General features: G+C 42.8%; 2 protein-coding genes across 2 annotated transcripts; both read left to right on the plus strand.

Moving 5' to 3' along the window:
- The first annotated feature begins 15,370 nt into the window (after positions 1-15,370).
- On the plus strand, positions 15,371-23,988 carry cdc25b (cell division cycle 25B). Its single transcript, XM_084569277.1, has 15 exons — positions 15,371-15,918; positions 16,107-16,189; positions 16,559-16,604; positions 17,822-17,863; positions 18,057-18,090; positions 18,334-18,465; positions 18,814-18,933; positions 19,035-19,166; positions 19,287-19,364; positions 19,625-19,813; positions 20,886-20,987; positions 21,087-21,149; positions 21,245-21,343; positions 21,532-21,777; positions 22,351-23,988. The coding sequence occupies exons 1-15, from the start codon at positions 15,713-15,715 to the stop codon at positions 22,486-22,488; spliced, it is 1,710 nt and encodes a 569-aa protein (XP_084425403.1). The 5' UTR covers positions 15,371-15,712; the 3' UTR covers positions 22,489-23,988.
- Positions 23,989-30,072: 6,084 nt separating this feature from the next.
- On the plus strand, positions 30,073-37,414 carry ap5s1 (adaptor related protein complex 5 subunit sigma 1). The gene is made up of 3 exons (XM_084569738.1): positions 30,073-30,423; positions 33,164-33,455; positions 36,344-37,414. The coding sequence occupies exons 1-3, from the start codon at positions 30,242-30,244 to the stop codon at positions 36,470-36,472; spliced, it is 603 nt and encodes a 200-aa protein (XP_084425864.1). The 5' UTR covers positions 30,073-30,241; the 3' UTR covers positions 36,473-37,414.
- The last annotated feature ends 34,675 nt before the right edge of the window (positions 37,415-72,089 follow it).

Raw genomic sequence — 72,089 nt, forward strand, 5'->3', positions numbered from 1 at the left:
TTAATATTAAAAAAAATCTTTTGGGACAAGTCGAGTCTTGTCAGAGCAAGTCTCAGGTGGACACCCGGGTCTTTTTGATCTAACTTCAAGTCGTTCACGTCTTTGAATGCTGACCGTTTCATTTTGAGTTGACAGTCTATATTTTATTTTATTTTTCTCGGTTTACATTTACACTTATATTGTTTACCTTGTGTGTTATGTGCAATTATTACTGTTTTACTGTAGTACTTTTTTACTACTGGCTGCAGGTGCAAAAATACATTTCATTGTGCATTGTACTATGTATACCTGTGCATGTGACAAAATAAAACTTATCTATCTTATCTAATTACTCTATCAGGTGTTTCATGTTGAACTAAATCAATTTAAATGAGAAATAATCTAGATATTGTTACGATTATGTTTTGTGGAATTTTCTTGGATAAAACGAGAGACTTCTAATCGTGTAAGCAGAGTGTCCTGTGTTTAAGGACTGGACTGGACAGAAAGGTAGCCTGCGTCCCTCTTTCATCCGTTCACGGGGCCTTTAACCCAAACCCTTCATCGTGTGGTTTCTCTGACCGGCTGAAATTAGCAGTTTTATCTAACTGCTTCAGATGTGAACCGACTAATTCCAGCATTGAAAACAGGCTGTTTTGCATGTCACTATGCAGATTCTGTGTGTTTATCATTTACACGTGTGGCTGCAGGGAGGGAGGGAAGGAGGGGGGGCCTCCAGCTGAGCATTAGCATCGACGCCGAGGCCGCGGCCGTACGAGCTGCTCTCCTCTGGGCTAACACACAGAGTCCTCCATCCATTCACAGAAATAACGGCCCACATCATCCTCAACTTAATGAGGGATTAACCTTCTAGCTGAGGAGTATCTGCTGACTGACAGGACGGTCCCGTCCCGGGAACACAGCGTCAGTGTATTGGACGTGTCTGACTCCAGGACAGGACACCACAGAAACCTTCAGTGAATGTCTGATTAATACAGAATTCAATATAAACAGACAATTTATGGCACCAGAAAAGCTTTTATTTGGCATGAGCAGTTAGTTCAATGTAGGGAGACAGGATTATTTTTAATTAATAGAGTGAAAACTTTGCCATGCAAAGCTCTAAGGGCCCAGAAACAACGAACTGACATAAAATAACTACCAGGAACATAAAACAAAGACGAACCAGCATCTATGTTTTGCACCCGTGTGAGAGGAAACAACTTTTACACCAGCAGGAATAGAAACACAGTAGAAAGTAATGAAATCTATATTCTTGACCTGAATCCATCTGCTGAGAACAGACAGCTCATGTGCTACATACTGTGAGCTGCAGATATGTATGGCCTGTATAAAAACATGCAGCACCTCAGCACCATCAGTAGCATTTAATAGTACTCCACAGCGTGTTGTTAGATGGGATAGTGTAGCAGCTAAAGGTCTAATAACTTTATCAAATAGTTGATGTGCAGCCTCCTTCTCTCTGTTACCACAGGACGTTTGAAGCTGTTAACTGCTTCCTCTGCTAGCGTTAGCATTAGCTTTTTTAGATGCATTGCAGTAGTACTTTAGTTGTATTTCAGGACTGACATGTCATGGTAGTATGGGCTTCATCTTTAGTGAAGTATTGACCCACTGGGCTCCTCACCTGTCTTATCGGAGGCGGCCATGTTGCTATTGTCATGTGATCAGCGACTAGTCGACGTGATGCTAAAAGCGTACAACCTCTAGCTCTGATTAGCAAACGTTACCACACTGGACATCACTATCGCTGTTGTTTTTTTTTTAAAGACAGATACCAGGCGATAAGACAGATGCTGTCTCATCTGTTAGAGGACGGAGGGATTCATGTCAAGTTGCACAAACATTCGTGCTATTACTCAGATCAGGTGCAGGGTACTGAAGATAAAGTAGCAGCTCCTGCACACTGAAAGAAAGCTCCTGCACTTTGGTTGACATTAAGTGTTTTATTTGAAGTACGGTCTCTGTCATACCTCCCCTGTGGTTTTTTATAAGAGCAAAAAGGAAGACAGTATAACAAAAACAATAAGAGGATATATAAAAAAACTACTCGGCAACAACTTGACAGTAATAAACAGGTAAAAGCATCAGGAATAAATATATGTATATGTGTCAGTAAGTTGGGTGTATATTGTACCTACATGCACGTATATATTTTTAACCCTTACAGTCCAGGTAGCATCAGTCTTAAAGGATAATTGCATCAAATGTTTCACCTCGTGAATCTGAATTATAAAGCTTCTTCATGAAGCCGGTCGTTGCAGTGTTTTACAGGAAGGAGGGGAGTTTGTGGGGTGAGGGGTTAGGGGGACGACTTCTTCCCAGGTGCTTTGAGGGCTCTGTGGAGACCCCCTCCTCTCTTTAATGGAGGTGAGAATTGGCGGGCTGGACTTTAACACTTGACCTGTGTTTACACTTCCTGTGGGTGTCAGTGCTTGTCCATAAAGCGGTGGCTGCTGGCGGGGCCGTGCCGCATTGAAAGGAGCACACAGAGAGAGAGGGAGAGGGAGGCCGAGCTACCCCGGCGCTGCAAGCTGAATGCTCTGCTGCTCCTGGGCCGGGGATTATTAGGACAAGGCCATTTCCTCCCTTCACATTCTCTGTTTGCTCATATTACTGCCACACTTCCTCGACCCCCCACGCTCGCCTCCTCGGGCCTTTTATAGGAAGATGATGAGCGAGCTGCATATTCAACCTGTCTGTTCCTGTCTGGTCGCTAATGGAGATTTAATGGATGTTAGAAGACGGAGAATGGACACAGAGATGGTTCCTCTTACAGATTTCAGAAGAGTTTGCACAAGCATTTACACATTTACATCATTGTTTCTCCTGTTTATTTAGGTTTAAATGTTTTCATGATGCATTTGTCAAATAACAGAAGGTTACACACTTCAAGAAGTATGGAAGTTATCGTGATCACTGCACGTTTACTCTTTGGTTTATGGAGTTTACTGACATATGTGTATGGTTCACTTCATATACTACTGAGAAAAAACGAGGACATAAGAGAAGATAGTGGGAGAATCTACAGAGCTAGAACTGTAGCACACAGAATCAGCTCAAAAACATAAATTATAATGTAATGTAAAATTAGCAGTATAAGTTCTCTGCGGACAAATAATCTACCACTGACTGATTGTTCTCAACATTTAGTTTTAATTGTTTGGATGTTTCATAGTGCAGGTAAAGATAAAAACAAAGTGATTTCAGTTTAAAACAATATGAAATCATGACACTGACACCTGCACAAGAAGTCATCTGCAAGGGGAAGGCTGCAGTGTGATACTTTTAGGCGACAGGGTTGTATTCAAGGACCTGCTAAGTATTTATAGTTAAAAATAGAACAGAATTGATTTTATTGCCGTTTGCACAGGTTCAAGAAAGTACAGATATGTTGGAGTGCTCGAGCAAGGTTCCCTGAGTCGGCCTTTTCTTTATAAAACAAGAAAATATAAGGTCAACTGTTTAAATAGAAAACTATTATTACTACAAAATATATAATAACACTTGGTGAAAGTAAAAAAAACAAAGAAATATGAATATAAAAGCACAGGTAACTGCACCTAACTGCAATTAGAGAAGCTCTGATTTTATCAAACGCGACAAAACGTCACTCATGTTGTAAGATTTCAGCAAAAAATGACGGTTGTTCATCGTCTGCAATGTTCTCGTGAGCTCTGATTTAAAAGACAAGAGACCCGTCTTCATGCTTTTTATGATTTTAAAACACAAATCTCCTTAAAAAATAAACAGACATAGGATTTAAACCTTAGTTCTTGCATGTACATATAACCAGAGAGTTTGATTTTGGAATGAAACAATTAAAACTTTCATTGATAGAATTCACCTTCATCCCTGTATTTTAAGTTTGGAGTCAGATTTATATTCTCTTGGTGTTTGGTGCAATAGACGCAGGTGTAAAAGGTGGTTATAAAAGGAAGGAACTGATTTAAATAGAGAAGGACTCCTGCACAGATTTAGGTGTCTGTGTTTGGAGCTGCTCTTCCAGAGGTTTACAGGCGTCCCACCTTGGTTGTAACCTTTTGTGTGCGTCCATGTAACTCTGAGCTGAGCACAAGACAATCAGAGCCTCTAACAGCAGATCAAAGCGGCCGTCTCCCTGGAGAAAGGCCCAACAAAGGCAGATATGCCGAGTCTGTGGGCCATGATGGACTCGGAGCAATAATGAGGAGCAGACAGCCCGCCTCGAGGAGCATTACCCCTCACTTTCCTGTCCTTTAACTTGAGCAAAGATCCAGGGGCATGGTGGCTAATTTAGTGTTTTTAACAAGAGCAGACTGGACACTTCAAACAGGACCACACACAGACCGGCTGGTTAGAGCCCTCTGATGAACATCTGGTGACATCTGGTGGACAAACGGAGGAAAAGACGTTCAAGACAGAAGAAGAACTGAAGTATTTGAATCCCTTTAGATATCACAACTTCATTAATAAGATGTTTCAAACATTGTTAAAGCTGGCATTTTATTTGGTTTTGCAATAACTAATTCTGTGCTTGAAAATAAGTTGAAGTCATCTGCCAGCCACAACATTATGACCACTGACAGGAGAAGTAAATAACAATTAAACCATCTTGTGACAGTTCAATGTTCTGCTGGGAAACTTCTGGACCTGGCATTCATTGGTGTGGATGTTACTTAGACATGTAGCACCCACCTAGACCAGACCAGGCACCCCCACCCCATAGCAATGACACTCCTTGATGGCAGCAGCCATCCCCAGCAGGATGCAGCCTGACACAGACACACACACAAAAACACTTTAGGAACAACTAAAAAAAACATGAAGAACAGCACAAGGTGTTGACCTGGCCTCCAGATTCACTAGATCCCAAACTGATCAAGTATCTGTGGGATGATCCACAGAGGCCCCTCCCCTCAAAGGCCCCCCCACCAACAACATTGTGTTTCCAGACACCACAGGACACCCTCAGAAGGCCCATGTCCATTCTCTGATGAATAACCACAAGGGAGACCCGCACAATATTAGGAAGGTGGTCATAATGTTATGCCTGATCAGCATTGATGATGTAGGCCTCGTTAGCGCAGTAGGCAGCGCGTCAGTCTCATAATCTGAAGGTCGTGAGTTCGAGCCTCACACGGGGCAGTTCTTTTACGTTAGGCTTGTGCCTTAAATTGCCCCCTGGGGAGGAATAGTTTTCTGAATCTGAATCTGTTGAAGTGTTCCTCTCTAGTTCACCCTGGCTTGCCCATTCTTGTCATGTTTTTGGGAGTTCCCCAGCCATGGATCCTAAATTTCACTGTTTTGTTCCCCGAGCCACTTCGTTATCACTTTTGCCTCATGGCGGATTGTGTTCATCACCAAACTGTTCTCTGATGGTGGGAGAAGTTGCTCTTGGAGGATGCCTTGGTGCCATCCTTTAATCTGGCTGTGTTACTGTTGGCTAGACACAGGACTGATGGTGGCGCTCACCTTTTGTTCTCCAGGCGAGCCCTAAACAATCAGAAAGGAGATACATCAGAGAAAATGACTTGACCCCAGTCCTCAGGAGTCCAGTCCTTGTACCGTTTGTAGAATATCATTCTGTCCCTGATGTTTTTCCTGCAGAGAAGGTCAACCTCTCTCCTTGAAGTTCTTGATGATCCGATAAATGGTTGATGTAGTTTGAAGTCTTACCAGCAGCTGTGTCTTCACCTGTGAAGCGCTTTTTGTGCAAAGCAATCATGACTGGATGTGTTTCCTTGCAGGTAACCGTTGTGAAAATCAATATTCGTGTTATTCTTAAAAGTCACAGCTGCACGCATGAGCATGCTCGTTGTCTCGTGAATCCTGCCTCAAGAATCCACATCCTCAGACATCCCATACTGGGGAGCAGTTTGGGGGTTAGGTGACCTGTGATCCTTCCCGTCTAAGCACAACGCCCAAAATTTAGAAAATAGCAGAGGATGGTTTCGATCCATCGACCTCTGGGTTATGGGCCCAGCACGCTTCCGCTGCGCCACTCTGCTGAGGACAATCCAGCTAGGACTCAAACCGACCATCCCTGGCTTAGGAGGCCAGTGTCTCATCCATGAGGCCTCTAGGCCTTTTGTTCATGGCTGTTTTCCACTTTGAATGTGGTTATTGTTCAGGCTAAAAGGTGTAGCATTTGAATCAGGAAGCAGCTGTTATCCACTCAGACTAAATGGTTTGTCCGCTTTAGAGACCTGCACCCAATCACACATCAGGATATGACACTAACTGGGACTCAGACCAATAAATGCAATCAGTTTTTCCTTTTTACTGACAACATATCATGTTAGCTGCCAAGAAAACACATGTAACAGTACACTAACTCTGCTACAGATGGAACACCAGATGGGATTTGAACCCACAATCCCTGGCTTTAGAGGCCAGACCCTTATCCATTAGGCCACTAGGGCTTTTTTCAACCTTGAGCCCCTGGACAAAGGTGACTGAAACTAAACAATACTGTCAGTACAGGGTATGGGTTCTACACCTCAGTTAAAGCTGATGGAACAGTGGACACCTTTAACAGGTGACACTGAATCAAAGAGGATCAAACTTTTGCTTGTCCAGACATGTTTGCTTTTAGTTTTAAAAAGTCATCAGCAGGTTTTTCTCATCTCTTCTACTGAACCAGTGCAACCAAGCTTTTTGTAGTAACTGTCCTCTGAGATGACTTATAGTGAACATCTTCAGTGAGGATTGACTGACTGTAGATTTACTTGAAAACTTTGTGTTAAAAACAAAATGAAAAACAATGAAAGAACAAAAATCAGTAAAAGAAATCCAATGATTTCCATTTGATGTTCTTCTTTTTCTCACCCAACTGTGATTAGTATTAATAAATATGTGTATATTCACTTACTGAACGGCCACACACCAACATTACAACAAATCATTTCAATGGATTTAACTCGTTTTTATTATATTGTATAATCTAAAAGGACGTGAATGGGCAGCAGTTTGAGAGGCTGTAATTCTTGATTCAACCACAAGATGGCAGACTACCTTAAATCCTGCTCATTTAAACCAGGCTTCATTCAGTCTGCGAATCAGGTTTGGAGTTTCCCCTGTTTTTGTTTTTTCACAGTTCTATTTTTTTTTTCACTTAATTTTCTAGTAAAGCTACAAAGATTCAACATGTTTGTTGTCATTTTCACAGTTAAAACAGTACTTTACACCATACACGGACATTCTTACTTTTCAAGTCTCCATTACTAAACACAGTTAATAATGCATATAATCTATTTGTGCTCATTTTATCGCTGTTTCTTTTTATAAAATGTCTTTCTTAAAGAATAAAGTAGAAGAGAGGAAAACAAAATCAACACGCTTGGAGCTTCCGACATGTTTGTAGTCCATCATTTGTTGCAGTTACTTAATTTGTAGTCCCGCAGCGCTCCAGCAGGTGGCACCATAATCTAAAAAATACTATAAAGCTGCATCTTCTGTCACATCTATCCATAAAGGGTTCAAAAAAGGCAACTGGACTTGTAGAGTTTTTTGAGAAGACGTTTCATCCGAGTAGCTTCTTCAGTTCTAGGGGACTGGTGTGAAGTCTGAGGTTTTTTTAATAAAGGTTTTTCTTATTCTTCTTATTCTTAAATAGGAACTACTCCTGAAACTTGCTTGTTGACAATCAGATCTATCTATCTATCTATCTATCTATCTATCTATCTATCTATCTATGTCTCTAAACGATGTTCAGCAAAACATTCATGTCAATAAACTAATGTTCATACCTGGAGGGGTGAGCGTCGTCTCAACAGGAAGTTTGACCCCTGCCCAGTAGAATGACATTAAACCCCACGAGTTCAATATTAATAAGGGATCAATCATTTGGGACACCTGGAGGAGAGCTGCTAATGATTGGATTTATGAACATTTAATGACGTTACCTTTGATACTCGATGGACTTATTAACTTTTTATCCCTGACCTCATCCATGATTAATAAGCCTCTGTCTGATCCGGCAGAAACGAGGCCCCCCCCACCGCACGGTCCCTGACAGATGGGCAGCCCAACCGCTGCCAACTGCTTTCTATGCAATATTCAAGATGCACACACACACACACACACACACACACACACACACACACACACACACACACACACACACATACACCCGTGCCTATCAGTCACACAATCAGTCCAACAAAGAGGTCGTCTCTCTGCCACAAGAGCAGAGGTTTCATCTCAGGACGGGACGTCACTCTTTTTCTAGGAGTTCATTGAGATCCAGGAAAAATGAAAATAAAATCAGATTCAGGACCAGCGTGGAGATATGATATTTTAGTTTTTAATTTGTTCTTCAGTTTTATGCATGCTGTTTCCTTTTTATATTGTTTTAATTGCTTTAATTTTGAATTATATGCATTTTTATGATAAAAATCTCATTGTTATTGGACACACATAGAAATTCCAAATGTGCAAGTGCGATGCAAAAATGTGTGTTTTTCTAAGATGTGCACAAACTACATTAATTGTGTGCTACTTTCCTGCACTTTTTAAAGTATAACGATGCAACAAAATATAAAGCATAAGGCTTACAGTGTAATGTTACTTTGTGTGTTATTATTCCAATGTAAAACAGTTCTTTAGCTAAAGCTTGTGTTAAATTAAACTGTTGCAGAGCTGCATACCCCGTTCCCCTGCAGCCAGACTGAATAGTTTTGTAAACTGTATCCACGGTGTTTTCTCTTCCCCCTCAGCGAGCTGCATAGATTAAGATCAGCTCATTAAAGGATTTAAACTGCCGACAGTATTCACACACAAATTCTCACATTGAGAATCACTGTTTTTTTTTTTCTTCTTCTCAGTTCAGAGCCCGACTCTACAGACGGACACTTAACAAGCAAAGTTAGAGAGAGATTCCTCTGCACATGCTCACTTGAAGATAACTGTTCACGCACTGACATGAGCACGAGTCTGTAGAGGGGTAGTAGCACATGTGTTTGACCAGAAATCTCTTTAATTTAGCAAATTAAAGTCAAGTCATGCTACCTTTTCTTTTCTAGAAACTCCAAAATTACAGATTTGCCTCAGTTAAAAGAAATGTATTAATTTCTGTATGTTATATTTGTGCACTTATATGCAACAGTATTTCTGTTAGATTTTTCATTTTCTTTTCTATTTTGTTATTTACACACGATACATACATAATGTGGCAAAAATAGTAATGCATGCAGTCATAAAATGAAATAAGAATACATATATTTTTATTCTGCAATCCTCAGGCCTTACTTAATACCACTTATCTATACAGATACTTATTCAAATCCCTCAAATCTTCACCTGGCCTCAAACTGCCCCAGTCACAGTGGAAACTTACCTTTTATGCTTTCTTACGAAACCTTTTGAAACTCCGACGTCTCTCTAGAACCGTTCCTATCTATGCTTATTCTTTTTTTTTTATTTTTAATTTGAATAATTCTGCAGATTTCCTGATGTTAGCTCCAAATAGCTCTAATTTAACTATTTTAAAAGACAAAAAAAGAAGAAGTATCAGAAAAAGTTGTGAATTTCCTTCATATTTTATTATTACTAATAATAATTAGATTCAAAATTCAAGATTTCTTTATTGTCAATTTCTCGATACGTTCACGACATACACAAAAATCAAAAAAATGTTTGTCTCTCTCACACACATAAGAATAAAAAACCTAAATAGACTAAATGTGAAGGAATTTGGCAGTGAAACAGTTACAAAGTAAGCATTCTGGATATATATAAATATAGTGAATAAATAGAAATTAGTCTAAGGGGAGAGAGGGGCGGCTGCATCCATACGCGCTGCCATCTTAGTTTAACCAAGATAGTTAGAAACTATTTGTGTTTCTGGTTCTGATTTGACATTTTCTCTCTTTTATTGACGGCACCATGTGATAACAAAGCCTCATCAGGATGTGTCACTTCACTCTATAAACCTCTTCCTCCTCCCTTTCATGAACCCACCGCAGCCTTCATCCCCTCCTCACCCCTCCTCACCCCTTTGTCTGTCTTTCCCTCCAGAATTCCCTCCTGGCTGGAGGCTGGAGCTCTCTCCCTCCATCTGTCGGCCTCCTCCACCAGCGAATGTTTGACTCCTTCCTCCTCGACCTGAGCCTGGAGGTGTGTGTCTGTGTGTATGTGTGTGTGTGTGTGGGGGAAGAGTTGTCGAGCGTCGGAGGCTTGACCTGCACCAAGAAAGAGTCTGCATTGACACCAGTGGAGACAATGAGAGGGAACAATGGTATGGACAGACAGGGAGGTGGACGGGGGAAGCTGAGGCTGACCCACCGTCTCCATGCATACGTGGCCCTCGCTCTGCTGGAGAATGAAAGACTGTGAATGTGGAGGAGAAGAGGGTGGTTTAAAGTTGTGTCCCAAAATGACTTTTAAAAGCTCAGTTCTGCACAACTTTAACTGTAAGAACATCTCCATATGGCTAATCTGCTATTTATCACTTTTGTGTGCATGCATGCTTCATTTATGCAGATTTCTTTCCACCCAAAACACATAAAACTCCTAAATTTCAAACAAAGAACAAGAAAAATCCTTCAGAAGGGAGTTTAGTTTACTATCCCGAGGAGAAGCTCGGTGTTTTGGCATAGTATCTGCGTCAGCTCAGATTGCCAGTGCTTATCTTGGCAAAGCTCTTATCTGAAAAGTCTGTGGGTGGTGGGTGACCAGATATCTGGTGATAAGGATTCCCTATATTCTCGGTATTTATGGCTTTTAATTGTAGGTTTGAACGGTCACTCTGGAAACTAAACGTGTATGAGCTCTCAATGCAAATTGGAAGCAAACGTCGACAGCATTCTCATGCCGATGCAGTGGATTGTTAGCGCAGCTTAGCATAAAGACCGGGAGCAGCCTGGCTCAGAAATGTACACGTCGTTGTGGTTTTTAGGTCGGACATGCTGCTGGAGTTTGCAATAAATATCAGCGTCGTGTGGGTTTGGACGGAGCCAGGCTGGTGGTGTCCCTCTGATTGTGGCTCAGCTAATCAGTGACACGGCGGCTCCAGTTTCTGAACTCACCACCTCTTAGAAATACAGCAAATTTTCCCAAAGGTTTAATTATTGTATTTAAATTAAATGGTGTTGCATCAATTGAAAAGTGAAACGACTTTATATTATTTAAATAACGGTTTATTTTTATCCTCCCCTTTATCACAAAGCATAACTTACTAAGTCATGATCTTCACAGATCTTCAATGAACGCTGAGTTTGTGGGCAAATCTTTAATTGTTTGTTCTTTTATTTAGTGAACAGCACGGCTCATATTTATTTACACAACAGCAGAAAATGACTCTCCACACAAAGCAGCACATTTCAGAGTCAGGTCAGGTGTGACGCAGAGAAAGGCCATCATGACGCGCCGCTGCAGAAACATTTTTCTTGGGAACGCTCTGTGGTGTTAATGAGCCCGAGCCTGGTGTCATGAGGAGCTTGTGGCGGGGAAGCTGTTTCCTCGGTGCACGTGACGGCCTGGCTGCTCCGCGGTGGAGCTGCCACTTTGCTAATGACCTGTTTGAACTCGTCGTGTCAATGTTAATGCTGCTGCGAATTTCGAGATGAGACAAATGCAAACGCTCTGCTAAGTGTCCAATCAGCTGCTCATCGACCGCTTACCTCCATTTGGGCTGCCCCCCTGTCTAAACATCCTCCCTGACCTTGTGATGGAAAGTCACCAGATTCATAAACAGTAAACTCTGTGTTAGTACAGTTTTAAGGTACTTGAGTATTTCTTCTTTATGCTTTTTAATTCAATTAGTTTATCCTTTACTTCAGATGGGAAATACTGCACTTTATACTGAACCACTTGTAAAACATTAGATTTTCCATCAAAACCGTGCCGTTTATAAAATATCAGTCATATCTGGAGATTAAAAGTTAACTTCCTCTCCCATCCAGTGTTATAATAGTATAACGTAAGTTTGTCATTTGGCTGCATAATGATTACTCTTAATAATTTCATTTTGCTGCAAACTTTATCGTTTAGCTTTGGTTCTGTTTTTATTTTTTACTTTTAGATGAGTTATATTTTTGCACTTCTTCCATGTGGGGCTGCGTTTGACAACGGAGGTCTTTATTTTGAGATAATATCAGAACTGGAGCCACATTAGGGTCTAAATGCAGACAAAAAGACTAGAATTGAAGAATCTGAACTGAGAAGACAATAGAAAACACTAATGTGTGCACAGGCATGTGTGAAGACAGCCTCCCTGTCTTGTAGTTGCACTGATAGTCACAGCTGTAAAGGTGGGGCATGAAGAGAGGGGGATATAGTTATAACTAAATATACATATCACAGTGTTTAATTTAACAAACTCATGCAGGATCTGCTCGAGTGTGACCGACATGGAGGTTTTGCACTAAACTAACAGAACCAGCATGACCTTGTGAAGGCTGCTATAAAAATGATTGTTGTGAGACTATTTCTGTTTATTGCACGACGTGAGTCATTTATATAAGCAGCGTGTGGAAAGCTTGTTGAGCGGTGTGCACCTGCAGTGCAACAGTAATGTTACTTTGGTACTTTGGTGAATTTATGCCGACTGGTGCTGTGATGGAGAGCCAGGTGTCAGTTTGTTTATTTTCACCTGGTGCATTATGCAACGTGCAAAGATGAGATAAGATAAGATAAGAGAGGTTTTGTTTGTCACGTGCACAGTTATACATAGTACAATGGTCTGTGAAATGTATTTTTGTACCTGCAGCCAGTATTAAAAAGGTAATACAGTAAAAACATTAAGAATTACACATAGCACACAAGCTAAACAATGTGACATTAATGAGAATAATCAAATAAAATATAGACTGTAAACTTGAAATGTAGACTCAAAGGGTGTAGCTCGTATATACATACATTTATAATATTTTAAAGCATACACAGCAACGTGTTTTGCATATACTTTGTGTAGAATTGGTTCTCTGTAAACTGAAGTATGCATGGTTTAAAAATGTAAACGCATGAGGTGAAAGTCTGGCGTAGAGAGAAAAAGAAGAAAAGAAACCATTGATCTTAAAATCAATGGTTAAAATCTTTTTTTGCATCTTGCACTATTGTTTCCTGCTGCTGTAACACCCTCATTTACCTACGGGGATGAATAAAGTCCTATCTTATCTTATCTTATCTTATCTTATCTTAAAAGTTTTGCTGCAACAGCTTCTATTAGTTCAGTAAGACAAGGAGCTAATAGAAGCTAATGCTAACTTTCACAGTTCATACTTTACATGGAGTGTTTCACTGATCTAAAAGAGAGTAAATAATCTTGGAAGTGTGTAATTGTCTTGTTTTTAATCAAATAATGTTCTGCAGAGTCGTCTTCCTCTACCATCTGTTTGTTTGTGTTTGTCTGTGCGAGCTCAGGTTTGGTGGGAACCGAAGGTGTCGAGAGTTTTGAGTCGGTTTTATTTGAGGTGAGTCTCCTTCCTTCTCTCCCCCCCAATTCCTCTCTCCCCTTTGTCCCCTTCCTCTTTTCAGATGTGGGGTGTGAGCATGGAGTCGCGGCCCTGTGCTCCTATACCTCTCCGGGGAAGTTCATTAAACTTCATTTACATCTGTGATGCCAATCACACAGATACTTTGGCTGAACAAAGAGCGTTCCAGTGGACGGTGGTTATTCCACCAGCCAAAATGTCAGCACACCTCCTCCGCTCACATTCACAGGTTGGCTCGAAATGATGCTGAAAGACCTTCTCGTTGGAATACTAAAGCACTGTTGTTGTGTTAAAATGGGTGCTGCCTGCTTGATAAGCTATCAGAGCCTGAACTACATAACTGAACCCTGAGCGCTGTAAATACAGTCGGGAGACGTGCGCGGCAACTCCTGGACTTCTGGCGGGAGAATTTTATGATGAGTCAAACAGAGACTTGAGGAAAAGTCGCAGGAACACAAACACTAGCCTCAAACAAGGTCTGGGCAGCGCACTGAGATGTTTCCACTGCTAACATGTGTCTGGTTTTGTCAGTTGGACAGCATTAGTGGTCTGGTTGAACTAGTTACAGACAGGTGTGTGTGTGTGTTTTGGTTCAAGTAGAGACAAGAGCCTCACTGAGAGATCATCCATTTGAAACATTTCTAAATTTCTGTTTCATGTCTTGTCTGTTTTGGGCTATGAAGCACCAGGACCAGTGTGGTGGTCATATATCCATACTTCAAATGAAAGGGGTTCAGATTAAACTATCATTATATTCTGCTAGATTTAACAATAGATATGAATGAAGTTTGGATGCTACTGAAAAAAGCTATTTTCAGAAACTCATAGTTATGATCTTACTCACATAGGAAACAGGAAGTGATGTTTAATGAAGGTAAGAATGACTAAAATCACTTTGAAACCTGGAAACTCCCACATCTGAACACATTCAGGAGCTGATCTTCTTTTCCCCTCATTTACTGAACATGCTTGAGTGTGTGCAGCAAAAAATGAAGCATGGTCCCTCGTACATATTCACCTTATGACATCAGCAATGAACTGGTTTCTTTTGTCTGAGTCACTTTGCGTGGGAGGCGTACCAGTCTGCTTGGCTGCCACTGAACACACACTCGACCAGGTCTCAATGTGGTTTACAGCGTTTCAGGGAACGAAACTGGGTTTCATCTACAAGATGTATGTTTTGCGGCCATGTCTTAGGCGCCCAGATGTCTCTTTTAAGACTTGTTTAACAGCTGTAGTTACTTTCCAGTTGTTTCCAGTCATCTAATGAAATACCAGCAACTTGCATTTTGTTTCACCATTCAAACACATTTAATGCAGGACCTTTACATCTAATCGAACATTACAATTACTTTTAACAAGCAAAGGATCACACACTTGCTTTAGCATAGCCTGTACTTTTTTATGCCTTATAATTATAATGTATTTTACACCATAGCAGTCTATTACTTGTTGGATTGAGATCATGGGTTGAATGGTTCATTCATTGTAATCAAGCACTGAGATCATGCAGTAATCTTTGATATGAATTTGTGTCAATTAGTTAAACTGTCTTTATTTGTAGATCTGAGTACTGGCTTGCTAGCAGACATTTTGACTGCATGTTGTAATTTTTTGCTCAAAATTAGTGGATTTTCCTATCAAATACACCATTTCCAAATCAATCTTACTCCGCGAATGAAAAACAAATAAAATATCCTAAGAGTGCGGCTGACAATTTGCATAAAATGTCATAAAAGTCCGAGTTGAGGACAATAGAAACGCGAGAAGAGGAACATTTTAAAGGATTGTGTCACATCCTTCTTCTTCTCCCCATCCGGTGAGAGGACAACAGCGGAGCGTCATGCCGCGCTCTGATTGGTCAGCTGGATGTAACAGCGGCGCTGATTGGCTGAAATATTGCCGCTCCTGAGCTTCTATTTTGAACATAAATACGAGCAGCTTCAGTCTCTTGCCTCAGAAGCCGGGGGCTGTCAGAGAGGGGGTACTTCGTGCTACAGCTCTCTGACACGAACAACAACTATGCGGCTTTAGAAGCTCAGCAAGACCGAATCGAAGCTTTTTTTTTTCCCTCCACACGGAACCACCGAGTCACTTCCCGACGGTGTTTCGGATTGTATCTTTGAACATGTTGTCTTAAATAGTTGCTAGCTAACTGGTTAGCTTCCGGGTTAGCTCAAAAGTTCGGACCGTCTCGCTAATTGGCACTCTCTCCAAACCCCCAAATTCAAACAATATTGATCCGACAAATCGATCTCGACTGCGGGAAACATCTGAATTGGACAGCACAAGAAAACATGGAGTCCTTATTCGGCAGCACTAGTCCCGTTAACATGTTGAAACGGAGGCCGGACGGGATCCCCGGGCTTTCCTCGCTCTCTCTGCCCGAGCTGAGCACAAAGAACACGCACTGCAAGAACCTGTTCTCCCCCGGACCCGCTGGTGTGCTCTCTCCTGTCACCAATCTGGCTAAGGACATGAACAATTTAGCTGGGCTCGGAAGGTATTAATATTAAACGTTTGTGTGTGTTATTTAATTCTTCTACTGATGCAAGCTAGTGTGCTGCTCCTGTTTTTAGAAGTCCATGGACAAAACTCATTTAATTAAACCACAGTTTTTGTGACATTCAGAACATGGATTAGTGTACACATGCATTGATTTATTTCATTCATTTAATTTATTTCTTGCAGCCAATGTGACACCCCGAAAAGGAGAAAGCATGCACCCCTTGAGAAGGTTCCCTCCTTTGCCTCTGACGTCTCATCTGATGCTGGTGAGCTATTGTCTGCGCTAATTGATTCTGTTAGGAGATGGAAGCCTGAGGCCCTGATGTAACATGCACTGTGCCTGATTTCATGGTCATGGATTTTTATGTTTTAGATGTGGTCATGAGATAGTAATGTCAAGTGTTGCTTTAGCTCATTTAGAGCTGCTGCGTTAATTTTAATGACAGGAAATTACAATGGAAATCATGTGACCTTTTACTTAAGAAAAAGAAAATGAAGTGATCCTCTAGTCTTTTGTTTGGAGCCAAACAATAGGCTGATAACTCGATCAGTGTGGTCCAGATACACTCATGCAATTCTGCGTGTGTTGCCAACCAATGCTTGTATAGATTTGTGACGCATATCTCTTCCTCCAGGCCTCGGCATGGATCTCCCGAGCCCCATGGATGGCGTCGACATGGAGTAAGTTGCCCCTGTCCTCCTCCCGTCTTTTCTAATCAATCAGCTAGCGAGCGGTGCCCCTCCGTCCCTCCGTTTACCCATCTGCCCCTGACCCCCTCCCCTCACCCTGTGATTGAGGCTCAGCTGAGCCAAGCAAAATTTCTCATATCCAGGATTACTGTTTCTACCCTTGGCTTTAAGATGCTGGCTTCACTCATTTTTTTTAACTAAGCAGATTAGCAGATAAGGCATCTGAGCTTAACTTTCTTTGGGTTTTTAAGTGGTGGTCACCCTACGGCTCTTAAAAGTTAGTGAATGGTGAAGGACAGTTTCTACACAGAATTGTTTGTATGCATTTCTCTCAGCACATTTGCTTGAAACCTGAATGAAACTCGCTGCAGCAGTTGTGCTCGGCTTTATCTTGACCAGTTTGTCAGCATATCCTCAGCTGCCTAATCTTGGGTGGCCCCTTTCTTGACTCCAAGTTGGGTGAGTCTCTGCAGACATCTGCCGCTGTCTGATGTGAGTGCCTTTACAGCAGCATTTGGTGCTGAAGACCTCATTCATCCCCCCCTCCTTTTTTTTTTATTTTTTTTGTTTTACAGCTGTTTGGTTGCTAGGAGGTTTCCAGGTTGGGGGGTTTGGACGTGCCCTGCGCTTGGGTTTAATGATAGCCCACCCCCTCTGGGTTTTGGCACACTCTCCCTATGCAGTGTTATTTCAATAGCAAAAGGGGGGCTGGAGTTTTTCCTGCGTCGGATCTGTTGAAATGAGGGCACCCCCGGAGAACAACTGCCCTCCCCTCCTCTGGTCTGCATTCAATGGGACACGCTCCCCCCCCTCAACAAAGACCTCTTGCAGAAAAGGGCTTGGCAGCGTTAGCTCCAACAGGCATATGGTGGGTTAGCTGATCTCTGCAGCCCTCCCCCTGCCCTCCCTCCACACTGAGCTCTCAGCTCCACTCGTTTAGCATACAGGTGGGCACTACTCCAATGCAGAGACCACCTCTTGGCTCTATGCATTCACCCAACTTCCTCAAGTCCAACCGCTCCTCTGGGTTTCTCAATAGAGCTCGGGATTCTTTGTCTTTGTACTTTATGAGCATGCAGAGTTTTGACAAGCAGCTGAAACCTCTTTTCTTTATCCTAAAGGCTCGTTATGTTTCTTTTATGTAGAGCAGCTTCAAGCATCTTGACAGGTATTGTTTTTAACCACTTCCTTTTATTTTCTCTTAACAGATTTGAGAGAGCCATTCAACAATCAAGCAAAGTTATTAACGAGTAAGTTATTTTATTTTTTTGTTTTGTTTTTGTCAGCATCATAAAATCATTAACTGGTGTCTGGTTGTTATGGCCTCTAATTTAAACCCTGTTGCTCTCATGGGTGTGATCTTCCAACTGAATGCGCCCACCGACTCCTTGATTTGATTTGTACTGACTCCATTGCCTTCCTCTCCTCTGTATTGATTCATAGGAAGATGCCAATTCGAAGAATCAACTCACTACCAGTAAGCGGCTTTGTCATGATTCTTTCGTTCACAGCCCTGCATGTCTTACTCTAATTTGTGGCTGATGTTCAGGGCTGACAGATGTTGTAAGAATGCGTTCTGGCTGGAGTGTTCGCATCACCAAATCAAATGTACAACACACAGGGGAAATGAGAATGGGAAATGAGAATTGCAAGATTTTCACATTTAATGGGTTAGATTGTGTGCCGTTGCTAACGAGCCCCCTCTTTCCCCCTCCCTCAGCTCCAGCTCCTGGGTTTCAGTCCATCTCTGAAGGGTCAGGAAACGGATTCAAGCCGGTATGGAATATTTGGCCAGCAGCCCTCCCAAATATCCCCTTCCTCTCAGCACGACGACAAGGAGAACATGCCAGAGGTGAGTGGACTGACGACAAGAAAGTGAACCTATATAATTAAATTCACTGTTGCCTGGTTAGATATGGACATAGAAACTATGATAGAACTGAAGCAATGCTCACAGAGCTCCTCATCTGTTACCATGGTGAAGGCATTGCATCTTTTGGGTTGAAAAGTTTGGTTGATCTTTAAATACTGGATGTCCTAAAAGTAGTCGACCCCAAGAAAAGGAAAAATTATTACTTGCATAACCTTATGGTGGGTACACATGATGGACACCTGCAGAGCTGTTGTGTGTGTTTATAGATTACAACACAACAAAAATGTAAATAGTTCCTAATTTCTAAATCTCTTCCCATTTTTTCAGGAGAGCTTCGAGTTCAAGAAACCAACCAAACCCGTGCCCCGGTGTCACGCGCGCTCCTTCAGCAGCGGACAGTCAAAGTGCGGCTTTGCCAATCGTCCCAGCTCGGCACCGGCCCTGATGGTATGCGAGCGCGTCACGAGTCGCTCCACGTTTGATCGCGTCGTTTTATGACCCCGTTCTAGAAAGATGCCGACCCTCCTCGTCTTCTCTCTCTTGTCCAGTTTTCTTCGCCGCCACCGATCCAGCAGCTCGACTTTCACGACTCCAGCCCCATGTGTCTGAGGCGTTCCTCCCCGACCTCCTCTCTAGACGACGACGACGGCTTTCTGGACGTTCTCGACGACAACATGGAGGTGAGGCGCCATCTTGAAACTACCTCTAATCTTATTCTATTCCCTGTTGACTGAACTGTCACGACGCAACAACACCAAGCTCTCTCTAAATGTTTCACTGACGACTCTGTTCGCTTACAGGACGACTCCGGGATGCCGACGGGGATGGCCAGCCTGCTCACCGCCCCTCTGGTGTCTGACAGCATAGGAGAAGACTCTGTAAGTTTGCCCTCTGTAATATAAATAACAACTTTAATACTTTGCCTGCAGTCACAGAAATGATTCCATCTTCGTGCATTTCCACTGATCATGCACATTAACAAAGTCTGTGCGAATGTTTGGGCCTGATTTCGTAACATGTCATGCTGCAAACACTTTAAAAACTTTCAGACTGAATATGTGAATGAAACTAGGCTTTCAGACCAAATCATAAATACAATCAACTTTAACATTCTGCCACTTCTCCCATATCTTTTTAGCCCGTGATCCGGTGCCGCCCGCGAAGCCTGTTTCGCTCGCCGTCAATGCCCAGCCCGATGTCCCGCCATTCCGTGAAGCGTCCCGACTGCCCCAGGGATGAAAACACCCCGATCAGGGTGAAGAGACGCCGCAGCGTGGCAGGAACGCAGGTCACCACCCTGGAACAATACGCAGAATCGCCACGAACGGTGAGTCCTCTCTTCTGTTTGTCACGGTGGGACCTGATGTAATTAGTTTTTAATTAATGGGACCATTGATAACACTGTGGGGGGGGGGGGGTGTCACCTCCCAGGATGCATTTGAGAGATCTGATCTCTGACCACAGTTTGGAGGTGGTTGGGATCACACGTGATCTGTCAGTTAGTCATAAGAGCTTTTTAACACATTCTGTCTCTGAAGCTGATAAGTAACAGATTAAGAAATGAATCTAGGCAAAAATTAACAAGTGAAAGGAGTTAATGAGTATATGACTGTGGTTAAATATTGATGGGATACAGTACTTCAAAATAGATTACCAGAGATTACGGTGCGTATGGAAATTTCCAGGGTTGGAGTTATCATCTGAGTTTTTTTGTAGGTTTGACTAACGTCAGGGCAGAGATCAATAAATAATAAAATCCATCAGAGACGGCCACTGTTAAAATATTCTACTGCTGCCCAGATGATGTCGGGGTTTATTTGCATGCAGAGAAACTGAGATTAGATCTGGAGACGTATGTTAAAGCCAGGTCTGGACACGCGTACCTAAAGCTGGCGACTTGAGATGAGATTGCCCAGATCGGCTCTTAATGGAAGGTCTGAAGAGGCCCTGAGATGTTTGAGTCAGAAGTGGTAAAAATGTTTTAACCAACTTTGAGCTGATGTTCTCAACTCTAGAGCTGATTGTCGGTTTGTTGCTGGATGCATCTGTCACCTAAAAGTGGGAGTAATCGGTGGTTTAGACTTCTCCATGCAACACATGAAGGAAAGGTTAACTGAGGAGGTTCAGAGATGCAAACATTCATATGACGGGTCTTCGACGAAAGTGAAGCAGGAAGAGGAAACAAAAATGAACCCAACTCGCAAAAAAGACACAACGCCAACTAGCGTTTGGGAGGTGTTATTACAGAGCGAGCCAGACTGACAAGCGCACAAGTATAAATGACTCGTTACAGCGTAGGTTAAGGCGTCCCGCAGTACCTTAAATAAGCCTTAAAGGAGTAACTTCTGAATCATCTCCTGGGACTTTATGGCCGTTGTCTCTCCCTCTGCTCCTTCCAGGGCTGTTCACAACTGCAGAGATCCAAGTCCTTCTGTGAGACGGTGATTGAGAAGCTTCTGGACAGTGAGGACGCTTCAGAGCTAATAGGAGATTTCACAAAGGTAAGGAACACGTTTCATATGTTTATTTTCTTTTTCTCCTCATTTAAATTTAAATTGCGTTTCTAATCCAATTTCCTTTTTTCTTATTTTCTATTTTAGCCTTTCATTCTTCCCACAGTAGATGGGAAACATCAAGACCTCAAATACATTACCTCAGACATGGTGAGTAGACCCTAATCACCGCTTTTTAACTATCCTTAATTACTGCCACGTCGTCTTCCAGATAAAACGTAACGCTGTGTTCTCGTGTTCTTCAGATGGTGGCAGCTCTGACCGGCAAGTTTGATCATCTAGTCGAGCAGGTCATCGTCATTGACTGCCGCTACCCATACGAGTTTGAAGGAGGACACATCAAGGTGAGTAAACGTCTCGGTATTTAGAAAAACTAGTCTCAGAGAAGCTGCTTCCTGGACTCTCAGTGACTCCCACCTTACCTGTCCACTTGGTGTACGACTGTCGTCTGGCATTCTTTCAGTACAAAACACCCTCGGGTCAGTTCCTCCGCTCTACGAACTAATCATTTGGGTTCTTTTGTTCTCCTCAGGGAGCCCTGAACCTGCACCAGGAGGAACAGGTGGAAGATTACCTCCTCAAGGCCCCCATCATCCCGTCCTGCCCCGACAAGCGAGTCGTCATCATCTTCCACTGCGAGTTCTCGTCGGAGCGCGGCCCCCGAATGTGCCGATTCGTCAGGGAGCGAGACCGCGCCGTCAACGAGTATCCCAAACTCCACTACCCCGAGCTCTACATCCTCAAGGGAGGATACAAAGACTTCTTCCCCCATTTTCAGGTTGGTTTATACTTCAGATTCAGCAGACTGCTTGGCAGCAGTGTACACCGATCAGCCATAACATTAAAACCACTGACAGGAGCAGTGAATAACATTTAAACCATCTTGTGACAGTTCAATGTTCTGCTGAGAAACTTCTGGACCTGGCATTCATTGGTGTGGATGTTACTTAGACATGTAGCACCCACCTAGACCAGACCAGGCACCCCCACCCCATAGCAATGACACTCCTTGATGGCAGCAGCCATCCCCAGCAGGATGCAGCCTGACACAGACACACACACAAAAACACTTTAGGAACAACAAAAAAAAAAAACATGAAGAACAGCACAAGGTGTTGACCTGGCCTCCAAATTCACTAGATCCTAAACTGATCAAGTATCTGTGGGATGATCCTCAAAGGCCCACGTCCATTGTGTAGGGAGGCCTACAAAATATTGGGAAGGTGGTCATATTGTTATGCCTGATCGGTGTATACATAAACTATGCCTCATTTCAACTGAGAGAAGCTAGAAAGATGAGTTTGAGTTGATGTGATTCTGTCTCTAAACTCGCCTCGTTCTCTTCCTCCAGGCTCAATGTGAACCTCAGTCGTACCGGCCCATGCACCACGAGGACTTCAAGGAGGACCTGAGGAAGTTTCGCCTCAAAAGTCGCACCTGGGCAGGGGAGCGCAGCAAGAGAGAGATGTACGGCCGACTGAAGTTCTGAGCGCCTCCAGCTGCCTCCAACACACACACCCACCCACACACACACACACTGCCTCCCCATGAACCGACTCAGTACGACCTCCTCACGGAGCCCAAGGCCTCACCCCACTATCAAAGACAAACTTTTTGGGATGCAGCCAGCGGAAGAAGGGGATTTATTTTTTATTTTTGACGTCCCAGAAGTTCACTATAGCAAAGTTATTTATGCAAATTTAAAAGAGGGGGCTGGATGAAGCCACCGAGGTGCGGCGAATAGATTTTATTGATGTGATCTGAAGCAATTTGTGTGTTTTTAAAAACCACTTGGACCTACTGCCTGACTTTTTATTTTTTAACATGCTTCCATCTGCAGCACAGACCGGTGCCACATCGCAATAACACAAACAAACCACACTGCCGAGTCTGACGTGCGTCTCTCAGTCTCCTCACTGGATGTTTTCCATTTTTATTTTGAATTTGTCATGTTCCCATTTTATTCCAGCACTTAATTTAAATACCTTGAAATGGTGCGGTGCTTTTTTATGTATATTTTTTTTCTAATAGTTTGTGTTGAGACAATGATTTAAACTATGCTTCCTCTGATTGGATATTTTAAATGTTAAAACTATAAGAATAATGCAGAACCTTTCTCTCCCCCGGTCTCCTTCCTGATCAGCTGCAATACTAGATACTAGATACCAAAGCAAACTGAACTACCTGTTAACTTTGCAGTGAGATTTTTTCGGATGCTGCAGGTCGGCGAGTGTGAAAAGATTTGTTTTGATCAAAGAAACAACATCTTGGTTTTTGCTTCGACTCCTTAATTTTCCAGAGAGAGAGAGAAAATGCCTCTGTGGAGCTAATGGTGTCTGTCTGTAATGAGTAGGGTGCTGTCCAGGCTCGTGGGGGAGCTGCTGAAATAAAGATCCAATATGAGTTTTACGAAGAAAAAAAAAATGTGACGTTCAGCAGCTCGTTCTTTTTTCCCAGAGTTTATTCTTGAGTAGGAGTCGGTATCACGGGAATGTTATACCGCAAGATGCTTCTATACAGGTTATTGAATAATGTTAAATTACAGATGAAACTGATTAAATAACAGTAAACAAGACAAATTTGACGTTCAACTTGAAAGGACTTTGTGTCTTTTATGTCTGAGGCTAATTTTCATAAATAAACTTAAGTTTTAAAACTAAAACCTGTAAAAAATAAGGATTAAATTGTTCAATATTCTCATGACAATGCTATTTGATGTAAATCTTACTTGAAACTTGATGGTTCTTGCTTATTTTTGGGTTTGATACTTGAAAATAAACTCAATTTCATGGGCAAAGTAAAAGGTTTTAACTTGGATTACAACATTTGCAGAATAAAATCCGAGTCGTCTGGGTTCTAGACAACGGAAATTAAATTGGTGTCGCATGTACACGTTGTGAAGATGATCCTTTTAAAGTGCATAGAAGCTTTATGAGCTACACATCACCTATGCAGGATGACGCCACATGGCTGTGCATCTTAAAAGAAAGTTAAAACGACTGGACTTGTTTGAAGTTTTCTTGAAAATGTAGCTTCAAGTGGCTTCCTTTGGTTTTAAATGAATGGTGGGAGGTGGTTGGTTTCTATTTGGAACATCTGTGGGTGCGCCAGGCGTCTTCAAGAAACCTCAAAGTCCAGTTGCGTTTGTTTTAACTTTGTTTTTAGATCTGCTATGACCTGGTTAACGGAGAATCTCCACAGAATCACTTTGTTCATGTTAATGCTAATGCTAGGAACGGTCCAAACTGGTCCGGACTAGCCTGGCTGACGCGACTGCACATCTCAATGAGATGCTGGTCTGGAAACTACGTGTTTATTTTCTCGTATTTGAGGCGTGGTTTTACAAATGCCTAGAGCCGTTTATTGGGCGCTACGAATGTCTATCAAATGCGCCTGGTAATTCCCATGCTGCCTTGCGCGCGATTCACAGCCAAAGCCTGTTGGTAGCAGAGCAAACACATCCTTCTTGGCAATGAAGTCTTTCAACGCCAAACGTTGCTCTTTTTTTAAAATAAACTTGCGTTCTAAGCTAGGCTACTTAAAACACTGTCTAAGGCTGCATCAAACGGTAACGTTAGGTCCGCTGCCATGTTGGATTAACACACTACAAGCTTCGGTGTCGCGCATAGACGTCATCGTCTTGCTGCCCCCCCCCGTTCTGTGATTGGTTCCCTATCTCAGGAGAAAATATGGGCGATGGTTTCCAGACTGCTTTTGCAGCGAGAATGAAATCGCGCGCAAAGCAGTATGGGAACACCCAGGCTAGGTCCGGACAGCAGTCAGTTAACAACTTCACCAAACGTCAACATCAACTATTTGGTAAAGTTATTAGACCTTTAGCTGCTATGCTATCCCATCTAACAACATATTAAATGGTGCTGAGGTGCTGCCAGTTTTTATACAGGCTATACATATCTGCAGCTCACAGTATGTAGCACATGAGCTGTCTGTTCTCAGCATATGTATTCAGGTCAAGAATATAGATTTCATTACTTTCTACTGGGTTTTTATTAGAGATGTCATCAGAGACTAGTCTGTGTCAACTCAAAAATCTGAACTCGTGCAACCCCTACTCATTCAGTTTGTTTTTAGATCTGCTAAGATCTGGTTAACTGAGAATCTCCACACACTCACATTAACATTGTTGACTGGGAGTCTTTTTTATTATGAATGAGGCAATAGATCTGTTTCACAGTAGACATGCAGGATCTTCAGTCTGAGGGCTGAAAAATAGTTTCAGACATTCAAAGAAACACCTCGAGAGAGACCACCGTTTCTGACATGAACTAAAAAATATTACAAGTGATTGAGGGATTAGTGAAAAATAATCCAAACTCCAGATCTAAGTTGCTTCCAGCGTTGCAGGATTCAGTCAAAGCAACTTTCATTTGCTCTCTAAGAATAGCACATCTGCCGCTTTGTTTGCTTTCCTGCTCTGCTCTGCGCGGCGGCGCCAACGCTGGTTTTCCTGTTTTTCAAATTCTCCCTCTCTCCGGCCTGGCCTGGGACTGGCCTGTCTGCTGCAGCACGTGCCTCGACACACACATTCCTATGTGTGGAGGCAGCGCCTGGCAGCTGTGACGTGTCCTGACACGAGGTTAACAGTTACAGGAGGAGAGGGAGGAGGGAGGGAGGGAGGGGGAAGAGAGAAAAAAAAATAAAAATCAGAGCCAGCACGTGGTGTAAACATGTGAACGATGTGACGGAGGGGGAAGTCATAAAAGCACAACGCCCTGCCTTTTGGCGCTTTACCAAAAGTTTGAAATCAGACAGTTGCTCAGAGGCCATGTGCCTGTGGGAAGAAAGGGCTGTCCTTTGTTTGCATTCCACAAATCAACAGGTCTAAAGTCACGTTTACAGCCAACTGTTTTTAGCTTTGTTGGTCGTCTTAATGTGTTTCTAAACCTTGGAAAGAAGTCGTGTTGGCAGGATCCTGGAGGTCAAACATGCTTCGGCCAAACGGCAAAATGACTGGAGACAAGAAGAGGGGGACGAAAATCTTTAAAAATTTAGTTCCAGTTCAATGCGTTCAGGCTTTTTATAATCGGGCTGCCTCCTTAGTCTTGAGGGTGCTGCTTCACACCTTTACGTGCTGCATACATAATGCAACGCTCGCAGGATCCTTTCAATGCAAAGCTTCCCTCTCCACTTCACCAGTCGTTTTTAAAAAAAAGAAAAAATGTAGATGAGTCCTCGGCAGCTGTCCAGCTCTCTTTCTTTCTTTTTTTTTTTTTTGCAACTGGACTCATCCAATTAGGAGTCCATGATTCCACAAAGCCACAGCGAGCCACTTAAAGATTTGCATAAAAGACTGAGTTACTTGTTCTCAAATGTGCGCTTGGTGTATTTTGAAGGCTTTAAATCTGAAGTCGTTAAATAAACTCGCGTTTGAAGATTTAAGATTTTTACCCTCGGTCAAATTCACCAGCTTTAATTTAATTTACTTTGCAGAAACCTTTGTTTGCAGACTTTAACACGTCTTGTTTTACGCAGAAATGTCATTTCACATACACTGCACAGATTCTAAGAATACCATAGAAGAAGAGAGCATCATGTGTGTAACTTTATTCTTAATGCATTTTCAGGAAATTGTATTTAAAGACGTTTTTATTTGGAGCTTTCATGTGCACCTCACAGTCTGCATCAGTGTGTGTTGTTGAGACGCTTCTAAGGTTGGAAACACAGGTGATACTTCATCTGCAGAAACTCCAACTCAACTCTGTGTTGATGTGTTGTTGAGCCAGGTCTTTGTAAACCATGCCAGCAGCTTGCAGGTTTGCAGATTTGCCTTAAAAACCACCCCACCCTTCCTGACACTGTCAGTACCTTTTGACTCCTCACCCAACCCCGGGGTCGTGCAGGCGGCTTTGAGGCGATCAAAGCTGCCTTCACGCAGTTACTCCAGCCTGGGTGTCACCTTAAAGACCAACACTGTTTGCAGAGACCTGTTGACTGCGGACATTGACAGTAAACTGACAAACCAGCCTGAAAATCAAAGGGTTCAACGACAAGGGTGGTGAAACAAGAAGCATAACAGTGTGGTTGCAGAGGATGGGTGGGGGCCGTGGCTGTGGGCAAGGTGAATGTTTATGAGGATTTGAAACTTTATCGTCCCGCTCATGTTTCCGCTTTCTGCAGATGATTTCACAAGACGCTGAGGGTGTTTTCACGTCGCCCTGCTGAGAATTGACGGCAGACAAAAAGATATTTATGTTGCCCTATGTTGTCTTTGGCTTCCTTTATTTCAAACTTGTAAGCGTAGCTGTCATTGGTTCGTATAGCTGGCTGATAGCCCTTCCCATCGCACACATCCTGTTGTTGGTCTTATTCAGCTGGTTTGGGGGGAAATATGACTCATAGTTCAAAAAGCACTGAAACTTGTTGTGGCTTAGTTGCGGCGATTGTGACACTCGCTGCTGCACAGCTTTCATGCTCCATGCTTTTGCTTTGAATAGGCTCCATATTGAAAACCTGATCCGTACAGCTGATCCAGAGTCCAGGTTTCACACTGAGCTGGCTTCACTTTCACACTGACTGGTCACGGTGGCTGTGGCTAATTATTACCTGCGCTGATCCCTCCCATCTACTCCTTTACTACTGAGGAGTAATGCGTGCCAACTGGTTCAGGCTAATCATTGCATAACGCCGGGGTGCTGCAGAAACACTTCACTCCCACTCACAGCTATTCTCACGAAAAGCTTCATACAGGTCACAGTTCGAATCAAACCAAGGCCTTAATCTAAAGCGGTCAATGTTTAACAAGTAGATGGATATTTTCACTTTCGTGTTGAGAGTCAGATTAGACAGGACATCCTGTTTTCCAGCACATATACTGCCTTCTTTCTGCATATTTACATGATTCCTGTAAAGACATCTACAAAGGTCTCTGCCCTCCCGCAATAATCTGGTCTGCTCAGATTAGTCAACTCCAATAATCTGAGCAGGAGTCATGAGAAATTCAAGAAATCTTTTCATTGGTGACAGTACCCGAGTGCAGGATGAGTCCTCAATCTCATGTCAGTCCTGAAATACAACTAAAGTACTACTGCAATGCATCTGAAAAGGCTAATGCTAACGCTAGCAGAGGAACGGTCCAAATCCTCTGGACAGCAGTCAGTTAACAACTTCACCAAACATCCTGTGGTAACAGAGAGAAGGAGGCTGCACATCAACTATCTGATAAAGTTATTAGACCTTTAGCTGCTGCACTATCCCATCTAACAACACGCTGTGGAGTACTATTAAATGCTACTGATGGTGCTGAGGTGCTGCATGTTTTTATACAGGCTATACATATCTGCAGCTCACAGTATGTAGCACATGAGCTGTCTGTTCTCAGCATATGTATTCAGGTCAAGAATATAGATTTCATTACTTTCTACTGTGTTTTTATTAGAGACTAGTTGATGTCGACTTGATTTTCATCACATAACAGTTTAAAAAATATGTAGTCGTGCAACCTCTACTCATTAATGCTGGAAATTTTGTACAGAAGTTGAAGTTGTCAGAAGAATTTAGTTCAGAAATAAAGTTTGTGAAACACATGAGTAAATGTGCTTAGTCACATACTGCTGGTAATTCATTCAGGACTTGTTTCAATGAATATCTGAGCCAGAAAATGTTTGAAATTGACGCTCACATCTCTAAAAGCCTTACTCCTAATGTGAACAACACATCCCTCGTGTTGTGTCTCTCCTCCAGAGCAGAAGGTCAGAAAAGTTGATGAAAAATAGATGAAATCCGATGAAAAACGATGAAAACCATGCCTCGGGTTTGAGTGTTTCGGTCTCAGCGGGTCTGTGCTCAGGGTGAAGAGGTTAACAGGGCGGTGGGGTGAATGTTAACAAAGCACACTGGACGTTTCTTCTCTCTCTCTCTCACACACACACACACACACACACACACACACACACACACACTGAGCAGGGCCTCTCAGACTAAAGAAGCGTGACCAGCAGCAGCTGCTGGATTAACAGCTGCCTCTGTTTCTCTGCTGAGACCCTGAAACTCTCTGATCTCTCATCCTGATTGCATCCACCTCCACACAGCCTCCAGTTCTTCTCACTGTCGCTTTGATTCGTATTCATTTGTGAACATAAACAAATAAAATGAACTGATTAATGATTGAGCATTGAAAGCATTGAAATACCCGGTATGAAGGACTTTATTTTGAATTTTAATTAAAAGAAAAAAGTCTTTGAAGGCAGAGCATCAGGTTGGATGAGAGAAAATAGCCCTTTCTTTTGACACAGAGGTCCAGCTAAACAAACACTCACTGTAAACAGAGTTCAGCTTCAATGGGCTGCTCAGTGGCAGCAAGTCAATACAGTAGAAGTTGAGGCTGTTAACGGAGAAACTTAGGTCAGTTTAAGAGTTTTAGTGGCCAAGATCAATTCAGTTAGATAAGTTTTTCTGGAGGCAAGTCAAGGATATACGTTTTTGTTTGTTTGTTTGTTTGTTTTTTGTTTTTTTTGTTCCTTAAAAGTGTCTAGTACTTGCACGTCATGCTGCTCACTTGTGCCTTAAATTGCTCCCAGGAACATAATCTGGCCTTCATTTAAGTTTGTTCAAACAGTTTTTAAAGTAAAGACAAAAATTTAGAAAAATCATGCAAGTATTTCTGCTATAACAAATATAGTTTTCCGATAATAAATTAATAATATTAATATACGGATTCATTAATCTTCTATCTTACTGGTAAAATATATAATAATATATATAATAATAATAATAATATTAAGAGATAACATTTTAATTTTAAATTACATTTTTAACAAACTTTACTGAACAAATCTCAATAACATATAAAAATACAGACACTGACTAAATCTCGTAAGAAAGTTTATTTATTTTTTACAGAAACATGTATGTTCATACCTCCTAATAATATTTTCGTTTACAACAAAACAATTATATGTTACTTCGCATTAAAAGAAATGGAAATAAAAATAATTTAACAGCATTAGACAAATAATAATAATAATAATACAAAAATAAAACAAGAGCTAATTAAAAGCTTACTTCCTTCTTCCTGAACTCTTCCTTTGTCTATGATTCATAAACTGTAATAAAATACAGGCTGCGTGCAGCGAGCGCCATCTGGTGGTGGAAACGATGCACTGCAACGGTGGCCGAGAGCGGTCAGCTGACCAACGCGGAAGTGGAGTAATTCATAAGGATGTAAACATTGGTTTGTGGGGTTCAGGTGGAGTTTCTAGGACTTTTTTTTTTTTTTTGAGAACATGGTTCGTTGTTTCTTGATCCACACGGTCTGCCCGGTGAGCGCTCTGTCTGCCGGGGAGAGTCGGGTGCTTTACTCCCGGGTTTTCGGTCCAGATGAAGAAGTCTTCTCCGAGAAAAACCGAGAGCTCGGCCCGGAGGAAAGGAGACTCCTGCAGAAGGAGAAGGTAGCCGTGGTGGCGAGGTGAGTTTAAAGTAATGTATTATTATCCATTAATATTGTTCTTTAAACTTTATATTTTTAGTATTATTTGATCTTGACATGCGCAGAACTAGCATGCATTCTTAAAGTGTGCACTGTGGCTAATCATGCTAGTTTGTCTTAGCTTTTCGGGTTGTCAGTGATGACAACAAGTGGGATTATATCCAGTTTAAATACTCCAACATCTCACCGAGTAAGACCATGGACAGAAGAGAAGTTACTGTAGATCAGGCTCAGTGTAATAACTTGCAGAAGCTGCCTTTTCTTTAGCAGTAATAGACATATTCACTCAGTTAATCCAAGAATAACAGCTCCTTAATCCTGTTTGCTTTGCTCCAGTGCATCAACTCTTCTTTGTGCATACTGCTTTTAATGACATTTAATGCCTGCCGTAAAGAGTCATAAAGGGTCTCAGGATCTGTCCTGTTAAACACATTTAAGGCCTTCATTCACATGTTGCCAGTTAAACAGACACAGATCTCTGCAGGCCCAAGGAATGCCAACACACCGTTATTTATTCTGGCTCAGATTTTGGAGCATTATTCACACTTCTCTATATGAACTCTGTCATGCAACATGCAGCTGGGTGTTGTGATGCGTCTAAATGACCACTGCATCACCAACTTTCTTTGGTATGTTTGTGTGAAATCCGGTCATGTGAGATAGACAGTTGTTTAAAGCAGAAGAACAGAACGTCTGTCTCTCTGTTGTGGCAGTGGGAGTTAACAGACACTGGTCATGTGAGCCAGAACTGCTCCTCCACAGTGAAGCCAAAGCAAGTAGAGCTCCCCCTGGTGGCTGGCTGCAGTATAGGTCATAAGCTCCACCCCCCTCCATGTTAGTGGGCGGGACTTGGGCCAAACTAAAACACTAAAATACATGGTAAATAAAAAATTTCCAGGATGGTTTCTGTCATTTTAGGTAGATAATATAATGTTGATGCATGTTCAAGTGTCAATTGTTTGGATAAGTTTAGTTTTATTTCGTTATTTGACGCTATAGAAACAGGATGTGACATAATGGCGACTACCAGTTTCATTGCCAACTGCTCCGTAAAACGATCCTGTGGGGCCGTGATAGTTGTAAAAAAAAATTTTTAAAACAAGTCCAGTATATAATCCAACATTTCCTTGTAACTGGTGGAGGTAGAGCAGAGCATAGCATTAATTAAACGAAAACACGAAGAAGTCACGGCTCCACGCGGCTCCACTCTCGGACCATACTGATCAGCCTCTGCCTCCATACTCACAAGATGGCGCCACCCGTATCCCCATTAGTTTGGCCCAATGTAAGGAAGTGGAGACGCATTGTCCATATTTATATACAGTCTATGGTTTAAATGTGCCTATTTAAACCCCAACTCCCCACCAGTCCTTTAGAACTGAAGAAGCTACTTGGATGACAAGTCCAGTTGCCTTTCTTTAACGTTTTTGGATCTACCAAGACCCGGATGACTGAGAACCATCACAGACATTAAACCTTTCTCGCTCTGGCTATTGCTGATTGATGTCAAATGCACCGGTGCGGGAATCTTGCCACAGAGAACCGATTTAAGGCTCCGCTATACTGTGAAATTTAAACCGATTCAACTGGCACAGATTATCTTAATTGGCATTAATCAACTGGCAAGAGCTTGAATGTTCCGGGGCTTCAGTGATATTTAAAAGTCCTGCACTGCAGCTTTATAAACTAACCCAAAATCAAGCAGTTCACATGATTCAGTTGTGGTTTGCTCCTTTGCACGGACTATAGAACAAACAGCAACATCAGAGAACTGATAACTCTCTACTCTCTGTGCTCTACCTGCACCAGCTACAATGAAATGTTGGATTATACACTGTATGTCACATCCTGTTCCTATAACGTCAAATAACAAAAATGAAAACTTCATGCATCAGCATTAACTATTAATTACCTAAAATGACAGAATTATTATAGAGGAGGCGGGGCTTATGATCTATACTGCAGCCTGTCCTCCATCTTTATTTACATTCTATGCTCTCTACCCACCAGCCCCAGACACCCTGACACCATTGAACCAAGAGTAGCACCTTCATCTTTGCTATCATGCATCCACCATTCTTTCTCCATCTCCATTTTTTCTTTAAATGTCACAGAATATAAAATGCCAGCCAATAATCATACAGGCCTGTGGAGGCTGTCAGTCCTTCTCTGCTTCTCTTGTTTCCACTGACTTCTCGAGTGTTTGTGTTAGTTTTCTCTTCTCCCTCTTGACAACATGTAACTACTGATTATCACTGTCAAGAGAAAATGCTCCCCTTCAGCGCGGCGGAAAAGAATTACATTACTGTCCTACTGCGGCCTGTCAAGTCCTGACGGCTAAATTACACAACGTTCAAAAGCTTTTGTATCAATTTTCCATCAAGGAGGATGAAAAGGATTTCCAGTGAAAGACTTTGGTGGTGCTAATGGTATCGGTAAAAAAACGCCCAAGTGCCAAAAAGAAAATTGAATTAAAATGAAAATTTTTTGTAGGAATAGTTTGAAATTTGAAAAGAGAAAATATATTTTAGATATTTTTAAGCAAATTTATTTGAAAAAGTTCCAATTAAAGTATAATAAAATGTTTAGGTTAAACAGAATAATGATTACTTTCAGTCCTGATTTACTAATTATTGATAAAATAAAGAAACAAACCTAATGATTCCAGCCAAACTAGTCTCTGTTTATGTTAACGTACCTCTCATCCTCTGGGGCTCAGGCAGGTCCGGAGTGCCGTCTCTCTGTCCCGGGAGGCGTCGGGTCGGGTGCTGATAGAGATGGTGCCGGGCGAGGAGGCTCTGGCCCTGCAGGAGGCCGACAGTGGAGTGGTGCGACTGAGAGCTGGAGACCCCTTCACCAAGGAGATGAGCGCTCTGTGGTTGGGGGTCCACAGCCTGGGCTTCGTGCTGGTCTGCGAGCCCCACGAGAACCTGCTGCTGGCCGAGGGAACCCTGCGCAACCTGACCCGACACTGCCTGGAGCACCTGCACATGCTGGGGCAGGGGAGCGAGGTGAGCGCAACAGACGTGAGCACAGGACAGGTTTATGGAAGCCTGGAGGGGTGACTGCTAATACCCTAAAGGTGTGAGATGAAACCATATTCAGATGACTAGATGACTAGATGCAGATTTGATTTGGTTTGGTTTCACAAATCTAACGGTACGGACACATTAAACCAACATCAAAGAACTAGATGCAACAAAGGTCGTGTGTGTCACCCAACATCATTTGTGTCAGGGCCTGAAAGTTGCACCTGCACTGCAAACGCTACAGCCAATGATTAGCCAGCATGTATATTCTGTGCCCCAAATTAAAGTAAATTAATCCTGTACCGGTGGTGGTAGTAGTCAGTGTTTGTTGAACAGGAAGAGCTACTATTAGCTGGTAGGCTAGGAAGCTCGGAAGAGCTACCATTAGCTGGAAGGTTAGTAAAATAGGAAGAGCTACCATTAGCTGGGAAGCTAGGAAGAGACACTGTTAGCTGGGAGGCTAAGAAAATCGGAAGAGCTACTATTAGCTGAGAGGCTAGGAAGCTAGGAAGAGCTACCTTGAGCTGAGAGGCCAAGAAGAGCTACTATTAGCGGGGAGGCTAAGAAGCTAGGAGGAGCTACTATTAGCTGGAAGGCTAGGAAGATAGGAAGAGCTACTATTAGCTGGGAGGCTAAGAGGCTAGGAGGAGCTACTATTAGCTGGGAGGCTAGAAAGCTAGGAAGAGCTACTATTAGCTAGGAGGCTCAGAAGCTAGGAGGAGCTATTATTGGCTGAGAGGCTAGGAAGCTAGGAAGAGCTACCTTGAGCTGAGAGGCCAAGAAGAGCTACTATTAGCGGGGAGGCTAAGAAGCTAGGAGGAGCTACTATTAGCTGAAAGGCTAGGAAGATAGGAAGAGCTACTACTAGCTAGGAGGATAAGAAGCTAGGAGGAGCTATTATTAACTGGGAGGCTAGGAAGCTAGGAGGAGCTACTATAAGTTGGGAGTCTAGGAAGAGCCACTATTAGCTGAAAGACTAAGAAGCTAGGAGGAGCTGATCAGCTGTCTACACTTTTTTCATTCCAGATGATCCTGCTGATATTTGTGTGTTTAAATGGTCCGGTGAGATGAAGATGAAAAACGAGAAGAGCATGCCCTCTTGTCTCTGTCGTTTACTTTTGTCACTTCAGATTCTCTCCTTTCTCTCACCGACAAATTCTGACGCTGATTTGACATGAAACCCTCAGGGGTCCAACTTGTGCTGACGGTACAGGACATACCAGCAAAACTAGGGTCACTACAGACCAGATATGACAAGTCCAAGAAAAAGCTTTTCTGTTTTCACAAATGGAATAAAGGTATATAATCTTGCAGGGTGTTTTCAGCAACCTAGTGAGTTGTAATACCTACTTCACAAGAGATAATAATGTTTCTCAGTCCGTTACCTCTAACTCTACCGTAACCATCAAACATCTTGAGCCTTTTGATTTGCAGCCAGACTGAGGCCTTTCTGTTTCTGACTGTAATCACAGTGTTTAGTGCTACCAGCCTTTGTACTTGACTTCAACAAGTTGGAGCTCTGCCTCTGCTCAGATTACTGCCGGTCAGATTGTGAAGCAGAGATTTAAATCGGAGGCTTTAGCTCGGCCTCTGCTGTTTGGGAGAGAATTTTATTTTAATTTGGTCTTAAAAGATAAATCACGGGAGGGGAAACAAATCAAAACCAACAAGTAAACGTATCCCCTCTAACAAATAGCTCCCTCCTCGGTGCACCAGAGCTCCACTGTCCAAAAACACTGTTAAAAGACATTAATTAGTCACATCGCTGCACAGCGTGACATGTTTTATTACTGCCAGACACACACACACACTCGCACTAATTTAGACTTGAATACCTTCCAGCTGCTGTTCTTACTTCTGTTTTCAAATAAAATGTGTGTTGTTTATCGGCTCATTACCCTGAAATAAGTTAACCCTTTAACATCTAATAGGCAGGTTACACTTTGGAGACAGTGCAGATTCTACGTAGACCCTAAAGCAGAGTTTGTACCTCTGTGGGACATAGACGCTGTAACTTACGTACAACTTGTGCACATGTCAGTCTGTCTCGCTCTGTACCAACTCCGCCCAAACGCTCGTCGCCACTGTCTTTTTTTTGCCAGTTGGTTTAATTTTTGTGTCCACTTCCAGTTTCACTTTCAACAGTGGTGACTGAACCTTTCGCCGAACACGAGTCATACAAATGTCTGCATCTCCAAACCTCCTCAGTTAACCTTACTGATTCTTTATTAATCCAAAATAATCAATTCGAAAATTTAGGTTTTGGATCAATAAAGATGGAACACAAGGAAGAAAGGTTAACTGAGGAGGTTCAGAGATAGAAACATTTGTACGACTTGTCTTCTGCGAGATTTCAGCAAAAGTTTCAGTCACCATTGTTGAAAGTGAAGCAGGAAGTAGAAACAAAAGTTAACCTGACTGGCAAAATAGACACAGCGATCGTATTATATGCCAGAAATAAGGTCCAGGTTGTAAAAAATGGTCCCCTTTAAGCGTCATAATGTCTGCCTCAACTTTTTTTCCTTATTTTAATTATAATAAGGTCAGAAAATGTCCTGTGAATAAGTGCTTTTACCCATTTTTTCCTAGAATATCTTGAATTCGATAACTGGCAGCGTAATAACCTTCAGTGACAGGCACAAGTAATATTACCGTAATGACACCATGTTGGCTGTAGAGGACAACGCCTCAGTTTTCAGATACTGTTTGAATTTTTGGTTGAACTGATTCCCCACAGTTGTTGGGCTTCACCAGCCAAACTCTCAGGGGCATCCAACCTGTTCTGGACACTAACACCAACTGTTCATCAGCTTTATTGCATTGTACTGCCGATCGACTGTGGTCATTAAGGAGTCCCTGTCCCCCCCCAGGTCCTGCTGAAGAGCAGCCGCATCGACGTCCTGCTCAGCCGCCTGCTTCCTCACGGCCAGCTCCTCTTCCTCAACCACCGCTTCGCGCAGAGTCTGGAGAAGGAAGTAGCAGCCTACATGGCCAAATGAAGCAGAGGAGCCACGGTTGTCGGCTCTGTCGCCTTCAAGTCTGACGTCCAGTTACTGTTAGCTTTCGGACGAGCAAGCCGACCCTTGTTTACCTTTTAGTGACATATCTGTGTCGGGGAGAAGAGGACGAGCGGCGGACTCCTGGCTGCTGCTGCTGCTTCTAGAGATTGCATGATGTGTAAACACATAGAGTGGTAAATATCTCCCTCAGCCACTTGCAGCTCACTGTTGGCTGTTTACTGTGTGGGAGGCTTCACTTCAAATCCTGTTTGTCAAATTGAAGAGTGGAAAGGAAAATGTGGCAGATTAAAGAGTGCGGCTGAAGAGGCCAGCTCAGACGCACTCGTCGGCATCCAAGTCTGCTATTTATCTGATTCACCATACTCCAAATGTCACGGCGTGACCTCGAGGAGCCCGAACTGACCGGCCATTTGGTCCTTTTTCGAGATTTCTCTGAGTTTAAATGAATCTCAAAGTGTGTGTTTGTTGTTTTGAGGAGTAGGAGGAAAGCACAGTGTTTTTAGTTTATTTTTATTTTTTTTGAGTATGAATCATTTCATAGTCGCAAACGGCAGAAATGGAACAAACAAAGATCAAAGTCAGAGCCGTTTAATGTCAGTCTGAAGCAGAAATGTCACGGTTCTTGAGACGTCGAGGACAATGGAAGGATGCAGGAGACGACAAGAGGCATAATAAGAGCAGAATGAACGGAGGCAGACGTGTTGGCGTTGAGAAACAAAACAGGAAGTGATGACGAGGACGGCTTCATCAGAAACATCCCGACGCTACTAGTAAAAAATAAATGCAGACCTGCACCTCCTGAACATCTGTCCTATCTCTGACTGCGTCTCCTCCTAAAGCCTCCTGCTCCTCCTCACGGCCTCATTACAGCTTCTTTTGTTTTGTACTGGCAACGACCATATCCAAAACCAGAGTGGTGATTTCAGGGGGAGCGGGGATGGGGTGGAGATGGGGAGTCGGGGGGGGTTCTGTCTGTATGCCAGCATCTATTGCTTTGATCTTCTCCTTTTTCTGTATTAAAAAAATAAAAAATAAAACTAATTTCTAGGATTACCCAAGGCGTGTTCTTTGAAACTCGTGTACTCTGCAATCAAGGACACAACAGGAGTGTTAAATATGATAACACAAGAGGAGAGGAGGGGTTTGGAAGTTGTGCATGTCTGACAGAAATAAATAAATAAATAACAGAGACTATGCATCAGCTCCTTTTATGACTCAGGCAACCGGGAGTTCCACTGCACGGCCAAGAGGGGGCGCTGTCGTTACTGCAAGTTTCACTTTGGAGAAAAACCAACAGACTTGAAGTTAAAGTCTTAATTATGTAAATAAAAAAGCATGTGAACATACCTGACTCTTCTTTAAAGTAGAGAAATAAAGAAGCAGGATGTCCTTTTTAGATTTCAGCAAAATGCATTATAGTCTATGTTATAATTAATGATACCCAATAAATAAATAAGCAAAAGTGACTTGTATGTAATTAGATATAAATTATTGGACGTAGAGGGGATTCGACCTTAGAATTTCACCTCTCTAGCCTCTAAGAGGGGGGTGTCAAACTCAGGCTGCATCCTGCAAACTAGTTCTGGGGCCACATACAGCCCAGTTTGATCACTAGTGGGCCGGTTCAGTATCGTAACAGAATAAAAACCTGCAAGTAACAACAACTCCAGACTTGTTCCATTTGTTTTGTTGTGCAAAGAAGAAGAACAAGTAAATTTGGGCACGTTGCTGTCTGCTGTTTAGTCCTGGGCCTCATAGTTGTGTTCTGTCCACTTCTTTTACTAAAACAAATAAGAAAAAGCTGTTATTTTCATTGAAAAATTGCAGTCTTCTTTGTCATTTTCGCACTTTGCAAAGTCATGCTGCGGGACAGATCAGACCCTCTGGACAGGATGTATGTTTGAGCCCCGTGCTCTAAGACTACAGCTCCTCTAAGGGAATGCGATGCATAGGAACTGTATCACACTGATGTTTGAGCATTTATAACATAATAAGATATAATTTTCCTGCACAGAGCCTCATCGGAGGCCGTCCTCATGAATAAAATCTAAACGAGTCCTGGCGGTCACTGTGTCTCCTCTGCTACGCGCTCGCATGACATAGTTTTTTTGTCCTGTGGCGTCTCTTTTCTGTCCGCAACCCTGAGATTTCATTGAACGCTCGCATTGGTTTTTCCACCGTTAAAACAAGACGCTGTCGTTTGGATGTTTGACCTTCGCCGTGCAGAAGGATTGCAACGGGCAGAGTTTGACGCAAGAAGGCCGCTCGCCCGTTTTATCTGTGTTCTCTGTGCTCGCTTTGAATTTCTTTGTTAAGACTGGAAGCAAATTACACTGGTAAAGAGCAAACTGTACAAGCAAAGTCATTTTATATAAAAAAAAAACTAACTGCACATTGATAGATTTTGATTTTTTCTTTTTCTGAGAAATGTTTTTAATCAGGTTGTTGAACTAAAATGACTGAAAATAACAACAATCGATGCAATCAAGACTTCTGAACCACAATGTTTTATTCAATAGTTTGTATAAATGCTTTAAACTTGTGTTAAACGGAGAAATTCTGTGTGAATTCATGATCTTAATAAAACATTGGGGCAGCACAGCGGTGTGGTGGTTAGCACTGATGCCTCACAGCAAGAAGGTTCTGGGTTTGAATCAGTTTCTGTGTGGAGTCTGCATGTTCTCCCTGTGTCTGCGTGGGTTCTCTCCAGGTACTCCAGCTTCCTCCCACCGTCCAAAGACATGCTGGTTAGATTCACTGGTGATTCTAAATTGGCCGTAGGTGTGAGTGTGAACGTCTCTCACCCTTCACAGGACAAGCGGTTACAGAAGATGAATGAATAAAACACTGTCTTCCTCAGATCTCCTCTGTAAGCTTTTCTTTGGGGGCGACTGTCAGGATACAGCCTCTCCACTAGGGGGCAGTATGTAGCCAGACACGCTGCGGCTGCACTCTGCTAACAAGAGGCAAACAGTGACACCAGAGCAGAAATCCACCAGGCTGCAAAATCACAAACACTGCTGCTTTGAAACAATTAAAAACGAGATGGTAGACATCAAACAAACCACGCTCTAATTCTTTTTCTGTGTGAAACCAGTTTGTAATTCCATCTAATTATGAATGCACAGAAATAGGAAGTTGATCTTTGCCTACAAGCAGCTGTTTGATCAAACACATGAGTTAATGTCAAGCGGATATTAAAAGATTTTAAGTTTTTTTTTTCGCCGCCTGTGATTGTGAGGGCTGTCTGTCTGGTTTGTAGGCAGGACTGTTAATAAAGTTTACACATGATGGTGTAGAAGTAGTGGGAAGGCAGACGGGTGAGGAAGTTGCTCGGTTTAATTGCAGGAAAATGCGCCAACACTACAAAATGAGCGCGCTCAACTGTCTCCGCTTCGACGAGAGGTTCCCTCGAAGGTTAAAGTTAGAAAGATTAAACGGATTAAGGTTAACGAAGAGGTTTTCAACTAAGTGCTACCGGAGCCCGAAGAATCTGCAAGTTTTTATTCCAGCCGAACACCGCAGGTGATTACTCCCTGATTAGCACCAGGCACAAGCTCGCCTGTGAAATCAGCTGCTTTAATGTGTGGTTGAAATGAAAACCGAACACTCCCGGGGCTTCGATTGCACTTATAGAGGGAATAAATTGAAGGCCATTAACTGAAGAACATAAAATTCTCACAGCAAAAAACCCCCAAAAAACAATCTTGTACTATTCACCAACTTCGCAAATTGGTTTTTTAGCAGCGATGTAGAAAAAAAGACAACTAGATGGAGAGTGGGGCGAGTTTTTCAAGAGGAGGGGTCGGGGGGGCTCTGAAGGTCAAACTGCATGAAGGAGCAGAGCCAGTAGATCAAAAGCAAAGTCTGGTGGTGGAGGGTGGGGGTGTAGCTGCTTCATACATGAGCTGGAGTGCTCTGCTCTGCTGACTCACTGAGTCAAGAGGGAAGGTCCTCCACAGCTCCTGATGCTAAGTGCTACAGAGCTTCCGCCTCTTCTGAGATGTGAACCAGCAACCTTTAAGGCTTTAAATCACATGGCAGCCACCTCCTGCTCTGGCTGGGTGCTCCTACCCTCCACCCCCCCATGGCGTTCCTTCCTCTAGCTGCCCTCATATTCACTCATCGTCCATGCAGTCTTGACCAGACCGAAGCTGACACTGTCACAGCCCATCTCAGTCACTCGCTCAATCTTCTACTTCTTCCTGCGTTTCCCGCCGGCCTCGAAGCTCGGCGACTCACCACTGAGCACGCCAACTCCCGAGTTTAAGGATTTTCCTCTTAATATTTTCTTCTCTTGCCTCATTAGACGTCTCCCCGGCTATTGTACGGCTCATGCTGAGAGTGGAGAAAATGGGCTCGGCTCCAGCCACAGATACAATATGAATATCAATGCAAGTTGACGACTTATTCACTTTAGCCGCTGTCAGGGCGTGCAGTGTGAAATAACTCAACGCCACGGATCCCATTCATACACATTAGTGCGTCGTTTCTATTCCGTTTCACGCGTACATCTGTTGAATTTTAAGTATTCCTCTCCTCCCCGGGTCGAAGCCAAACGGAGATTCCGTTGGAGTGGAGGTTGAGGAATGCTAACAGCTGAGCGCCACTCATATTAGTTGTCACAGCTGATCTGTGTGATCTGCACATTTCTGCATCCTTGGCCGCCCGTGTTGGAGGCAGATTACATGTTTGAAGTAGAGCACGTAGGTGTCGACGTGCCAGAGCTTGAATTAAATGGCTCGAATGTAATAATCGTTATTTTGTCACGTTGGTTCGTTGCCACAATTCTGCAAAATTCATACCTGGAATTCTCTTAAAAACACATCATTTCCTTTCACAAACACACTCAGAGACAGAGAATTACATTTTCCCTGCCAGGCTCATCCAGTCTATCAGGCATCAGAGGAGAGACGTTCTCTCTTAGCATCTCAAATCGCATTAGATTTCCAATTTCAAGCCATTTATTTCATGTTCCAGTCCCTGAAATCATGTCTCTTGCACATTTCAGCCAGTCTGCATGAGGCACCTGCTGTCTAGGTGTCTTTCTGCCATTCAGTGTAGCTTGTAAGTCTATGACAGCACTTCAGACGACTCTGTTAATTGAAAATATAAGTCAATTATTCCTTAATTAATCTCCCTGCAGTGGGATTCCTCAGTAGGTTTCCTATTTTTTGCTCATTACCAATGAAAAGGCGGCGGACGCGCTCTGCAGGGAAACCGCCGACTAAATAATAAGCTTCACGGAGAGAAATGAAAAACTAGCTTTGATTTTCTGCTTTCTTTCTTTCTTTCTTTCTTTTTTTGTTCCTTTTGTTTTGCCCCACAAATTGATTTGTTGATCTGTAAATAAGCTAAGTGATAAAGAAGTCTAGACTGATAAAGGCCACATGCTCGTGAAGCTCTGATAGCGTCTCAGAGGGGATTATATGGCAAACAGGAAGCCATCTGCCTCAGTGTGGAAGTCAGTTTTTACCATTTTTCCACCATTATTTAAATCAAAGACAGACAGAGAGAGATGCTTTGACACTCTTCTTCCTCACGGTAAATAGCAGTAGCACAGAAAGGCGTAATTTTTTTTATCACGTGGCAAACCTTCTGCTTCTTTACTGCTCGGTCAATTGCAATTTTAACAGTGATTAAGATAATTGTGGCGAGGTTACGGCTCGTCTGCGGTAAAACACATTCTCCGGGACCATAATTTTCAACAGCTCTGTGCAAATGTGATCATATCCAGTACAGAGTACCGGCTATAAAACGTTACGACCGCCTCGATAAATTTACATCCGAGAAAAGGCCGACTCTTTTATGGCGAAATTACAGTGAGAGTGTGTGTCGCTGTATTTTACTCAGGCCTGGAGGGTTTAATGGGTCGTACCCCTTCATCACATCCACATCCCCCTCACGTCTCCTCCTTGCTCCTCACACGGCTCTTTGCATCCCTCAGAAATGCGTGGAACGGCGAGGCGGCTTCGAAGTATTCCATTAAAGATATTTATAATATGTTTTAAAAGCCATACGCAGTTAATCACGACTAAATATACAGGGGAGATTCACAAGTTGTTGGTTGCACGGTAAATTTTGTATGATGTAACTATTGTCTGCAAGATTTAAAGCTGCACTGATCGATTTGTGGCCAGTAGGGGGCAGAAGAACAAACATTTATTACCATGACCTGAAAATCTACACTGAGCTTTTCCAGTGGCTAACATTACCATTTAGTTTGTGTCCTCCTGATGAATGTTAGTACTTTATTCGTTCTGTTTTTAGCCAATCAGCCACAACATTATGTCAGGAAAGTAAATAACATTTAAACCATCTTGTGACAGTTCAGTGTTCTGCTGGGAAACTTCTGGACCTGGCATTCATTGGTGTGGATATTACTTAGACATGTAGCACCCACCTAGACCAGACCAGGCACCCCCACCCCATAGCAATGACACTCCTTGATGGCAGCAGCCATCCCCAGCAGGATTGATGCAGAATCAAGTCAAAGACATAAAAATACCTCCCCTCCAAATTCCAAAACTGATCCCAAACTGGCCCATGTCCATTTTCTGAGTCACAACTGCTTTGGAGGCACAAGGGATGCCGACACAATATTAGGATAATATAATGTCATATCATAATGTTATGCCTGATCAGTCTATGTGGCCTGATCAGAAGGCCACATAGACTGATCAGTGGCCTGAAGTAATTTCTAGCCAGTATGGAGGAAGTGGTAGAGTTTGCAAGGAGCACAGAATAATTCTCAGTCAAAGATCAAAGCAAAATGTTCATTAAATTAATTGTTGTATCTGAATCTCGACTCAGACGCACGTCAGAGATGTGCCTCTACTCCGGCTCTCACCATGACCTGGGTGACCGAGAATCGTGTCACCCCAAAAAATAATCGCCTTCATTTTGTGTCAGCGTGATGAATGTTGGTTCAATATTCATTCTCTTCTCAGCTCTGGTTTGGTCTCCACCCACCTCCAAGGAAATATATGTGACCCACTGACACAGATCTAAGCCAATAAGCAGTGCTATCATTTGCTAGCTGCAGTTAATATTTTATTAATATATATTTCCAAAAGTAATGTGTAGTTATCATCCTTTTGTTCTGCTTTGAGAATGAATACTGGTCTATTTAAATTCGACCGACAGCAACGACACCTTTAATATTGCGCATCATTTAACACTTAATTGAGTTATTTAACTCAGAGTTGATTTTAGAAATGATTAATGGGGCTTTAAAAGGCTACTCATGAAGAATTTAAGAAACTTTAGGGTAATAAATGTAATGTCATGCTTTTGGCTGGAAATCAGTATTTCTCACCCAAGTTGGGTTCTTCAGTCACGTCCCTGAAAACGTTGCCTTGCCTGGATTAGAAATACCTTTCTGATCTGCAGGCCGCCGCCACTCGGAGACGTCTGTAAATAAATAAATCAAGCAATTTGCCCCCCTCGTAAAAATACGACCATTACGCGCGTCTCCAGATTATTTTGCCCGTACGCCAGTTTACCACAGTCCATTAACGGCTTCAGATTCACTTTGCTTACGGTACGTGGGAGCCCAGAGCGAGAAGGAAATGCTGTGCAAAAGTGCCTCATTACGAGTGCTTTCCAAATTAAATGGAGAAGATGTATTATTCATTTGTGGGAGAATCCCCCTGTGAGTGGGGCCCAGCAGGAGAAACAGGAAGTGTGGGAGGTTTTCTCTCTGCCAGCCACTTAGCAACTGGTTGAAACACAAAGTTCTGCATTCGGGACCCAGGAGAAGCCGTGCGGCATTTGCTCGCATAAATAACAGGATGTCCAGAAGGCCTCATCCTTCTCTTTGTACCCGTTAATAACATCTTCCCCGTCACTAGATCCAGTAACGCAAAATACAGGGATGTAAAAAGTTTGATTTTAAAGTAACGCACCGCTCAGTCTGGAGGACGTACCGGCCGGCCTTTTGCAGTCCTCTGTATGCTACAGTCCATTATGCATTAATAAGATATTTAATGGAGCATCATGGAGGGTCTGTCCAACTCTTATCAAAAGGCCCAAATAGTTTTGATGCATGTGGGAACATTGTTGAAAGAGTAAGAGTGAAAAGCTTGTCTTTGCGTATTCCTGCATTTTGTCAGTTTTTGTTTTTGTTGGTGGTGAGATGCAGTAAAGAAGATTCTATGTGTTTCTCATCAGGTGCATATGATCACCTGAACCAGACCCATGAGAACATGCTGCAGGAAAGAAATGGTAGAAAGGTTCTGAGACTCCAGCAGCACCTTTGATGGTATTCTTCAGGGTCATCAAGAGACACACGGGAAAGGACAATTCATCTTCTGTAACCGCTTGTCCTGTGGAGGGTCGCAGGGTGGGCTGGAGACTATCCCGGCTTGTCATTGGGGCGAGAGGCGGGGTACACCCTGGACAGGTCTCCAGTCTATTACCAATGAACCTAACCAGCATGTCTTTGGACGGTGGGAGGAAGCTGGAGAGAACCCACGCAGACACAGGGAGAACATGCAAACTCCACACAGAAAGGACCAGTCGGACATGATGGATTAGAACCCAGAACCTTCATTTTAAATGGAAACAACCAATCATGTACATGCACGTGCACATATACCAGGCAGGGGACACCTGAAAGTGTGCCTATAGAGTGGGTTGGGTATATTATCATGTGGTTACTGGCCCATCATTGGACCAGACAGCCTAAAGAGAGCAGTAGAGGTGAATGGTAAAGATAAGATGTTTAACCACAATAAAAACAAGATGTTTAAACACAATAAAAACAATAAAAACTGTATTAACAGTATAAACAGGGCACAAAGAAGTCCAGAAATAATTAGATTTTTGGATAGATATTGTTTATTGTTAAACTTATCCCAGATTAAAACAGTTTTGTGCATTTTGTTTCTATATCGTTGGAGCAGTTTTATGCTGATAATCTGAAAACTTTGACTAATGTGCAATTAGTGTAGTTCTCTGGAGTCAGGTCTTACTTTACTCCAGAGGACGTGGCTTCAGAATTTGCTCACCGTGACAGCATCACTTAATGTAAATATCCGTGCACATGGAGTGTAGGGCCTAGAACAATATACTAAATATGCATTTGTTTGTGTATGACAAAATAATCGCTCTCTTTGAGAATAAACTCCCCCTTGCACTGTGTGTGATCCTCTGCAGAGCGCAGTTGCACGTTGACTCATCCGTTCTGCATGGTAATACAGTTTTAAAGAGGGAATTGCAATTAGAAGGGGGGGAAAGTGGGTCACTTATGACACCAGGGATGTGCAGCAGAAAGCACTATGTGCTTGTCGTGTCATCTCTCGCTAAGCTGCAGTCACTCAGGAGCGGCCCCCGGTGTCACCCGCGTCAGCCTGGGCAGGTTGAATCCATTCTAAAAGCAAGCCCGTCCAATTTTCTCCTTACTGGCCATTATCTTTCACAGCGAGAGCCGCCGATATGTTGGAACACAGCTGTCATGTTTTATGCCGTCCAACGACTGCATACATTTAAGAAGATTACGGCTCAGTCTCAAGGTTCTTTACGTGATAAGAATTCTCATCGCAGCATCACGCAACATTTGGAAACACCAGCCTCCATAAGGTGGAGGTTTCAAGAATTAAAACTACATATTGGTGTGGTGGGTTAGCACTGATGCCTCAGAGCAAGAAGGTTCTGGGTTCTAATCCATCTGTGTGGAGTTTGCATGTTCTCCCTGTGTCTGCGTGGGTTCTCTCCAGGTACTCCACCTTCCTCCCACCGTCCAAAGACATGCTGGTTAGGTTCATTGGTGATTCTAAATTGGCCGTAGGTGTGAGTGTCTCTCTGCGTTAGCCCTGTGATAGACTGGAGACCTGTCCAGGGTGTACCCCGACTCTCGCCCCAGTAACAGCTGGGATAGGCTCCAGGCTCCAGCCCCCAGCGACCCTTCACGGGACAAGCAATTACAGAAGATGAACCCCTTTCCTTTGCAATGGCATCTTAATAATTACTCATGGTTGTGGGGTTGCAGTGTTTTTGTCGTCATGTGATAGCGGCCGCTTTACCTGAAACCTCATCTGAACACATCACAGGTTGCGCTGATGCTTTTTATTCAGTGCTGGCCCAAGTCCAGGCCTTTAAGATTCAATAAGCACTTTATTTGAAGCCAACGCCGTGAATGGACACCGGGGTGTTTCTACAAGTTATAGAGCCTATAATTTCCACCGCAGAGACTCTCTAGAGGCCCCTCCATATCCCTCGTGAATGTGGACTGACTCAAATGTCTCCATGTTATTCGCTGAACAATCATTTGCTGTGACAGAATATGGGGCTGTTGTGATCCTGCTGATATTCTTGCATAACCACACTTGCCAGAGGTCCCCCGTTCAACATTTGTCCGCATCCCTGCCACATTTTATTCCCGCTAGTTCTGCTTTTAGCCTCGAGCAACACAACAGCAGCAGCAGCAGCAAACTTAGGAGGTTCCCCATAAATGGTGTAAAATAAAAGAATATAACATAAATTAAAAGTTAATAACCTCAAATTTAGTCTGCGGGGAGTGTAAGAGGGAAGTAAATCCATTTCTCTACACCCTCTTTTGTCTATCTTCAGCATCATTATCTAATAAAAGCAAAATATGCACTTTAAAGAGAACAAGGAGCCCTTCTCTTCTATCTTATCACTCTGAGTCCACGGGGAGTAGATGGTGGCACAGTTTCGTCCCAATTTATTTCTTCCTATCACATTCCGCTTCTATAACCTTTATCACTGTCCCGCTTCGGGGTTGTCCTGACACCTTCCTTCTTACCTCATCCCTCTTTGTCGCTCCCAGATCATTTGAGCTGTCCAATAGCAGCTCACTTTGGTTCATCCATCTTTTCTAACCTGGAACCGTCTCTCTCCAAATTGTGAAAACGGGACGAAAATACGACTGAGATTCTAAATTTTGTTAAAATAATCGTCTGCAGTGCTCATATTTCCGATCTGGCACAATTTACAATAGACAAAAATGACACCTCTGGAACGAATGGCCTGGTAAGATGTTTGTTTTCCTTCGACGTGTTCTCGAGCAGGAACCTCTGGAACATGGAGGCGCCAACACTTCCTCTGATTTCCACCATGTTCCAGAGGTTCCTGCGTGGGTGGGTTCTCTCCACCTCTTAATTAGCCAGGTGTTTGGTGGAGTCAGACACTGCCGAGATGTCCACGCTTAACTTCAAAACCTCGGGAATCCTACATGTGAAGTCACGGCGGGTTTCAATACAGTCAGTGAATGCTCTTAAAGGGCCAGCGTGTAGGATTTAGTAACTCCTAGTGGTGAGGTTGCAGATTGCAGCCCCCTCCCGCAACCCTCCCATTCCAAGTGTCATCATCTGGAACTGCTTGTCCTGTGAAGGGTTGCGGTGGGGTACAAAAAGAAGCCTCTTTTGCTAATTTCTCCATTCCTGATGACTGTATGGGGGTGTAGCCACTGAGAGTGACAGGTGCGTCCCGTTTCAGGTTGCTAGCTGCGTCTTTAGTAATCCCTCATACACCTGAGCTCCACTTATTCTCCACCTCTTTGCCCGTTTTTAATTCGCCAGGGGTGTGGTGGAGTCAGACACTGCAGAAATGTCCACGCTTAACTTCAAAACCTCAGGAATCCTGATGTTACGGCGGGTTTCAATATAGTCAGTGAATGCTCTTAAAGGGCCAGCGTGTAGGATTTAGTGACTCCTAGTGGTGAGGTTGCAGATTGCAAAACCCTCCCAGAAGTAAAATACATTTGTTCTGGGCTACTATAAACACAAACCCTGTTTTATAACTACCTGCTCCCTCTGCTGATGACTAAAACACAACTATTCTTCTTTTAGGGCAATTAAACACTGATGAAAAAATAATTATGCAAATTATATCTAATTTCTGCCAATAGACTCTCCCTGAACAATGGCCCTTTAAATTGTTGTCCCCACACCAGTGATGGATTTCTAATTTGTACTAACATTTGGGGCTGCACCCGTCAACCCCAAATTACCTTTTCTTGGCCGGTGTGGACATCACTATTTAATAGCACATTGCTCTTTACTCTCAGTCCTAATGAGAGACATTTCAGTCCGCTGCTCTCCAGCTGTCGCAGCTCATTATAGCAGGGTTTCAAAGCCGTACCTGCCTGAAGTTTGAAGTTTCTCACAACGTTCGCTGACTCACGCTCAAAGAGAAAAAGTAGTCAAGTGATTAGCACAATAAATATAGTCGGTGCTATTTAAATTCACAAGTACCTTTAGGGTTATTGACCTTTAAAGTCTGTAATTATTAAAAGAAACAAGTAAATTTGCTTTAAAATGAAAAGCTTTCTTTCAGATAACGTGTTCTTTCACGCTTGTTCTTTGTTTGGTTATTTTCCTCCAGATCTGGGTTCAGTTTGCCCACAGGCATCTAGTAAAAAGCAAAAACCTTTAATTTTTTACAATTTTATTGGAAAAGAGCTGGTCCCTGGTGCGTGCTGCTCAGCATTTCAGTAATAATAAACATTTTTTTCCTACATTGTTTTAAGATGTAATTACTTCCAGGCAAGTTTTATTAATATTTAATATTTTTTTTGTTATGTGGATAATTTATCAAACTTAGAGATGTATTTGTGAGAAATTACTTCAACACCAACTCAGATAATGGTAAATGCATAATGTTTAGCTCTGCTGCCAGGGTGGGATACTGAACTGGTGGGAATTAGAAGCCTCTAGTCGTTGAGGATGGACAGCTGAAGGTGCAGCGAGGTGGTTAGATTGGTCTAAGAGTCCAGGAAGACAGGGAAGGGCTGGGAAACAGTTTTCTGGGGGTCACGCCACCTGAGACTACCTGCAGCCCTCTCTAAAAACAAATGTAATGGAGCTGAGCCGAGTGCAGGCTTGACAGACAGTGTTCAGGTTGTTGTCAGCAGAGGAGTCTAATAATCACAGAGTGTGTCAGCAGAGCGGTCCTGGTGTTTTTGTTTTGTACTCGTTCTGCATCTCATCGAGCAAAAAGACGGCGGCAGCGCAAAATATTCTCAGCGATTAAACGCGCATCTCGTTCACACCGCATAATTTCATCACAAAGTCACTGATCCTCATGCACAAAGAAAATAAAATCAGTTTCCCGTTAATAATCCATTTTCTTTTCTGTTGTGTAGCCGATGAGACGCGCCTCAGGTCGGATCAGTCTGAGTTCTGTTATTCATAGTAAATTATTTGAATTTGATCTTGACTTTGTTTTTGGTCGCAATTTTTTTTTTATGACTTTTTATGACTGACAGGAGAAGTAAATAACACTGACCATCTTGTGATGATTCAGTGTTCTACTGGGAAACTTTTTGCATGAATATGTGCCTAATATAGTGGATATACATCGATCAGGCATAACATTACACCTTCCTAATATTGTGTAGGTCTCCCTTGTGGTGACTCATCAGAGAATGGACATGGGCCTTCTGAGGGTGTCCTGTGGTGTCTGGTAAAACAATGGGGGGCCTTTGAGGATCATCCCACAGATACTTGATCAGTTTGGGATCTAGTGAATTTGGAGGCCAGGTCAACCCCTTGTGCTGTTCTTCATGTTTTTTTTTTAGTTGTTCCTAAAGTGTTTTTGTGTGTGTGTCTGTGTCAGGCTGCATCCTGCTGGGGATGGCTGCTGCCATCAAGGAGTGTCATTGCTATGGGGTGGGGGTGCCTGGTCTGGTCTAGGTGGGTGCTACATGTCTAAGTAACATCCACACCAATGAATGCCAGGTCCAGAAGTTTCCCAGCAGAACACTGAATTGTCTCAATGGTATTTACTTCTCCTGTCTGATCGATGTAAATAAAACACATTTACCACAATGCGCCTGCCTGTTGACAAGCTGTGCCTCGGCTCATAAAGATGTGATGGATCTGTTTAACTCCAGTATTCAACGATTCAAAGAGTCAAAGACCTTTATTGTCAGCTCTCTGTATTTTCAAGACACGCAGAAGAAATGAAAAGCTGTTTCTCTCTTACTTTAAAACCAACCTGTGTACAACAGTGGTAGTGTATTATATAGTAGCAGCAGTAGCAGTGCAGTGTGGTAGCAGCTTGTTGAGATGTGCATGGACAGCATTGCAAAAGGTGCAATAAGGTGCAGGACAGATTGCAGATTGTGGTGTTGTGTTGCCGAATGTATGAGTCTCTTATGTGCAACAGCAGCAGCTGTGTGTAATGGGTGTGTTACAGTTCAAAGGCGGGTGGGGGGGGGGGGGGGGGTTAGTGGGCAGTGTTCAGCATCCTGTCAGCCTGGTGGATGAAGCTGTTTGACCCCAGAGGCTTCGGTACCTTTTCTCTGAACGTCTCTGAAGGCAGGATGGCTACTGGTATCAAATACAGTCAGAGATGCTGCCATAACACTAGGATTTAACACTGAATTCTTACATATTAAATAAAATAAAATGAATCAAATCTCCCTGCATGTTCCTTAGATTAAGAGGTTTGAAAAAAAAAAAAAAAAGTTTGTCTTGCCTTACAGATATTAAAAACAACAGAAAATATTCTGTAATCTTCTTTAACCAGACACCAGACATGTGTGTCAGTGACGGCTCAGTTCCATTCAGTGTCACGTTAAACCCTGACAGAGAACCAGCGGATCCTTTAAAATGGAACGCAGCCACAATTAGCACACCTGTGCGCCCCCAGCACGCGCTGATGAAGGCAAGTGGAACAGGTGTGGTGATGACGTCTCGAGCGTCGTTGCTTCTGCATCCACGTGACTGAAAGTTGAAGTTTGTTTGTTTTTTTTAGCTCATGTGCAACTTGAAAGATTTAGTTTTTCCTCGTCTTAGAAGTCGGTGTTTTATATTTGAATGCAGTCGGAGAAGCGAGGGAGTTCCTAACATGTGGATTATATCAACAACATGAATAACTGACACCTGAACGTTTAGAGGAATGACGCCGGGATGCCGCCATTAACTCTTCACCGGCGGCATCTTTTTGCGGATTTTAAATAAAACCCCAAACCGGACTGGGACTTGTCTTCTTTCGGGTGTAACCTCTATCTGTGGCTGCTGGAGGAGCCTGGCCCTGTCACGTGTGCAGCAAGTAAGTAAGTCCTCCCCTCACACATTACCTGTGGATGTTCTGCTTGTCAAGTCGTGAAAATCAAATTTGTGGCTGCGGTGTAGCGGGTCTGTTGCACAAAAAATGAATATCTGTTGCTTTTATTATGAGAAGCTGCGTGCACCTTGCTGTTTGAGTCCAATCAAAATGTTCCAGCTAATTAACAGATTTAATTTTCATACTGCTCAGAATATCTTTGTACCTGCATGACATTTTTCTATTAAATTAAAAGTCACATTGCCCCCCTCCAACAACAACAACAACAACAACAACAACAACAAAAAAAGGTGATAAATGCAAAGATAAATGACATAAGACATGGCTTATTTATCCCACATATGGGGAATTTCCTTCTCACAGTAGTAAATATATAGAGAAAAATAGAAATATAGAATAGAATAGGTTTTTATTGTCATTGTCACAAGTACAACGAAGTTAAAAGTGCTCTCCTATCAGTGCATCATTGAATAAAGAATAAATAAAAACATATAACAACATAGCAGCATAAATAACACACCCAGTCGTTGCATAAAAACAGTATATTGCATATTATTTTTTTTGCACCATTGAGGGTTGTTATTGCTGTTGGATAAAAACTGTGCTTGAGTCTATTTGTCCTTGTGTTTACTGAGCTGCGCCGTCTGCCTGAAGGTAACGGTTCAAACAGGAAGTTGCCCGGGATGGTGGGTGTCCTTTATAATGTTCTGGACATTCTGTATGTACAGTGTGGTGGTGCAAACTTTACAAATAATTGCTTAGACAGCAAGGTAGTGGTTTGTGCAAAAAGCAGATTTATTAGTGCAAAAAAATAAGTGTAAAAACCAAAAACGAGTCCGGGGTGTGGGTGTTGTGCGGCCTGACTGCAGTTGGGATAAAGGACCTGCGGTAGCGTTCCTTCTTGCAGCGTGGATGCAGCTGAAGGAGCTGCTTAGGTCCCCTACAGTCTGATGCAGTGGGTGAGAAGGGTTGTCCATGACTGAGTTGAGAGAGCCGGTCTGTCTGACCAGAGTCTCTTCCTGTCCCTCTCTGAGCTCCCACTGCTCCAGCAGACCACTGCATACAGGATAGCAGAGGCCACCACAGTCATAGAAAGTCCTGAGCAGTAACCTGCACACCCCAAAAGTTCTCAGTGGTCTCAGCAGGTGAAGACCACTTTGGCCCTTCTTGTACAGGGCGTTTGTGTTGTGTAGCCTCGTCCAGTTTGCTGTTGAGGTGAACACCCAGGTATTTGTATTCCTCCACAACTTCAACGTCCAAGCCCTGGATGTTCACCGGTGCAGTGTGAGGTGGTTTCCTGCTGAAGTCCATCACCGCCTTCTTTGTCTTGCTGGCATTGTTGTGCAGTCAAAGTTTGTGATGACCTCCCTCCAGACTCCAGATCGTTTGCCTGAGATGCACGCCCGACAATGGCTGTATCATCAGAAAAACTTCTGGAAGTGGCAGCTGTCTGTATTGTGTCTGAAGTGTGTACAGGGTGAAGAGGAAGGGAGAGAGCACAGTAGCCTGAGGCGCCCCCTGTGCTGCATCAGTAAGACGAGGAAATGCATGAGATGCTTTAGTGTGAAGAGAAATTAAAGTAGAGGTGCTTTTGTTGTTTGAAGCAACCTGTATTTGTAAAGATGGAAAAGCACACACACGGTCCAGAGGCTGATCTAAAGCAGTGCCACCAACACCTGCAACCTTATATTAAAATCTGCTAAAATAAATATGAGTGTTTCTTGCATCCGAGGGGCTTTACACCTCTGTTTCAAAAACGAGGCCCCTGGGTTGAGGCTGCATAAGCACAGGTCTTCTGAGAAAATCTGAGATTAAGAGTAAACAGAGATATGTAGGCTTGAGGTCATATGGCACATAAAGAAATTAAACTCATCTTTCCCCACCCTTCGGTATGATATTTACATCTACAGCTGCTATTTCAAAATAAAAGCGATCCTTCAGTTTGAATATTCCAGTTGGCTGCTGCTGCTGCTGCTGCTGCCACACGCCTGCACCCAACGTCGATGCCACTGATTTCTGATAACGCCGTGCATGCGTGCCATTAGTCGACCCCTCCTTCACGCCAGCGAGGGCCACAATTAGCCAACAAAACGTAATCTCAGTAAATTTCACTTTCACCTCTGCAGAGACGATTGGGAACACAAGGGGTTAATTATCCCTGAGTGGTATTGATCGGTGTTTCTTGCTGGCCTGTTAATTAGGGTGACCGATTTGCCACTGGGGTTGAAGTGAGAGATAAATGATAAGTGTGAGTGTCGGTGGTGGTGGTGGGTGTGTGTGTGTGTGTGTGTGGGGGGGTGGTTAATACGTTCAGTACTCCTCTTTGCTTTCTGTCCATTTTGTTTTTTTTTTCCTCTTATGAATCTGTCTGTGCTTTTAGCTGAATAATGCAAACCCTGCAGATTCAATCTTTTCTTGCTTCTTCTCGTTATGTCTGACGAATCAGTCTTGATGGAGGTATTTTCTGTCACTTAGATGCCGGAGACTTTGCATATCGCATGCTTTTTTGTGTGTGCTATGACAGGAAGATATGCAGCAATACATAGCTTTTTTGTTTCCCATGTATTTTTCATGATGCACTGCTTGCAGAAGATGGCATAAAAGGTTATGTTTTTTCCTCTCTCTCTCTCTCTCCTCTGAAAAGAAGATACCTCTTCAAGCTGTCTTGTTGTCATGTCTCGTTGATGGCCGCGCGATATGGAATGAATAAAACTCAGCCGCGAGAACACTTACGCGGGAGCTTTCCGGGACTTTTGGGCTGCCTGCCGCTTGGCTATGCTTGGCTACACAGGTGACAGTGTGGCTTAGCTGTGAGAGTGAGGCAGGCAGAGCTGCAAGGCGAGCCTAATTGAAACCCCCCCATCTCCTATGCGAGACAGAGGAGATGGAGCTGTAAAAGGGCCTGTAATTACTGAGGCCACTAATGAGAGATAATTAGGTCATATGGCAACGTCTCTACCGGGGCTCTGCTGCTAGAGGAATAAAAAAAAAAAAAAGTGGGAAAGCTATGAACTCCTGTTGCTCATTGCAATTATGCACCAGCAGTACATATGAACAGTTCATTAGTAGTAATAAGTTATGTTCTATAAAGAGCCTTTTGTCACCACCAACAGAGTGAACGCTACCTAGAGCCGCGCCACACACCTGGCGTGAAGTGTAAGCGAGTAAAGCAGCTCTTTGGATCCTAAAAGAATGAACCTCACATGAGCAAATGCTAATTTTCTTTTATGCACGCTACGTTAAAAGGTAATTGTGTTTCATTTTTTCCTTGAGTGACTTCGCACATAGCTGTAATTGCTCTACTGAACACCACCGACTTAATATTTAAACATTTTAGGCAGTTATTTGGAGATTAATGAAAAGGCCGAGGAACTAACCAGATAAAAACGAGTAAAAAAATAATAAAAATACACTTCACAAAAACAAAAATAGACCAAAATAAAAATTCTCAAATCCTCTTAAATGTTCCTGAAAAGGTTTTGGCTGAAGCTACCAGACACAGACGTCTTTGTGACGATGCATCCTTGAGCTAATCCAAGAGGTTTCATGAATTGTAAATTGTTGAAGGAGACACTTTAATCCTTCAGTTTATCAGACTGTTATGTGATGAAAGTCAAGTCGACACCGACTGATGATGTCACTAATAAAAATCGCAGTAGAAAATAATGAAATCTATATTCTTGACCTGAATCCATGTGCTGAGAACAGACAGCTCATGTGCTACATACTGTGAGCTGCAGATATGTATAGCCTGTATAAAAACATGCAGCACCTCAGCACCATCAGTAGCATTTAATAGTACTCCACAGCGTGTTGTTAGATGGGATAGTGTAGCAGGTATTTCTCTTACCACAGGATGTTTGGTGAAGTTGTTAACTGACTGCTGTCCAGAGGATTTGGACTGTTCCTCTGCTAGCGATAGCATTAGCCTTTTCAGATGCTTTACAGTAGTACTTTAGTTGTATTTTGGGATTGACATGTCACGGTAGCATGGGCTTCATCTGCTAGTTTGCTGCTACAGTCCACTGGGCTCATCACCTGTCTTCTAGGAGGCGTCCATGTTTTTATTGTCACATAAACCTCAAATATTTTATTCCTCAGTACTTTCTGTAATTGTCCGTTTTGTTTGGCTCAGGTTTTCTTACACCCAAACTTTCCTTTATAGTTATAATGACTATCTGACTTATTGGTACCTTCTTTGTTGGTGTTTTATTGTGAGCTCTGTATAATATATCTGGCCTATTTTCTAGCCTGACATCAAATTTCAGTTCCTCAGTAGTCATGACCAATAATGATGAAGTGTAATTTCTCTTTATGCAGAAAAGGGTACCTGACAGCGTATATATTACATTTAAAACCGATGCATTAATGTGTTACCAGCATTTGGTTGATTCAGTTTATTCAGTGTGGTGGTGTACTCTCATATCCTTTATTTGGAAAACCCATCATATTTTACAAAATCACCAAAGCCTTAAAAGTAACTACAGTAGAAGCCATAGTTGGTAAGAATCGGGTGAGCGGTCAGCAATCAGGTGAACCCAGATGGAGCGGCGGCTTTGTTGTTGGTATTTCAAGGTAATTAGAGAGTGGTGATAGCAAGAAGGGCTAGCTCCATCCATGCACTAGAAATATTTTTATGTTCTGCTTGTTTCACTTCAATTAATTGGGATGAAAAATATCTATGAGGGTTACCAACCAGAGCCTGAGACGATCGATGCATGTGTTCTACTGTATGTGACACACCCAGTGAATTCGAGCCAACCTACATAAGGGAAGGGAGTAACTGGTATTGCTCTTGCTGTACACCAGTCAGCCACAACATTATGACCATCTTGTGACAATTCAGTGTTCTGCTGGGAAACTTTTGGACCTGGCATTCATTGGTGTGGATGTTACTTAGACATGTAGCACCCACCTAGACCAGACCAGGCACCCCCACCCCATAGCAATGACACTCCTTGATGGCAGCAGCCATCCCCAGCAGGATGCAGCCTGACACAGACACACAGACAAAAACACTTTAGGAACAACAAAAAAAACAAAAACATGAAGAACAGCACAAGGTGTTGACCTTGCCTCCAAATTCACTAGATCCCAAACTGATCAAGTATCATCCCACAGAGGCCCCCTGACTCAAAGCCACCCCCCACTAACAACATTGTGTTGCCAGACACCACAGGACACCCTCAGAAGGTCCATGTCCATTCTCTGATGAGTCACCACAAGTGAGACCTACACAATATTAGGAAGCTGGTCATAATGTTATGTCTGATCTGTGTATATCTACTATATTAAGGCACATATTCATACTCTGGCCTCAATTTCTCTCCTTTTATGTTGAGTCATGCTCCTTATTGCCTTTTAAACCACACTTACATCGCAGTCATTTGTAAAAGTGTCTTATAAATAAATTTTCTCTTGAGCTCAGATGTTGGTTTAAGGGGGGGGGGGGGGGGGGGGGGTTCGAGGGCGGCGGCTGAGGCTGCTTTATGTTCAACATGCTGGTGGAGACGGCATAACTAATACAGGAGATGCTGCTGTGATGTTTGTGGTTGGAGTGTGTTTATGTGGAGCTGCTGCGCATGAATGAACGATTCCCAAACATCCTGTATGTGGAATGCAGTTGAAAAAAGATTTTGCATGCCCAGTCCCTTTACAGCTGTATATATTGATGTTTCAATTCATGTTTCTCCGGATGTTCTGGGAAACATTTGTACTTTGTTCAGTTTACCATCTCTTTTGCAGGCCTAACGTGAAAGTCGATATTTGCTGGATTTGTTTTGTGTGAAGTGCTCAGTTTGTGGAAAACATTGATTTGTTCTTTGGTGTTTTTCTTTTGGCTCAGCTCAGTGTTAAAGGATGAAGTTTCTCCGTGGCTCCAGCAGCTTATAGAAGCCAGTGCCTCTGTGTAGACGATTGAGCTTGCACACACACATATATGCATGACGGCACATGTTCCTCAGATTCAATCAAGGTAAAGAATTCAACCGGCAAGGGCTGTGCATGGCTCCGCGGGGCAGAATCAGCCATGTGTCTTTTTATTGAAGGAATGTAAAGCCAAAGTGGAAGAGTCATGGGTCCAGCTTTGGAAAGCCCTAATGGGTTTCTTCAGAGCTCTTCAGGATAATAACCTCTTCAGCTCGCCAACCGTTTAAGTGATCTCCAGTTAATTGGGTGGGAACCTCAATCATGTCCGCCTTTCCCCCCTGATCTGACCCCGCTCCCTTTAAATCCATTAGCTGTATTTCTGCTCCACACTGTGCAGGGAGCCCTCAGAGAAAACCATCTGTGAGTTCTGAGTCTCTTGGCAAAGTCCTTTGCACGAATATTAAAGGAAAACTTAAATCATTTGGCAGCTTTTGACGTGAGAAGCCACTCATAGATTTTAGTGAAACCTTATTATCAGATCCGTCCTAAGGTTTGCGACTTACTAGAGCCAAGACGACATGGTTTTTATTTTGTTTTTATTTTCAAGAATTTTGCTTATACAATTATGTCTATGACGGTTCTCAGTCATCCAGGTCATGGTAGATTCAAAAACAGTTAAGGAGTTTTTGTGGAGTTTCTTGAAGGTCCGAGTAGCATCTTCAGTTCTAAGGGACTAGTGGGAAGTTGAGGAACATCTGTGGGTGCAGCCCATCACAAACTTGCATGTCTTGTTTCTGTGACGACCCGAAACTGGCACAACTAGTGTCCATTAACAGCTAGATACTTGCCTGTCTTTGAGAGGGGAACTATTTTGTTTGAATGGGGTTGGAACTTCTTGGGGACAGAGGTTAGGACTGCATTGTGAATTGATGGCAGATTATGTCAGTCTGAAATATTATATTGTTGATGATGCATGAAACGTTTTTTTTTTATTTAGGGCTGACTTGCACAAGTTTAACTGGCTTTTAAGGGTACAGTTCCAAACCAGTGACTTATTTAATCTTAATTAGTGTTTGCATATATATATTAAATAGTCATAGTGTTTTAATTTTATTGAGACTTTACTGGATGGGGAAACCAAAAGACACGCAAGAACATACTAGTAGAACTAGTAAAGGAAATAACAAGATATCCAAAGATTAGCGGTTTATATGCTGTACAGTAGCAGCACAGAATTGCATGACTGTTAATAGAGAAGAAATTAGTTAAGAAATTAGAGGACAGGAGCTTGGTGTGAGAGAAAAGAAATTAGAGGACAGGAGCTCGGTGCCAGAGAAAATAAATTAGAGGACAGGAGCTCGGTGCCAGAGAAAAGAAACTAGAGGACAGGAGCTCGGTGCCAGAGAAAAGAAACTAGAGGACAGGAGCTCAGTGCGAGAGAAAAGAAACTAGAGGACAGGAGCTCGGTGCGAGAGAAAAGAAACTAGAGGACAGGAGCTCGGTGCCAGAGAAAAGAAACTAGAGGACAGGAGCTCGGTGCCAGAGAAAAGTAACTAGAGGACAGGAGCTCGGTGCCAGAGAAAAGTAACTAGAGGACAGGAGCTCGGGGCCAGAGAAAAGAAACTAGAGGACAGGAGCTCGGGGCCAGAGAAAAGAAACTAGAGGACAGGAGCTCGGGCCAGAGAAAAGAAACTAGAGGACAGGAGCTCGGTGCCAGAGAAAAGAGAGTAGAGGACAGGAGCTCGGTGCCAGAGAAAAGAGAGTAGAGGACAGGAGCTCGGTGCCAGGGAAAAGAGAGTAGAGGACAGGTGCTATCAATGCTCTTGCTGCGGCATTTCAATCAATTGGAGGCTTTTTAGAGAGCTATATGGAGCCAGACAGTAGACTTAGAAGCCGAATTTATATTTTAGGACAAGCTCTTGTAAAATTTTTTTTTTACTTATTCCACAAGTTGATTATTATTAGGGGCTACATGTGAATATAAAGCTGATTGATGTGTGTTTTCATCCACTACTGTTGCAGACGTTAGGACTCGGTTCATCTGGATGAAGAGATGTTGGCTCTAATTTTCCAGTCCGGTGGCGTTTTATCCAATTCCAGGAAAAATAAATAAATAAATAAAAAGTTCCCTCAAAAATAAAGTAATTAAAAGTCAAACCTTTAAATGGTAAAAAAAAAAAAAAGAAAAGTTGCAGAAAAGTTAATGGAAATAGTTTGTTTCATTTTAATTGGAGGAACGTTTCCGTCTCCTCATCACTCCACGTGGACCTGATGTTTTCTTCTATTTTTAGTCTCTTCAGTGGACCAGAAGCTTTAGTTGCTTCATGTACATCATGATTTATTTGCCGAGCCTGTTTTCAATGCACTTTTACTACACTTTCATTGCTGTGTTTCCACAGTCGAGTTTAGATTTATTTATTTTTTTCCAGATTACAGACCTTTCCTCCTCAGGCAAGAGTAAAAGCCTTTTTCTTTCCGCACACTTGTTTTTCACGTTCAAACTGAAAATGTGCTGTGTTTCAATTCAAGGCGCCAGAAGCCACAAAAAACTTTACTCATCTAAATGTGTTGTTGAAGGAAAGCTGAAGCAGGGAGCGAGGGACTGTTGGTTCCAGTTCTCTGATCCTTGAGTTGCTTTTACAGTTGAGGACAGCGCCATCATTCCCTCACTTCAACCCGCTGAGTTTCCCCCCACCGCCTTCCTCAGCCTTGGCACAAACAACCTTCTTGTTGGTCCCGTCCTAACCGTGACAAATAGATGGAGGCATTTGAGTTGTGGAGGCCTCTGACACAGCGACTGGGGACAGCAACTGGCGGGACGGGATGAATATTCATCACTGGATATTCACCCCCCCCCCACCCCCCACCCCACGCCGGCTGTTCTGTGTCCTTCAGTAGAGACAGAAAGAGGAGAGCGGGGCGAATAAGATGGGGATGAGAATCAAGGCAGAGGAGGAAGCAAAGAGGACTCGAAAGGAGAGCAGCTGCGAGAACTCACAAACGAGGTCTGTGAGAACAAATTTCTCACTTCTCGCGGAGCATGTAACAGTCTTTAGTCTTAAGAAAAAGATGCTTATTTCATCTTTCGTAGTGTTGTGGAAACTTAACAGTACAGAGATAAATTCTGGACTGGATGCACTGGATTCAGTGGTTTATGGTATAATTGCAGGAAGGAAGATATTGAGAGACTGAGCTGATACAGAGCATCACTGTTGTTTTTCGCTAGAGATCATTACTAGCCGTTAATCCGAGTCCTCTATTCTAGTCTATCCTGACAGTTATGACATATGAATGGTAACCATCCCACTGCAAAGCGTAACCCTTTCTCTGTAGGTTCCCACAGCGCTATACTCCTCTAAAAGTGAGTCATTGCCTTTTGGTCAACTTTTAATTAGTACATTTAGTCAAACTGCAACTAACGACATTAATTTTTGCAGCTACTTTATATGTTGTCTTTAGACAAAATTAATTTTATGAAACCTCAAATTGAATTGCAATAAACTCAGTTGTTCAAAAGCAGTACACTGGCTGAACACATATTTCTGAGATAACTTGTCTTTCGGTGCATTTGAGAGGACAGTACTGATAACTGTTATAATTAAAGCACAAACATACCGAGGTCAAAGCATAGACTGTATATAAATATGGACAATGCGTCCGCTCTTCCTTGCATTGGCCAAACCGATGCTATTTTCCTGGGGATACGGGCGGCACCATCTTGCGACTATGGAGTCTGATCAGTACGGTCCGAGAGTGGAGCCACGTGGAGCCACGAGTGTTTTAGTTTGACTCAAGTCCCGCCCACTAACATGGAGGAGGTGGAGCTTATGGCCCATACTGCAGCCAGCCACCAGGCTCAAACCATTAAAGGTTTACTCATTTTGAAGCCAAATAACATTTCAAATCTTAGACAATAAATTGTAGGATTGCATCTTGAATAGTATACTGTTTTAGTTTGTATCTGGACTTACACAAAAGAAGGATTCATTCCACAAACTACATGTCTGGACAATTTTAAATAAATGTTTAATGCTAATCTATTATACACTCTATTGTACACTGTTTAAACGTGTGTCAGTAAAAAATCCAGAAGGCAATAACTTCATGTAGTGCATAACGGCAACTAGTATTTAGATGAGCTTACTGACCGTAAGATCATCTAAATGGATGGAGGCTGCATAAATAAAAACGAGTGATGCTCCTTCAAATATTCTTCCACCTAATTTGTAGCCACAGGGCTTGTAGGAGCTTTGCTAGTTTTGGTATTCTGCCGTCAGCTGTCTGAGATCAGATCAGGCAAACGGCCCTTATCCAATCAAATAACATCTTATCATATCAAATAAAGTTCCCTGTCTTGCCTCGTTAACATTTCCTCATAGTTTTTTATCATCAGATATTAGTTTTAGCTTGTCAGCGTCACAAAACGGTCGTTGGCGAGTACGTTTCGTCTTCGTTAACGGAATGGACACGGATGAGAAGAGAGGTGGTGAGAGAAGGAAGGGTGGGGAAGAGCGAGACAGAGGCAAGGGAAAGGAAGATAACTAGACAGAGCAGAGGAAAAGGGTGTAGGAGGGTAGAGAAAAGGTGGTGATGGTGGAGGGGGGGAGAGAGGAGGAGTGAGGAGAAGTGAAAGGGACCGGCTTGGAAAGATGAGTAAATTAAACTGGGGAGAGGAAGTGGCCGAGGATGTGGGGAGGAAAACGGAGAGCAGAAAAGGATGACTTCAGAGCGATAAGTGGACAGCGTGAGCGGAGAGAAAGGTGGGGAAGTTTGGCGTCGGTATATAGAGAATGATTTATCCCTGGATGAAGACAGAAGCTGGCTCCCCCCTCTCCTCCTCCTCCTCCTCCTCCTCCTCCTCCTCCTCCTCCTCCTCCAGCTCCTCCCTTCTCATCCTGCTGCTCGGTGGCTGCATGCTTACCTGTAGACGGGCTGCTGCTGCTGCTGCTCTCTGGTCGAGGGATAAGTAAACAAGCCTGTTGCTCGCAGATGGGACTGTCTGAGATGGATGGCCTTGTCACAGATTCACACACAACACAAATCCACACTCACACTCAGACAAAGTGTGGCAGCATGGAAACGCTCTCCTATGCACAAACTTATTGGGAAAAAAAAATCACTTTAGGCGAAACACGTCTGTAGCTTTTTGTGTTTTTGGCGGTGATCGAGGCCACAGCGGAGGAGCGGGTGTATTATTTGATTCAGCTTTTGAATCGGGTGAAGTCTGGACAAAAGCTGGGAGCAAACCTGTGTGGCTTGCCTGCTGTGATTGACTGTGTGGATGAGGGAGAAAAGGAACAAATTAAATGGTACACTCTGCCTGCCTGTGCCAGTGTGTTTCTGTCCGTCTGTGGCTGAGCGCCCATTAGCTCCGCGCTTCCTTTTTAGCATGTCTGTCCGCATTGTGTCGTCTTGTTTGCGTCAGAAACCTGTAATCTTACAGAAATGTGGGAAGCAGCAGTAATGAGTGAGCAGGTACCGAACACACTAGGGGTATGTGTCATATAGACATCAGTGAATCATGGGAGGAGGCGCGGAGAAACAAATGGAGAAGTAGTCATCAACCTTATATTTTTCATTTGTCAGCGTGACAGCGTCACTTGTCACATGAAAATAAGAAAATACGAACGCAGAGAAGAGTAAGACTTGTCACTCCACTGGTTCACGCCTCGGCCAGTCGAGAAACGGACGTAGGAAAATTCATTATCTCTAATGTATTCCAGTGCAGCCCTAGTGCCACGGTCTGTCACAGCTGAAGAGCAGAATTCTCCACTTTCCTTACAGTGCAGTGCTAAACATACACCGATCATGCATAACATTATGACCACTCCTTCCTGATATTGTGTAGGTCTCCCTTGTGGTGACTCATCAGAGAATGGACATGGGCCTTCTGAGGGTGTCCTGTGGTGTCTGGCTACAGAATGTTGTTAGTGGGGGGCCTTTGAGGGGAGGGGCCTCTGTGGATCATCCCACAGATACTTGATCAGTTTGGGATCTAGTGAATTTGGAGGCCAGGTCAACCCCTTGTGCTGTTCTTCTTGTTTTTTTTTTTAGTTGTTCCTAAAGTGTTTTTGTGTGTGTGTCTGTGTCTGTGTAAGGCTGCATCCTGCTGGGGATGGCTGCTGCCATCAAGGAGTGTCATTGCTATGGGGTGGGGGTGCCTGGTCTGGTCTAGGTGGGTGCTACATGTCTAAGTAACATCCACACCAATGAATGCCAGGTCCAGAAGTTTCCCAGCAGAACATTGAACTGTAGGGCTGAAACGATTCGTCGAGTTACTCGATTAACTCGATTACAAAAATTGGTCGAGGCAAAAACTCTGCCTCGAAGCCTCGTTAAATTCCTATGACGCGCACTATACGCGCAGGGATCTGATTGTTCCACACGGACCGTTGTTTTGGAAGCACCTATGCAAGCACACCACTAGCGCGTGATACATTTTGAATTTAGTTGGCGCGATGGCGGAGAGTAAAGATGCCCATAAACGGCAAAAAATGTCTAAAGTTTGGGATCATTACATTCTAAAAAAGGAAGAGAACAAAGTGCAGATACTGCAAAGTAGACCTGGCGTACCACAGCAGGACAAGCTCAATGATCCAGCATCTGAACAGAAAACATCCACATGCTGTTTCACCAAGCGTCGCTGAAACAAGGTAACGTAACCTAAACCTATACATTAATGTTCGCTGATTTTAATCGCATACTGTATGTAGCGATGTCATGATGCGGTTTGACTAGATATGATGTTTAGCTTCAGGGGCGGAGTGGGAATCGGGACGACCGGGCCAGCCGAAGGATTTACGCAGCGGATCACAAATTGAGCGGCCGCGAGGCGAACGCGACCGGCCTGAGCTTATTAGAATCATTGACTTTACTAAATTCTCTGCACCCTCATCTCTCTCACTCTTCCTCACGCACAGCACGCGTTCACAAAAAAACACACAGGTTGCTAGGTTACCATAGCAAATAGGCTCACCCCAGAAATTATGTATTATTTGTTAGTAGCCTAATGGTAAATGCTGCAGGTGTAGAAATCTACATAAAACGGATATTTACTTTGGTGTCAGGGCTAGATTACAACATGAAACTTGTTGTGCATATTAATAAATTAAATTGCTTTTTGTTTTACAGTAAGTTTGCTTAACTGTATTGTTATGTAATTGTTGGCACTGGCACTTTTAATGGGTAAATTGCAATACATGGGCTTAGTTTTGGAGCCAAATGTTGGAGTTGGAGTTCTCTGTTTTTTTGAGAAATAAAAGGCAAATGCGTGATCATTTTACAGCCACATAATTTTCGTTATGCATCATTTGTTTTGGTTGTTTAAAAACGTAAAAAAAATATCCGATTAATCGATTAATCGATCGATAAAGTGCTAGATTAATCGATTACAAAAAGAATCGATAGCTGCAGCCCTATTGAACTGTCACAAGATGGTTTAAATGTTATTCACTTCTCCTGTCAGTGGTCATAATGTTGTGGCTGATTGGTGCATCTTTGCAATATATTCAGCAGCTCCCTTTGCGTGGTGCTTAGTGTTTGTGCAGCTGACAGTTCAGTGATGAATTGTTGATGGAGTTTTTTTTCTCTTCAATCATCACCCTGCTAAAGTGGAAGTTCGTCGGTTCAGCAGCTTAAAAAATGAAACGACCTCAATTTGAAACCGTCAACAGAGAGTCGTGCGTCACGAGTGTTCAAAACATGTGACTGCTGTTATGTTCTGTATAACGTTTTTTTTTTAACTGGTTCTAGTTTTGGACATCGTGTTTGTTATTACACCAAACAGGATAACAATGGAGACTGTGAACAGTGTAAGATCTCTAGAAAGAAGAGTTGAGCCGACAGATGGTCATACAGATTGTACACAGACCTCCAGGTTAATCAGTCTTACTTACAAGAAAAACAACAGCAAACTGTAAAGTTATTAGTAAAATGAATCATTCGTCACGGTTATATGTAGGCTTCTTGGTTCCTGTGCACTTCACTCTCAGTTTTTACTTTCTGATAAAGAGATTAGACAACCTGGAAAGACAAATCGTATCCGAGTCTGAAGCAACATGTGTGGGAATGTGTTGAGTATTGGACACGGCACAAACATCCTAGAGGTTCCTCTTATTTTATGTCATCATTCATTAAAAATGTAGTTACATGGTGCTGAACAAGGTAGATGTTTAAATACAATTAAACTAAGCAGATACTGTAGGAGAAGGCCGTGTGATAAAAGAAACACAAACTAGATCTCAAAATGAATTTGTTTTGAAACAATTAAAGCCTAAAATATGAGTTGTGAATAGGTATGCATGACTAGTGCATGTATACCATAATCGAAATCCCACCTACAGTGATTGACATTCAAACCAAATGATTTGATCAGTTTTTCCAGCATGCTTCGCAGATATTTTTCCGTATTACATCTCACGCCCGACGGTGCAGTTCCTGGTGAGTTCAACGCCGCAAGCAAAGATCCCAGTAACAACTGTCACTTTCCCGTAATCCCAAAAGACTCAGTGAGGCTGATAATGAACTCCTCTACAGCTGAAAGACGCGATCGGCAATAAAACAGTACGGAAAAGCTCTCTTAAAACACGTGCACCAGACACTTTAAACATTACACAGTATATCGCTGATCGCTGCTGATTTCAGTTTCCATTGGCAACTTCTGTTCTGCATCTCCATGTGCCCTTTTGATTGAACTTGCAGAAACAGAACCCACCCCCACAGGTGACACAAGTATTGAGATGGATAATGCCGAGACCTTACTTTACTCAGATGTCTTCAAAGGAGAACTTTAAAGTTGTACTGTTTACACAATGACTGCCTCGTAGTTTAGGGTGCATGCGTTCTCCATCGTGCAGCTCATCCAGCTGAAGCGTGGGTTCAGGCTTGTTCCACACATCTAGTGCGTCATCCGCATCTCAGATATTCCCCTAATTAACAGAATAATTGCACAATTAGACTAAATTGTCTCATGTTGCCGCCTCAAGCAGAACAGGCTGGTGTGATCAGGTTGAGATGGGCGGGTGGTGTAAACCTTGGATAATCTGTTCAGTAGGAAAAAAAAATATTACCACAGAAACACTTGATCTGGTTGGAATAAACACATTCTTTTCTGCGCACGTTTGCCCATGTTTGTTTAGCTTATGCTAAGCTAGGCTAACCATATTCTTTGCTAAGGTAAAAGCTTAATGATTTGTGCAAATACACAAACAATATAATGAAACTGAAATGAATACTAAAGTGGCAATGATGGGTTTTGCCCATAGACTGTAAATAAAGATGGACAACGGAACAGCTCCTCTAAAGTGAAGTCAAAGCAGGTAGAGCTCCCCCTGGTGGCTGGCGGCAGCATAGGTCATAAGCTCCGCCCCCTCCATGTTAGTGGATGGGACTAGGGCAAATATAAAATACTAAAATACATGACAAATCATATTTTTTTCAAGGATGGTTAATATAATGCTGGAGCATGTTCACGTGTCCATTTTTCTTAGTTATTTGACGCCATAGCAACATGATGTGACGTTGTGATGACTACCAGTTGCCATGCCAACCCCGTAGGACCGTGAGAGTAGGGGGAAAAAAATTAAGTAGCTACAGCGTATAATCCAACATTTCTTTATAATTAATCAAACGAAAAGGAGTGAGTCTGGTGGAAGTGTCGACTCTGGCTCTGAACTAGTGTCCCTTTGGCCAATGCAAGGAAGCGGGGACGCATTGTCCATATTTATATACAGTCTATGGTTTTGCTACGATAATTTAAAAAAATAAATAAATAAAAAAAATGGGGTAATTGCCTAACCACATCTGACCATAATCTTGGCACTGAGAGCAGCTTGAATCTGTCACCTTTTGGCATGAAAGACTTTTCAAAAACTCGTTCAACTGCCAACTTGTCTGGCCTTCAGGGAAACGTCTCAGTTCAGCTACAAGTGAATAGAAACTGCAGTTGAAGTGTTTGGGGGAAAAAAAAAAACTAAAAATCAAGTGAAATGGACAGGTGTGCAGCCGAGGAGGCAGTCATAAAATGTCCTCTAGTTCATCTTCACAAGCTTTTATTTTTCTCGTCAGGTAAGAGAGAGATTAATGGGAATCTCCCAAATCAGATCTTGCAGCAAGCAGTGATTCAGAACCGAGCTGAAGGCCTGAAGAAGGGGAGTGAACTCACCCACTGAGATCAAACCCCTGCGCAATTTTCCTGAAACAAAATGCAGCGAGGGTTGAAGACGAGGCTACCGTCGAGATTATTCTCTGCTCCTCTCAGACAGCTCGTCGTCACGGGGGGTGGTGGGGGCTCACAGCTCCTGTTGTTGCTTTTTAATTTCAGGACAAGCTGTGAAGTGACAGTTTGCCTCAATCTGTTCACGGCATAACAGTGGAGAGGAGGTGCTGGGATTTTATCACTGGCAGCCCGTTGTTGAATCAGGTGGATGATTTATTTAAATTATTATTTTTATTTTTTTTTCAGTGTGTGTGTCAGAAATTGCAAAAGGAAATAAATGTTTTCTCTATTTTAATGCGGTGCTTTTCAAGCATAAAGAGGATGCTTTGTAAGAAGACCGGCCTTAAGCTCTAATGTAAATGAACAGAACATTTCCAGTGTGAATCCTGCAAGATTCTTAGACGACAGAGAGGAAAATGACATTACATGTCATGCGACATTACATAAAATCCCCCCACTCTGTTCCCATGGCAGCTGACAATAACACCGCATGGTGCATGTCGACAGAATTCATTTCTGGGAAATAATGCCATTGTAGGTGGAGAAATGAGATGCCACATGTACTAGAGCCTCTGGTCTCTTCTATTCATGCTCCATTCTTTTCATATGTTTTCTTTCGCTTCAGTAGCTAAAGAGAAACTGATACAGTCTTTAAAATAATGAATTGTGCTCCTGTAACTCAGCCGTAAAAACATTTGTTGGTGTAAAAAGGAATGATACTGAACACAGTGGAGCTATCTCTGTCAGATACTGACGGCACGTATGCAGCATCTAAAGTGGGAATCTTCGTCACTGTTCCACTGACACACAACACTCTGTTTTTGAAAAACAAAATGAGGGAGATGATGTTTCTGTCTTTGGCGTCACTCCTTTCAGCATTTGAGAGCCCAGTCACTCTTTTTCTTCTTCCTAAATTAAAGTCTGGTGTTGGATGTTGACTGAGTTGAAGTTTGGACTGAAATTAAACCACCTGAGAAACACTTTTGTGGAAAATTTGGGCTAATGTCTGATTCTTATTTTCTTATTTTCTTTTTTTTTTTGCATTGTGGTTAGGCCAGGTTCATGGCTTTTGGATGCTTGAGTATCTGTTGCTGTCCTTCAGGTCACTTTATTGAATTATAAACCTTAAAAGGTGCTGTAATATTTATTTTCAAGTAAAGACGTCATTAGATGACAACATGGAACGTGCACAAGGGTTATTATTAGGGTAAAGTATTTGCAGGAGCTCTATGGTAGACCATTTATCTCATTTAGAGAGTTTAAGGCATGGCTATTCAATTACAAATTCAGTTTGGCCAAATTTCAAGAAATGTAAGCCCAGTAAGCAGCTGGTACTGACAAATTTCAAACCATAGACTGTATATAGATATGGACAGAGCGTCGCCACTTCCTTGCGTTGGCTCAAACTGATGCCGTTTTCCCCGGGGATATGGGAAATGTTTCAGAGTTGAAAATTACCTGATAGACTTGGTATCTTGGCACTGTCCCTTCAAACCAACACAGAGGCTGTGCAGAGTGTTGGGTTCAACTTTCTGAAACACTGTAGGAATTTTCCAAAACGAGTTACCTTCTGCATCTCTTCAACTCACTTCAGTTAAATTCAAGCACTCGGAGCGCTGGAGCCTATCCCAGCTGTCATTGGGCGAGAGGCGGGGTACACCCTGGATAGGACAACCATTCACACGCACACCTACGGCCAATTTAGAATCACCAATGAACCTAACCAGCATGTCTTTGGATGGTGGGAGGAAGCTGGAGAACCTGGAGAGAACCCACGCAGACACATGGATTAGAACCCAGAACCTTCTTGCTGTGAGGCATCAGTGCTGACCACCACACCACTGTACCGCCCACACCAAGACCAAAAACAATAAAAATATCTCATTATTAATAATGAAATCAATCATTTCCTCTAAAGAATATTAAAATCCCCAGCACATTTTCCCAAAGCCCAGAGTAATGTATGTTTATTTTAACTGACCAAATAACCAGTGTAATTTAAATGACTGTGGATTAATACGGAGAATAAAATCAAATGGTCGTGTTTCAGAAGCTAGAAGCAGCTAATGTTGGCGCGTTGCTTGATAAATGACTTCAAATGATTAACAAATTATCAAACTTGTCGGTGATTCATTTTCTGTCCAGGGATTTATTGGTAATCGATAGTCACTTATTTGCAGGAAGACCCTCAAGAATGAACGAGGCCATCATGACCGAACTGTACCAGACCGAGAACACCATTACACCCGAGGCTTTTCCTGTAACCTACAGCTTACCACAGTGAATCCATCTGAAATGAAATGTCCTCCTGTCTGAACACATGAAACATGGCCACATTTAGTTCTAGCGCGGAAGGCTTTTGATCGTGATCCATCTTTTTGCTGCGGCTTCCAGGCGGCGGCTGGTATTTACAGTGTGTGTCGTGTGTCTCTGGGGTTTGCTGGTCTCTCTGTGTGAGCAGCCTTGACTGTTCTCTGCTGCCGCTGTCGTTCCAACTGGGCTGGTTTGGTGATGAAGGAATTTCTGTCAATGGGTACGACAGTGTGTTATCACCAGGCCCTTGGACTGGTGTGCTTGTGCATATTTCTCTGCTGTTAGTTTATACTCTCTGCATGCATTCGGTAAATTCCTACATAAACCATTTCATTATTTATTTTTTTTGTTCCTTCAGGAATTAATGGTGTTTTACTTTGGTGTTTTAAATTAATCTGCTCTGCTACCTCTGCCAAAACTACTATTACAACCAATATGACTAATACTCTTAGTCCTTCTATTGCTGCTTGCAGGGGCAGATATTGATGAAATTTTATTGATATCAGCACTGTCATCAATATTGCTGATGGGTTCAATTCTTTATCGTTTCTCTTATTGATGATTCCTCTGTGTGACGTTGGGCTAATGGTCGAGTGGAGCTGTAGCCTCAGACCTAAAGTGGATTTTATGTCTCTGCGGGACATAGACGCCGTAACCTACGTATGTAGTCTACGCCGGTGTGATCCATTTCTGCTTGTGCGCTCGTCAGTCTGGCTCGCTCTGTAACGACTCCACCCAAACACTAGTCGGTGCTGTGGCTTTTTTGCCAGTCGGGTTAATTTTTGTTCCTACTTCCTGCTTCCCTTTCAACAATGGCGACTGCAACTTTTCCCGAAATGCCGCCCAAGTCGAGTCGTACAAATGTTTGTATCTCTGAACCTCCTCAGTTAACCTTTCCTCCATGTGTTCCATCTTTATTGATCCAAAACAATCAATTAGAAAATTGTGGAGATGCAGAAGCAGCTGGAAATACTAAAGCGGAAACACGCTACTAGCAAACGGACCAATCACAGCTCTTGTGGTCTGCATCACCGTGCTGCGTAGTTACATTTCTGGAAAGGTGCACGTCAGGCTACGGCGTTACGGTTTGGGCTGTCGCCGTAGCTATGGCGCCAAATTGATGCCTATAACTGTTAAAACAGGCTCAAATAAACTGGATGAAAGAAGGGAATATTTTTACAACGTTCATTTTCCTGGAACAGAAGGTGTGAACAGATACTGGTGTTGGGTATCAGTGCATCCGTACTTTCTACATTGTGTTCTGGTCGTACCTCGAGAAAGCAGCTCAGAGCTGTAGAATTTGTTTGTGTTTTCCTACATAGCAGTTAAGTACAAGGTTTTTCTCACTGTGCATTCTCACTCTGGACATAAACGCAAACATCAACGCTCTGCATGCAAACATGTCCCTCAAAATTCCTGCCATGCGTGTACAATGGGTTGTATGGGTTGGTTGTACAACGGGCTGTCAAAACTATGTGTGCGCAAATGTGTTAGCTTCCTTTAATTTGAAATCCTGCCAGAGAAGCGTGCTTTCGTGTTCCTTTAAGATTCCCAGTCCTCCGAGTCAACACATTCCTCAATTGCAGATGAGTATCTGGTTGTTCACAGACCCCAGTCATGTGATTTTCAGGTGGACACCACCCATAGTTTTATGTTCCAAATAAAAACCTAAATTCACCATGAGTGGTGACATGTCTTCAAGGAAAGCCAACATGTCCAGTTGCTTTAGCTTTTTAAAGATATTTAGGTGCTGAAATCAGATCAGACACAAAAATCTAAATGTCAGAATCCCAAATGCCAAGTCCACAAGTCAGACTTTAAACACATAATTGTTTGTTGTACAGTGTGCCGCACTAAAAGCAGCCGTGTTACAGTATGTTTTGACACTCAGTCAGAGTGAGGGGTCATATTCCATTAGGAAAGTGACTTCACATACCCTCCATTACTGGTGTTTCCAGCCTTGCGTGAAATTATTTTACAGACACTGCAACGAGTGCTGCTGCCGTTGTTGTTGTTGTCTTTCTTTTTAAAATGAAGCCATGCCTTGGACAGTTTCTTCCTCTCCACCACGACGCCTTGTTCCAAGTGTTCCTGGCAGCACAGGAAGACACGCTGACATTGATAAAAGATTCTGATGAGCTCTGAAGCATTCAATTCTGATGG

The sequence above is a fragment of the Chelon labrosus genome (genome assembly GCF_963514085.1).
Source record: "Chelon labrosus genome assembly, chromosome: 20".
NCBI classification, from domain to species: domain Eukaryota; kingdom Metazoa; phylum Chordata; class Actinopteri; order Mugiliformes; family Mugilidae; genus Chelon; species Chelon labrosus.

Excerpts from the sequence above, each read along its gene's own strand:
- ap5s1 (XM_084569738.1), top strand. The coding sequence starts at position 30,242 with ATGGTTCGTTGTTTCTTGATCCACACGGTCTGCCCGGTGAGCGCTCTG. Across the intron at positions 30,424-33,163 it reads AAGGTAGCCGTGGTGGCGAG|GCAGGTCCGGAGTGCCGTCT; the intron begins GTGAGTTTAAAG and ends TCTGGGGCTCAG. Across the intron at positions 33,456-36,343 it reads TGCTGGGGCAGGGGAGCGAG|GTCCTGCTGAAGAGCAGCCG; the intron begins GTGAGCGCAACA and ends GTCCCCCCCCAG.
- cdc25b (XM_084569277.1), top strand. The coding sequence starts at position 15,713 with ATGGAGTCCTTATTCGGCAGCACTAGTCCCGTTAACATGTTGAAACGG. Across the intron at positions 17,864-18,056 it reads TCAAGCAAAGTTATTAACGA|GAAGATGCCAATTCGAAGAA; the intron begins GTAAGTTATTTT and ends ATTGATTCATAG. Across the intron at positions 19,814-20,885 it reads ACGCAGAATCGCCACGAACG|GGCTGTTCACAACTGCAGAG; the intron begins GTGAGTCCTCTC and ends TGCTCCTTCCAG.